This window comes from Polypterus senegalus, chromosome 10 (genome assembly GCF_016835505.1).
Source record: "Polypterus senegalus isolate Bchr_013 chromosome 10, ASM1683550v1, whole genome shotgun sequence".
Classification (NCBI taxonomy): Eukaryota; Metazoa; Chordata; class Cladistia; order Polypteriformes; family Polypteridae; genus Polypterus; species Polypterus senegalus.
The window spans coordinates 94,625,914-94,686,861 of NC_053163.1; the positions used below are offsets into that span (position 1 = coordinate 94,625,914).

The 60,948-nt window shown below is 38.4% G+C and overlaps 1 protein-coding gene across 1 annotated transcript; it reads left to right on the forward strand.

Annotated features, from left to right (window-relative positions):
• Positions 1 to 9,726: 9,726 nt before the first annotated feature.
• On the forward strand, positions 9,727 to 55,585 carry LOC120537350. The gene is made up of 12 exons (XM_039766235.1): positions 9,727 to 10,151; positions 11,488 to 13,929; positions 26,462 to 26,534; positions 26,648 to 26,788; positions 26,882 to 27,034; positions 40,113 to 40,232; positions 40,357 to 40,428; positions 40,547 to 40,618; positions 50,269 to 50,325; positions 50,706 to 50,759; positions 52,509 to 52,592; positions 54,984 to 55,585. The coding sequence occupies exons 1-12, from the start codon at positions 10,149 to 10,151 to the stop codon at positions 54,998 to 55,000; spliced, it is 3,288 nt and encodes a 1,095-aa protein (XP_039622169.1). The 5' UTR covers positions 9,727 to 10,148; the 3' UTR covers positions 55,001 to 55,585.
• The last annotated feature ends 5,363 nt before the right edge of the window (positions 55,586 to 60,948 follow it).

The following is a 60,948-nucleotide window of genomic DNA, read 5'->3' on the forward strand; positions in this document are numbered from 1 at the left end:
TAGTAAGAATTCCTCCCCTTTGACAGTTACATTTCTGGAGAGGACAGCCGTCTGTTACAGACCATACTCACATTCTGTTTTAGCTGGACAGTACACAGTAGACCTGCCAGTTAATCTTGTAACATATTATGGACTGTGAGACAAAATATAGTACAACTCAGGAACAATAACTTACATGATTACAAGGTAGACATTTGCATGATTTGAAAGTGAAGATTTTGTACCATGCAGTTATTGCCCTAAATGTTATGGGCAGTTAGAAGCCCTGCTGTTTATATCCTCAAGAAGGATTCTGATTCAGAAGGGTCGTCTCAGGGTTGATATCAGTGTCATGCCCTAGTGGACACAGGAGTGATGTCATGTGAAACCAGCGTTGTGGAAAAAAAGAACCCAACAGCCATACTTAAGTTAAAGGAGAGAGTTACCTTTCTGGAAAGTGACTCAAGTGAGAAGTTTTAACGCATCTGATAATAATTGCATTTAAGTACCAAACATGCAAAATCAATGTGGAATCTCTCACTGTTTTTAATGCATATAATAAAAAAAAAGATCTTACAAATCTAAAATAATTTGAAATACCTTCTTTTTGCAACCAAGTCGATTTATAATCACTAAAGTATGAGCCAAGCAACTGCAAGGAGTAACGTCCAGCGTGACCAGACATCTTAATGGTTGTATCCTAATGCAGTGGAGAGGCATGCAGGCTTTCTCTGCTTTAAGATGGACCTAATATATTCCTGAAATCCCCTTCATAAAGTGAATTTTCATAACCTAATTACAACTAATATAAATGGAAACTATTTTTAAGGATTTCCTGACCCCACATGTTTGTTCAAATAACACCAAACTACATGAAAATGGACACAATTTAATAATAGCAATATTAGTCATCAAAACAAACCCTAATAAGACATTTCCTTCATTAAATAATGTTTAATAAAGCTCTTTACTTTAGACTAATTTAAATGTTTGCATCAAGCCTATGCTGTAGCCTATGTTGCATATAATGTATCTATTACATCTGTATCTGACACGTGGCTCCTCAAAAATGTGACAATGTGTCACGTCAGCCTAGACCCTTACAACTTTGATCGGCCATCGTGGTAACTGTTTATTTCCTGAAATTTGTTTACATTCGTTTTCCAATTTGGAAGTCGGAGAATATATGAAAAAGTGTAAAAATGTGAGGGACACATGTGTTTGCCTACAGATTAAACTGTGGCAAGAGAAAGCGATGATTCTGGTGGGTAAAAACTGCCTGAATTTTAATGGATCATTAGCTTTTCTTGTGTGCTACAAACACCAGCAACTACCATTCAGGCATGTGCCTGCTGCACAGCAAAAGTATAAATTGCTTTCAATGGTGTAGCCTATGCGTATAGCTACGGAGTAGGCTCAGTGTGGAAGTATAAATCATCCTTTATGTTTTATCATTTCTAATTTCACATTTAAAGGAATTGCCTTTTCGTTTTCTTGAGCTTTTCCAACTCTTTTATCAGTTGTCTTGGTGGTGACAAAAATAATGCAGGAAGACATGTGAGTAACACAAATGACAAGGTGACTAAAAAACAGCATGTAAATGCACCAGCCTATCCCAGTGCCGCCTGAGGATCAGCCCCACACAGTTTGTTAAGCTCCATTGAGGACAGTATCTGGACATGGCTAGATTTGCAATTAAAATAACTGATCATGGAGAATATGTGTCACTAACCAACCTCGGACTGGGGTGAGGTGTGTTTGGAATGAATGTGTATTAGCACTAGCAATAGACATTTGAGTCCTCATATAAGTGAATTTTTGTAAAGTACCTGTACTTGAGATAATTCAATTGGTGAACCATTGATGATGTTTACATAGCCTATTCATCTTCTGGTTTAATACTGCAAAAACGAATGTGTCTTGCATACTTGAGGTAAGCACTACCACTCCAAGAGACAAGGGGCGCTGTCACTGACACTATCATCTCTTATAATACCCACAGACCTGTGTAACCACCCAATGAGGGCAACTGATTCCAGCCCTTCTGGTCCACCCTCTATAAAGCCGAGACACTCTCGGAGGGGTTTGTCTCATTCCAGAGAGAGCAGACTCAAGTATTGACTGCTCTTCAAAGCCTTGAACCACCAGTCTTCACAACACTGAGTGAAACAATAGTGGCAGAGAGGGGTGTTGCTCTTGGAAAATATTTGGTTTTTAAGGAGAAAATTATGCTGAAGAAAAATGAATGTGTAGATAGTGGAAAGGCAAGTGAACTTTAAGTGATGGTTGATGTAGTTTTATCTTTTTGGTTGTGTATTTCTTATTTGTTTGCTGTTAATGTAAAGCAACTAATAATATGACAAAAATAAATTACAATATATGCATATCGGGCGGCACGGTGGTGCAGTGGTTGCGCTGCTGCCTCGCAGTTAGGAGACCTGGGTTCGCTTCCCGGGTCCTCCCTGCATGGAGTTTGCATGTTCTCCCCATGTCTGCGGGGGTTTCCTCCGGGCGCTCCGTTTCCTCCCACAATCCAAAGACATGCAGGTTAGGTGGATTGGCGATTCTAAATTGGCCCTAGTGTGTGCTTGGTGTGTGGGTGTGTTTGTGTGTGTCCTGCGGTGGGTTGGCACCCTGCCCAGGATTGGTTCCTGCCTTGTGCCCTGTGTTGGCTGGGATTGGCTCCAGCAGACCCCCGTGACCCTGTATTCGGATTCAGTGGGTTAGAAAATGGATGGATGGATATGCATATCACAAATAAGTGATCAAATGTTATAAAAGGCTTTGAAACAGAATGCTGTTCCATTTGTACCTAAATGGCTTCATGTCTGACTTAACATGCAAGTCTTTAGTGCGCCAACATGAGGACAAAGTGAAAAGTACTTATACAGGATATGAACCCAGGACTCTGGAGCTGTCAGGCAGCAGCACAATCCACTGGTCATGTAGAATTAGGCTTTTAAAATTCAAACATCAATTCTGTTTTGTGCCATCAATATTCCACATCCCAAATTACATTAATTACTGACTCACAACAGCCACAAGACTCGCCATTTGACCTCCAACAGAGTGCCTAAATATCACCTTTTGGGATGAGGAAACCTCACCTTAGTTTTCAAACAAAGCTCATGGTTTCTGTGGTGAACACTGTAAGCCATCAATGCCAAAAAGCCAGATATTTGGGCAATACATAGAGCAGTAATTATCTTTCTTTTCAAGCTTGATAGTGATAGAGTGAAGACTTAATACGAGTAGCTTGACCATATGGGAGGACATTAGACTGAAGGCACTGCAGCCTGAGATGGTTTTGGTTTCTAATGAAGATCACAATCACTAACTGGGGGGTGTTAATGTACAATAGAAAAAAGAAACTCATAACCAGAAAATGCTAAAGCAGGGTTACACAACACAGTCCACTGAGTGCTGCAATGGGTGCAGGTTTTGTTGCTACCTTTCTCATTATCAGGCTAATTTTTGGTAGTCTGACTTGTTTTTCTTATCTCACTTTCTGAATTTAAAATTATTCAGAGATATGAAAATGGCCATGAATCCATATTAATGCAGCAAACTCATGCAAAGTAGTGCATTTGCCATGGCTGCTTTATTAATATTTTTATAATATTTTCCTAAATGCAAGTAATATGCATTGAGCATAAACGGTGTATTGGACGTTAGCTTTCACATATATTTCCATATACAATGGTGGTTTGAAATGTATTCTTTTTTTTATTATGGGGTGAATATGAGTTGCATCAGTGACTTTCTCTTTGCCTGCCTGTCTCCCTTCAAAGGTGCTGGCCCACTTACCAGGTCAGGTGAGCTCAAGTTGGGGAGCATGCACTGGTACAGCATGTTGCCGCACCCACCATATGACGAAACAGCTTGGGATCCCAGTTGGCAACTCTCCAGGCAGACACGTGGCCCAGTCCCATCCCCAGGAAATGACCATCTATCTGCCACAGCCAGGTGTTATGTGGGTGTCCCCTTGGCCTGGTCCAGCCACTTGGGTCCTCAACAATCAACCTCGGGGAATTGTGCCACATGGTCATAGTCCTATAACTGACACTCCCTTACAATGCAGGTAATGTGCCTCATTTAGGACTCTGTGAGCAACTGCTCATTCGACACAAAGTCAAACCACCAGTACCTAAGAATTCTCTGAAGAGACACAGTACTGAAGGAGTCCTGTCTTCATCTCAAGTCACTGTATGGCGTCCATGTCTCGCAACTATATGGCAAAACAGGAAGCACCAGGACTCTAAACACTTGGACCTTCGTCTTTTTGCAGAGATATAGGGAGCAACACACACCCCTTTCTAACAACCTCATGACACCCCTTGCTCTCCCAATCCATCTATTGACTTCATAGGAAGAGTCACCAGAGACAGGAATGTTGCTGCCTTGGCAAGTATTGCATGGTTCTCTAGTGCCTTCAACACCATTCAACCTCTGCTCCTTAAGGACAAGCTGACAGAGATGGGAGTAGATTCATACCTGGTGGCATGGATTGTGGACTATCTTACAGACAGACCTCAGTATGTGTATCTCGGGAACTGCAGGTCTGACATTGTGGTCAGCAACACAGGAGCGCCACAGGGGACTGTACTTTCTCCGGTCCTGTTCAGCCTATATACATCGGACTTCCAATACAACTCGGAGTCCTGCCACGTGCAAAAGTTCGCTGACGACACTGCTGTCGTGGGCTGCATCAGGAGTGGTTAGGAGGAGGAGTGTAGCAACCTTATCAAGGACTTTGTTAAATGGTGCGACTCAAACCACTTACACCTGAACACCAGCAAAACCAAAGAGCTGGTAGTGGATTTTAGGAGACCCAGGCCCCTCCTGGACCCCGTGATTATCAGAGGCGACTGTGTGCAGAGGGTACAGACCTATAAATACCTGGGAGTCCAGCTGGATGATAAATTGGACTGGACTGCCAATAATGATGTTCTGTGCAAGAGAGAACAGAGCCAACCATACTTCCTTAGAAGGCTGGCGTCCTTCAATATCTGCAATAAGACGCTGCAGATGTTCTATCAGATGGTTGTGGCGAGTGCCCTCTTCTACGCGGTGGTGTGCTGGGGGGGGCAGCATAAAGAAGAAGGATGCCTCACGCCTGGACAAACTGGTGAGGAAGGCAGGCTGTATTGTAGGCATGGAGCTAGACAGATTGACATCCGTGGCAGAGCAATGAGCGCTGAGCAGGCTTCTGTCAACCATGGAGGAACCACTGCATCCACTGAACAGGATCATCTCCAGACAGAGGAGCAGCTTCAGCGACAGACTGCTGTCACTGTCCTGCTCCACTGACAGACTGAAGAGATCGTTCCTCCCCCACACTATGCGACTCTTCAGTTCCACTCGAGGGGTAAACGTTAACATTATAAAAAGTTATTGTCTGTTTTACCTGCATTTTTATCACTCTTTAATTTAATGTTATTTTTTATCAGTATGCTGCTGCTGGAGTATTCCCCTTGGGATTAATAAAGTATCTATCTATCTATCTATCTATCTATCTATCTATCTATCTATCTATCTATCTATCTATCTATCTATCTATCTATCTAAGTAAGCCTCTCAACGAGGTCGACATCCTTTCCACAGACAAACACACTGCTGGTGGCTGTGCCCAAGAAGTCATTAAACGCCTGGATCTTTTTATTCAGGATACTCACAAGCCCAGACACTCAGACTCCTCGCCAAGTTTCACAAGAGCCCTGATCACAGCCTCCGTTGACTGTGCAAAGATCACTACATCATCAGCAAAGATAAAATCAGTGAATCTTTCTTCTCCAACAGATGTCCCACAGTCACTGGACCCCATGACCTAGCACCAACCCAGCCCAACACCCAGACAATACAAGCACTGAGCAGAGTAGGAGCAAGAACACACCCCTGATGAACCACAGGATCAACTGGGAAAAACGCAGAGGTTCTGCATAGCACTCACAGTACCAGTGTACAGGTTGACCATGATATACAGCAACTCTGGTGGGATCCCGCTGTCCCACAGGTCAGCTTGATTAATTGAGTCAAATGCTTTACGAAACTTGACAAAGAGTGCAAAGAAACTCTGCAGATATTTGCGTTTGCGCTCCATGAGAACCCACAGTGCCAGGATGTGGCTAATGGTAGACTTCTTAGGCGTTAAACCATACTGATCTGGTGCTGGTAGGTGAGCAAGTGATCACAGATTCTATTGAGGATGACCCTAGCAAAGATCTTACTGGGCACCAAGAACAGTGTTATCCCCCTGTAGTTGCTGCAATCCTGGCAATAACCCTTCCCTTTCCAGATAAGGACAATAAGTCCTGTTTTCCAGTGAGGAGAATAACATACTGTATGAATAACAGTTCCCCCTCTCGACTCAAGGTTTAATTACCGTCACTACACCAGTACTTAGAATGCCTTCAATTCACACATATGTGGCAACATTTAATGAGATAGTTAAACACTTTAAGAAGAACAAGTGATCATATGATATCATCTTGGAAAGTGTTCCTACCCAGAAATCTATACAGACTAAAGCATAAAGATCATTCATCCGTTTTCAAACCTATGTATCCTGCACAGGGTTGTGGGGAAGCTGGAGCCTATCCCAGCAAGCATCAGGCACAAGGCCATCGCAGAGTGAACACCCACACACACAAACACACACTAAGGCCAATTTAGCATTGCCAAATCAATTGAAAATTCCCTTACAAATGATAAACAAAGCTTAAATCCTCTTAATTAAACTATACCTTTGTTAAATTTCATCAACTGAATTAAGCATTGAAATGCTTAAAAACTCAAAGTTTTAGATTTAATCAACAAGAACAGTTAAACATATTTATGGATACTTAAAGAATAAGTAGAAGCCCAGGGCAGACAAACATCCAAATGCAGAAAGCAGCACTGGGCCTTCCGTTACTGGGAGGCTGCTATCATGTCAAAGATGCATCTCTCTGTGTAACTGCAGCAATTGCTTTGAAAATGGTTATCTGCTCCAATCCCATAAAATAGATGCTACCGCACTACTGTTGAGCTCTGCTGAATCGATTCTTAAGAATCACTGAAAAGAATCATTCAAAAAAATCAAATAGTTTGCGAATCACCCATCATGAATGCAACTACAACAGATATAGTATTAAACTATGGCCCGCTATGCTACAAAACTTACCTTTAAAGTGTTTACGAAACAAAAGCCACCAATATATCAGGAAAAGACATTTTAGGCTGTGAATTAATAAGATATATTTAATTTGGAACTAATGCCTGGTTTAGGGCTCATTCCTGCCTTGCACACAATAGGCTCCAGCTTCCCAGCACCCAGCAGTTAAGAAGATGGATGGGTAACCGCTATCTAAAACCTATTAAGTAATAATTTTAATCAATAAAAGTTTTATTAAAATACATGAAATTAACAATGACAAAAATGAAAATATTCCAGCATTGGTTACCAATGGCGAAGGTTGTGAGACAGGATGGTGCCATTGATGATGATCTTGCAGTTAACTCCAATATACAAGACATTCTGAATGTGGAAGACCCATCAGTTTTATAGCCACAGTTAATCACTCCACAAAACAGAATAGAAGAGCAATAATGTAAGTTAGTCCATGAGTAATATTCTATATTAACTGTTTACTCATTTCAGAAAATCTCTAAATTTTATATTAATTCGTTTAACTTTGTGATGTAAACTTAACAAAGACATCACATTACTTGACAAAGTAACCTTAAAAATGTTGTCCCCCTACCACAAACATAATTTAATTAAAAAGATCTACGGTCTTCATTGTATGATTTAGCATAATTCAGAGAAAAAAAACTTTTATGAAAAATACGAACAGCTAAAACTGCTAAAATATTTCTGTTTGTTTTCATTTGTTTCTTAGGAACATTTAGGAATAATTAACTTGATATTTTGCTACTATGATAGCACAGTAACAAGTATGATTGAGGGGGTTTAATCTAACAAAAATGTCAATCAAATTACAAATTCACTGATGTTTCTCCTGCTATGAAATGGACATGTAAATCAAAAAGATAGCCCTTGTGTTTGTGCAAATAAGAAGTTATTTTTGATGTTACCTACTTCTTCACCCAGCTCTGTAATAACAGGATGTACAAGGTTCGGTGCTAAACTTTGTTTCTTGTTATTAAACCCATCAATAATATAAATTGCTTAAAGTATACATTGATGTACATCCCTGCATCACATCAATAGTCAGAGAAAATATGGACATTTAAAGGGGTCGAGCAAAGTTTGTTACTTTCCTAATATAGCTTGTCTCATGGCATGCTACAAATGTGGATCAATGACTACAAGTATTTAGTGCATCTGCATTCTTCTTCTTTTCCCTCTTCTGTATAGGATCGATGTGCGTTATCAACCTTCTCCCTATAGCCTGGTCCTGCATCTCGTCCTCAGTCAAACCCTTTTCCTTGAAATCTTCTTTTACTTTATCCATCCACCTTCTCTTTTGCTTTATTTTCCCCTTTACTTCCTTTTCCATCACTCTTTTGCCAACATATTTATTATTTGTCCTCATCACATGTCACTACCACTTCAACCTACTTTCCTGTACTTTGTTGTACCTCTGATTGCCTAATTTCACATGTCCATTTTTGTCACTCAACAAATAAATCTCAATTTTAACATTCATGCCACATTCCAACTTCTTCTTTGATGCTCACTTTACTGTCCATGTTTTAGCATTATTGTTAAAATTATCCACTGTCACAAAAACCTTACCTTTAATTTTTGCCTTAATTCTTTGAACAAACAATACTCCTGATACCTTCATCCAGTTGTTCTATCCACACTGCACCCTATGGATTATCTCTGCATCTAGTTTTCCACCTTGGGCCACCACTGATTCCAGGTATTTAAACTTATCCACTCTTTTTAATAGCTCTCCATGCAGGCTAATTTCGGGACGTTAATCATCAAATTATCTGCCTTCTACCAATTTATCTTCAGTCCTCTATCTTCCGAAGCCGTTCCCCATTCTTTCAACTTCTTTTCCATTCCCTCCTATTTGGTGTTAAACAACACAATGTCATCAGCAAAAAGCATGGGGGACTGGTCTCTTACCCCGCTAGTTAACTCATTCATAACCAGATCAAAATGGTAAACATTTCAAAAAGATCTCTTGGGCAGACATACTCTAACTGGGATATTGTATGTTACCCCAACACTGCTTTTAACCCGAGTCTTCACGCCCTCATACATATTCTGGACAATCCTCACATACTGTATTTATGTGATCCTTTCCCTTACATGCGCCTCCAGATTTCACGACGTGGCGCTGTCATATTCCTTCTCCAAATCAATAAACACTACATGCAAACTTTTCTGGGTTTGTCGCATCCCATGAACATATGGAATTATTTCTAATTATTGATGGGGTTTAATGACTCTGGTCAATACAAGCCTCGCCACTTTCTCGTACCATAGTGTTGAAGCAGCTAGCTTCAGCCTCCTTATTTATTGAGCAGTTACTCGCGATGAAAAAAAATCTTAAATTGAATGTACGTTTTACGTACGAGCTAAAATATTTTTGCTCTTTTCATTGGATCAAAGGCCTTTCAATCTAACGTTTCTATACTGCCCGTCCAATCACTTTGTTGAAGCAGCAAGACATATCTAAAGGAAGTACTTTAACACATTCGAAGATGATTGGATGAGGAAAAGGGACAGAACTGTCGACAACCAATGGAAAAGAAGACGCCGGTTTTTGAAAGTTTAATTTATGGGTAGAAAGTATTTCAGAAATGTATTAAGGTAGGCCGGGTAACGGCATTATTACTTTACTCTCTCTTGTATTTAATATTATTATTAGAATGTAATGTCGAGACATTATGGAATAGTTTAAATATATACTAGTCCATCGTGTTTTTGTTGTTGGAGTCATCAATTCGTGACGATCACGAGACGCTTGTCTCAGTTGTGAAGTTTTATTTTGGTGCTTGCGAACATTTCCTGGCACTTTTACTGGTAACATACAGCACCTACCTCGGATGTTTATTTATTAGTTTTATTCTATATATACGCTTTGCTATTTGGACCGCCAAAATTAATTTTATTAGTATTGGTGCTGAATCTAATCTCGTGTTAATGCCTAAACTGCTATTTATATAGCATAGACTTAACGCAGTGAGGGAAGGACTGAAGCTTTGCAATGGTAAGATGTTTTTTGTTTACCTGTTGCTCTTGATGTAAGGCATGTTCTTTTACAATCCTTTTAAGCATTTGCTGTAAACTATATTGTTTTTCATTATGCACAAACTATATTAGGGTGTTTTCAACTGAACGACAATTGCGTTGAGATTTTGAATTAAAGTTAGTTGTGCTGGTATATAAAGTCAACTGGCTTTATTATAATATCGTTTCACAGTATTGCAGCATAGAGTGGCACGAAATAACGCAACCCTGACTGTAACATATATAAAAAGTAAGGACAAGTGCAAAACTAGTAACGAAACATACAATAAGTAAATAAATTATAACCATTAATAATAATAATAATGGGGAGAAAAAAACAAGTAGTAAATAAGGAGTCTATTCGATATGGTTTATCACTTTTTTGTAACTTCTTGGTCTGCTTTCTATAATAACATTGCTAACATTTTCGAAGCTGTGATCAAATGTGCCCTTTTAAAATTAATCTTTAGTGTACTTCTGTCTAGGTTTTCGAGCATCATATGGATAACCATTTTTAATGTGTTACTTTCGACAGTCATCTTTTATCCTGCTCAGTTGATTTTTTTTTTTTAAACAATTCTTAAATGTATTGAGTCTGAAAAAAGCATTACATTATGAATACTAATTAAAATTATTTTAAAGGTGAATTAGCCTTTGAGATAAATCAAATATTATGTTGTAGTCTTCACAGTAAGCTGTTGTATTGTTACGGAGGAAATGATACTTGGAAAAATAGTGTTTCAGCTTTTAAAATTCCAGTCAAATACCAGAACGCTACATCTGAATGTAAAATGAAATGCATAATGGTGAAGCCTGTTGAACAAATAACATTTATAACATTACATCATTATTTAGTGTAGTTTATCGATAAAGTAAAACTTCAAAGTGTCACTTCTGAAAAGACTATTGTGGCTTCAGGTTTTTGTTCCCACCAGCTTCCCAATTAGAAACCAGGTATTACTGTCAATGCAAAATACTTTTATAGGGCTTTAAGATTAAATTGCTTGTTTTAGCCTGAAATGACTGCATAGCCACTTTTCAGTCGCTGTGTATTTAATTAATCCGCTCCTAACTGAGATGCAAATGACAAAGCACCCTAAATACTCCCCAGATAACACTGAGTTTTAATAAACTATAGTTAGAAAGCAAATTTATTATTGGGAAGATACTTTACTCAGACCCAAGCTGTCTTTTTGTCTTTCCATCTATTGGATGATAATTATTTGAAATGACTAACTGTAAATGTCTGCATTGAACATAAATATTTTAACACTTAATGTGCATTTTCATTTTTCTATGTGTTGCTTTTTCTGAAGGATAACCAAAGCAATGGACCGTTTAACCTAGCAGTTTCCACACGCCGATTCTCTCTGCCTCTTCCCCGTCAACAGTCAAAGAAGACCTGTGAGAAAACTTCAGGTGGACAGGTGTGCCTGGCCTCCCCTCCAAAGTCGAGAGAAACCTTGATTAGGAAGCCGCTTTGTGATAAAGGAAATATTCTGGCTCAGACCTCTGTGCCTCAGCTAACAAAACCTGAGAAGTGGTTAAAACAGCAAGACCCTTTAAAGCAAGTGCTAGTTCTTGGAACCGAAAGAAAGCTAAACATGAGTGCGTTTTACCTGGCAGTAAAAGACACCATGGACACTGATGCCCCTTTAAAACAGAGGCCTGTTTGTGAGGATGAGCAATTTAACTTAAATGAGTGCAAAGGTTTCAATGTTGGAGGAAAACCATCCACAGTGAAAGAGTGTTCATTCAATGCAGAATCTCATAATTTAACTTTTAATATGTCTGAAGAATGTGCCAAAGAATTAGAAGTACATTTAAATGAAGAAGCTGCCTCCGGGGCCTCTGTTCAAATGAAAGAAGTTGTTTGTGAAGGTAATGAGGATATTGCAGTAGACTCTGGCAATGCATATGTACAGCGTAGTACACCCTTTTTTAATGGGATTGACCTTGATAAGACATTTGAAGTAGCTTCTAAATCTGCAAACAAACTGAGTGAAAGTAATTCAGCTACTTTAAAGCAGACTCCAGAGGGCATGCTTTTGTTTCGATATTTTTGCACTCCAGTACCTGCCAAAGTTGGTAAACGATGCCTTAGCCCACTCCTGGAGGAGTCAGTTGGTTCTGCTTCCAAGGAGGATGTCTCTGTGGAGATCCTTCCAGCTTTGATGCCTACTCCAAGAGGTCATGAGGGGAAAGTGAGATTGGGTAAAGGTGTTCAAGAAAGTAGTCTCCTTTACCATAGCTTTTTTGCAGAGGAGTGTGCTGCAGTAGTAACGAAAGTAGGTCAACGATGTGCAAATTTACTAACCAAAGAAAATTCAAGTCATGGTGAAAAAGTTATTGAAGAGTTTTGTCCAATTGAAGCAGAGACTATACCTTATGACAGTATGCTAATGAAGAGTTTCTTAGAACCGACACATGCACATTTTGAAATGTCAAACCGCTGTGCTGCCAGCAACTTTAATCAGAATGTACCTTGTGCACAAATTGAAAATCCTTTAGAGGGTGAACATAATGAAGTAAATCAAGAAATCAACTGTACTCTGGATCTGTTAAATTCATCACTCCCTGGCAAGTCCTCCGATACTTATTCCCTGGGGGTAATTTCAGAACATTCACCAGAGGGAACATTTGATATGTCACAGAATAAACTAAGCCAGAATACTTTTGTTCTTCAGGAAGTCCAGACAAACTTGGAAAAAATAGAGACTGAGAACATGGAGGCTGTGTTTAAAAATTGCCTCCAGATTTCTCAGAGCCTTCCTGGAAAGGATAGCTCTGAAGTCAAAAATGTAAATCGTACAATAGATCTTAAAGATCCTGATGATGTCCAGGTAAATACTACAATTGATTTAAAAAGTTCTCCCCATGAACTGGACCTTGCAGTGAAAAATATTAATGCCACCATTGACTTGACAAGCTGCAGCCTGGAGTTGAAAAATTGCACCGTGGAGCTGCCTCATATTAGCACGGATCTGAAAAATATTACTGTAGATTTATCACAAAAGACTGCTAAATGTGATAAGGAACAGGTTCAAAACGAAAAGTCTGAAACCAAACTAAATCCAACACAAATGCCTGAAAGTGATGAGCCCAGTTTGCAGCTAACAAATGTTAAAGGGGAACCCTCAAAAAGTAATTTCTTTATTAGTCCCTTGAAAACTCAGGAGATAGAAACCTGTGTGCAGTGGCCGGGCGATGAAAGTCTGGTTATGCCACAGGCTTGTCTTTGTGCTTCAACTCCACTGCCAGTGGTAAACTTTTCAAAAAAACTTGTTGGGCCATCCCAAGAAGAATCTCATGCTGTTACTGCCTTCAGTTTTGTGGCTGAAAGCAATGCAGAAACAAAACCCCAAGAGAGTAGCCAACTGGTAAAGTCATCTTGTAAAAAAAATCTGTCCCAGAAGTACAATAGAGGGCTTCGTCCTCCTTCATCTAGTCGCCTCAGCCTTGGTGCCTGCCCATCAAATATTGTGGGAAAACAGCTTTCATTTCTTCCCTCTTCATCTGGACTTCCCAAAACAAGCAGGATATCTGTAGTTCACCCATCTGCTACGGTAGAACGACCAAAACTTTTAGGCCTGCCAAAACTCCCTTTTTCACGTTTCTCTTCAAGAAATTCACCTATTGGTTCAACTTCCAAATCACATCACCCCAGTAGTAGTTCTGGAAACCTGAGTTCATCAAAGATGACTTTAAAAAAAACACCAACTGTTTCTTGTACTAATATCACAAAAGAGTTGGACAAGGTAAGCATTACATATGCATTTCTCATATTTTTCCTTAAACTATGACAAAATTGGAGTTCTATTTTGCCGTTTTGGAAAGGTGCATTCTTTTTGGTTTTCACAAATAGTAAATAGACTAAATGATGAATTTCTACAGAACAATGTCAAAAATATGTATTAACACCAAAAACCTGGTTTGCCTTCACCACGAGCAAGCCTAATATGTTTGAACGTCATTGGTTTTCCAGACAAAAAACATGTCAAACTAACATGGCTCACATTGGTCAAGACATTATTCCATTGACACTCCCCCAGAATTTTTTTTTTTGATACAGAAACCACCATGGCAATAACCAAAAAAAACTTTGCTTACTAATTTAAGGAAAAAAGCCTCACTATTGTATGTAGCTTTTACATAGTTCAGATATGTATCATTTATATGTTAAAGGGTATATTTTGCACACCTTTCAAGCAAGCATTTTTTTTCCTTTCTGGAATTAAAAGATGAGATTTGCACCTACTGTATGTAGTGAAAAGTATGTTGGCTTCATTTTTCAGTCTACAATATTTTAGTGAGTAAAGCACATATACAGTACTCAGTTTTGAGAATTATGGAACCTACAGTAAATAGATAACAAATCTTGGCAAATCATGTATTCAGTGATTAAATGAATATTTTTCCCAAAATTAAATTTTCAGTTATTCTGTCCATGATTGAAAGGTATCTTCACTTTTTACTTGGGTTGTTTATTAATATTCTGAACTCAAAACCCAAAGCAGTTATAATAGTTGGACACTTTATAGAATGTTAAATATCAAGGGCCAGTTTTATCGTTAAGTTGCAGTGCAGCTAAATAAAAAAATGCAATATGCTAAAACATTTAGGTTTTAAAACGAATGAAATGTCTCTGGTTTCTCTTTCTCCGTGCTGTTGTATATTGTTTGCTGTTACTGATATATGGTTTGTCCTAGGCACTTTTTTAAAAAAAAACCTATACCATCTTAATATTTGTGAGTCTGAGCAATACTACACTATATATTTTGTTTGCATGCATTTTAATATCTATCTCTCCATATATACTGTATGTGTAATAACAGTTAAATATTTCAGCTGAAACTTTTACCATAGGCAGAACTTTTTGTCCCCAGGGGGAAATTTGGGCTTTTTATAGAAACTCAATAATTGTCTATATTATGACAGACAACAATCTAAATATGCAGCAGAATGACTTAAAAAAAAAAAAATACAAGAGAGAAAACCCTCCGACAGGGCAGATGCAGTCACTGTAAGGGATTATACATGTATACTGTGTTGTTATAAAGGAGACCCAGTAATGTTTCTTGACACACTTCTGTTGAATAATTAATTGACTGAAAGTACTTGTTATGAAGGCCTCTTTGTACAACAATGTCTGCTCCCATGTATAGAGGATGTACACCCTGTGCGTGAAATTGCTTGGTTGCAAAATTGTTTGCATGAATAGGGGTTAACAATTTCTAGATGTAGTTGAACAGTCTAATTTTTTTTTTTTTTATATTTTTTTATTAATTTTATTACAATCCATACAAAGCAATCAAGTTTTACAAAAGAAAAATTAAGTTAAGAACAGATCGATCCCCACCCTGAGAGAGAGAGCAAGCCAAACGGTGTTAAATTTAAGGCTTGTAAACATACCTAAATTAATAAATTCTCTGTGCTTTATGAACTTATTTTAAAATATTACTGATTAGATCCTGCCATGTTTTGAAAAAGTCTGTACGGATCCTCTAACTGAGTATTTGATTTTTCCAATTTCAAATAATATAACACATCGGTTTCCCACTGACTTAAATGAGGAGAGTTTGGGTTCTTCCAGATTATGAGAATAAGTCTGCGTGCCAAAAGTGTAGTGAATGCAATCACAATTTGTTTGTCTTTCTTTGCTTTAAACCCTCTGGAAGAACCCCAAACACAGCTGTTAATGGGTTAGGAGGGATTGTGAGTCCAAGGCTGTCTGAAGGTAATTAAAAATTTTGTCCAGAATAATGTTAATTTGGTGCAGGCCCAGAACATGTGACCTAGTGAGGCTGGGACTTGGTTGCAATGTTTGCAGGTTGGATCATGCCCTGGAAACATTTTGTAGAGTTTTAGTCGAGACAGATGTGCTCGATATATAATTTTGAGTTGTATAATTGTATGCTTTGCATATGGAGCTCGAGTGAATTCTCTGCATTGCTACTTTCCACTCCTTTTCTGATATATTAATTGAGATCTTTTTCCCAGTGTCCTCTTGGATCTTTGAAAGGAGGGATTGTAAAATGATTTTATATATTGTAGAGATGGAGTCTAAGTCCTTGAGATTGAGCAATATTTTTCCAGCATGGATGAGGGTGCAAGATGAGGAAAATCTGGAAGGTTCTGTTTAACAAAGTTCCTGATTTGAAGATAGTGAAAGAAATGTGTAGCTGGAATGTTAAATTTGGAATGTAATTGTTCATAGGATGCAAAGACGTTGTCTATATAAAGATCTCTAAGCAAGTTAAATCCAAAGTTTTCCAGATATTAAAACTGCATATGTTTGTGAAGGTTGAAAGAGGTGGTTCTCTTGCAGGGTGCCACAGATAGAAGCTTCTCCGTCTTAAAATGCTTTCTACATTGGTTCCAGATTCTAAGTGAGTGGAGCACAATTGGGTTATTAGTGTATTGCCGATAACGTGTGTTTATTGGAGCACAGAGCAAGGAATACAAAGAAGTACTGCAGGATTTTACTTCTATTGCGGTCCAAGCCTGTGTATGTTCTTCTATTTGTGTCCAGGTTCTTATCGCCTGTATATTTGCTGCCCAGTAATAAAACTGGAAGTTAGGTAGAGCCATGCCGCCTTCTGCCTTTTGTCTTTGTAGGGTCGCTCTTTTGATGCGTGGATGTTTTGAATTCCAAATAAATGAGGTTATTGTTGAATCTAATTGCTTAAAAATGATTTATTAATGTATATTGGGATGTGTTGAAATAAAAAAAGGAGCTTAGGAAGAATATTCATCTTAACAGTGTTAATTCTTCCAGCTAGTGTGAGATGAAGGGTTGACCATCTATGCAAGTCTTGTTTAATTTTTTCCATGCAGACGAAATTTTGTTGATATAGAGCTTTATGTTTACTTGTGATGTTTACCCTAGGTATTTAAACTGTTCTGCAATGATAAAAGGTAGGGTAATCTAATATTATATGCTTGAGAATTCACTGGAAAGAGTACACTTTTATTCAGATTAATTCTGAGACCAGAGATCTTTTGAAATTCTGTGAGTGCTGCTAAGACTGCAGGCACAGAATTTTCTGGGTCTGATATATACAGTACCATGTCATCTGCATATAATGAGATTTTCTGTTCCAGTCCTTCTCTGCTAATCCCCTTTATCTGATCAGTATTTCGACAATGTATTGCCAGTGGTTCAATGGCAATGCAAACAGCAGCGGTGACAAGGGCATCCTTGTCTAGTGCCACGCTCTAGTTTAAAGTAGTCTGAGCAAATGTTGTTGATGCAAACTGAAGCTTCTGGGTTAGTATACAGTAATTTAATCCATGCACAAATGTTGGGCCAAACCCAAACTTCTCCAATATAGTAAAAGGTATTTCCATTCAATCATGTCGAATGCTTTTTCTGCATCCAATGATAATAATATTTCTGGGGTGTTTGATTTAGTTGGTGAGTATATTACATTAAACAGGCGTCGAAGATTTGAAGATAAGTGCCGGCCCCTAATAAATCCAGTTTGGTCTTGTGATATTACGAGGGAGCACTTTCTCCATCCTTCTAGCTATGATTTTAGAGAGTATTTTAACGTGTTATTCAGAAGTGAAATTGGTCTGTATGATGCACATTGTAATAAGTCCTTATTTTGTTTTGGAAAGACAGTGATTAGTGCTTGGCGAAAGGTTTGTGGAAGAGATTGGTTATCTCTGGCTTCTGTAAATGTTGCTAATAGGAGGGGAGCTAGCTGAGTGGAGAATTTCTTGTAAAATTCTGCAGGGTAGCCATCAGGGCCTGCTGCTTTCCACCTTGGAGTGACTTTATAGCATCTAGTAATTCTGATAACGCCAGAGGTTTATCAAGTTCCTCCACACTAGAAACGTCTATTTGTTGTATCTGTAATGTATCCAGAAATGCATTAGATTGTAAATTGTCTTCCTTAAACTCAGTAGTAAATAGGTATTTATAGTAGTCTCTGAAAGTGTGCATTATATTTTTGTGTTCAACGATTTTATCTCCGTTCGTGTTAGTGATTACCGAGATTGCGTTGCGAACTTCTTGCTTGTGAATTTGTTGAGCTAAAAGCTTATTAGCTTTCTCCCCATATTCATAGTAATGATGTCTGGATTTGTAAATTAGTTGTTCAGTTTCTTTAGTTGTCAAGAGGTTTAATTCCGAATGTAAAGCCTGCCTTCTCCTATGTAGAGTCTCGCTTGGTAGTCTGGCGTGTTCTTCATCTATTTTAGTAATTTTGTTTTTTATCTCTGCTACTTTCTTGGCCACAGATTTATTTCTGTGGGAAAGATATATGAGATAATCTGTCCTCTTAAGAAGGCCTTAAGAGTTTCCCAGAGTATTCCTGCAGAGATCTCGGGAGGATGTATTTGTCTCTAGAAAGAATTTGATTTGTTTGGATATAAATTCAGTACAATTCTCATCAGCTAATAGAAGCGGGTTGAGGTGCCATCTGCGGGGTGAGTGCATGGGGCTTAGTAATTTTAGCTCCAAGATCATAGGTGCATGGTCAGAAATAACAATAGCATCGTATTTGCAAGTAACAGTCTAATTTTTAAAAAGAATAGAATCTGTTGGAAGGCCAACATCCATGCTTTGTATATGAGAAAACAGAAATTGTGGTAATTCTATTATGAAGTTTATAGTGCTTTACACAGACATTCATATTGAGATGCTTGATTACCAGCAATATTTTGTGAGTCTATTTGTTAAAAAATTAACGCAATCAAGTCCAGCATATAATGAATGATTGCTAAACTTCAGCCTTAATTTTTTTTTTTTCTGGTTTTTACCGAAGATCTGTTTTCTGTAAGGGTAACAATTTGGATATGGCACCTGTTATTGTAAAGGCTGACTGTAGATGGTTTTTTCTATTCTTAATATTGAGCTGAAAGCAGAAATTGAGTTGATTTGAGAATGATTAACTCTGATATGGTGAGTTTAGGACAAAATTTAGAGTGATACCTTTTCTTTTTTTGCATTCTACAGTCACTAATGGCAACCTCCTCTCTCCCCTCCAACAAAATTCTTTCTTGTATGGTAGTTATACCAAAAATGCATTGTAACTAACTACAGTAGAGAGCAGACTGCCCAGTCATCTGTCAAAAGAATGTTCTCTAATTAAACTGATATTTGGAGCATTTGTACAACTGCATTAGTGCTAACTGATTCATCCAATTACTACACATAACCCTGGTAATTTATAAAAAAAAAAAAAGAAAGAAAAAAACACTACAGCTTGATATATTTTGAACAAAGCAGGACACTCTGTTTCATTTTTTAAAATTTTAATGTTCAGTCAGATTTTACATGAATAAGGAGCATTGTCACCATAGTGTGTCAGCTAGCTGGCTACCAGCACAGGCCTTCCTCCACCTCCTGATAATGACATGTTGTGTTATTTTCATTTAGTATACTAGCTAGAAAGGATTTTTCAACTTAATATAATTCAAACCATTTAAAATTTCAAGTAATCATTTACAAAACGTTTCTCCATTTTTTAAAGTGCTTGTTAAATTAAGGGTTACATGCCTTTTCCTGTTTGAAGAATATAATACTATCAGTCACCATAGGTAATACTGTGAAATCCTGGATCATTTTTCTTAAACCATAAGCTGCATTTTGCAAAATATATGAAAACAGTTTGCATTATCAGATCAAGTTGCCATTTAGTATCATTAGCATAAATTATGATAATTTACAAATTAAGCAGTGTATAGTTTCCTGTTTTCCTTTATTTGAAAAGTTTCATGATATCACTGCTTATGTTATGACAGAAAAACCGCTTCGTGCAATTCAAGTGAGCCTTAAAGCATTTCACTAATTTGCCGAAGTCAAAGAAAGTGGGCCATCTATGGCAGTGGTTCCCAAACTGTTTTCACTTGCATACACCTTGGTAGCAAGTTTCCATAAATTGTACTCTTAATATATGCAAAATATTTGTAATTTATATAGTTGCAATTATTTAAAATGTATTAGTTGTAACTCGAAGCAAATGGGCCAATAATGGAATTTAAAAAAAACAATGTAATAAGCTGCACAAACAGTGCATGTATTTTTGTATTCAAAAAATAAGTTACTTAAATGCATATTTTTATTGTAATACATTTGTTAATTATTAAAACATGTCTTTAAATTTAAGAAATGTTTTTATAAAACAAATATTCAGTGCAATCATTATTTTGTTTTTAAACCACACCTTTTTTTTTTTTCTTTAAATAAAGTGTTCAATTATTTTCTCTCTCGTTTTCTGGGAGAGGTGAATTTTATTTTCAGATAGGAAGATGTGTAGAGTTTCAAATACCTCAGGCTGAGTTGGCCTTTCTAAAAATGTAGTTTATTAATCATACATTTAGATTTTTTTAATATTTTTATTTCTGAAGCATTGTTATCAAACTATTTTGAAGTGCCAAATTTAGTTTATATGTAGGATAATATTTTAGAAGTATGCAAGACTCCGAAGCCAATCACAGTGGTGTAAGTTGGAACGAAGTAGGAAAAGATGGTCTTCCAAAAAAGCTGCACTTCATGTCTAAGTTTGAATAGCTTTACCTTGAGTCATCTTTCTTCTGTATAAGGAAGCAGTGTAGATTGAAGACGCTTTTTTAAAAAAAAAATTTGTGGAGTTTTCACAGCTTCATCAAGAATGACTTTTAATTCACCAGTAAGTTGCTTAGATGCAAAGCTTTGCCTATATATACACCAGTGGTTTCAGGTTATTTTTGAGGCCACCTTCATGATATGGAAGCCAAAACTAGAGTAACAACCTGATATAGACTTGACTCTGTCAATGCTTAGTCCACAACAATTAGACGAATTCTTTAAAGTAACTGTCAATAGTATATTAAATTATATCCTACCCTCCTGCCCACTGACAGGAGAACAAAGCAAAAAGTTTTCTTCAACTTGTTACCTCGTAATAATAAGCAAAACAGTAAAACCAGCAATGTCTATGCTTTTATCTACTTGAATAGCAAAATATTTACTATTTTAATTCTACCTTTTACTGTTGCCTCAACATAGTAACACATCCTGAATTATTTGAGAAGTTTTGTTTACAAAAAGAATAGTGTTCATTTTTCTAACATGTATCTGCCCAAGCACACACACACAAGTGCATCTTTTATACAGTGAGAAATTATATTCTTAGCTCTTGTATGATTTTTATCACATTTAGCAATATGATAACTAATATGGTAAAAGGCTTCAAGCTTTTTTATCTTTGGCAGATTAACTATGATGTTTCAATCAGCACTAAAAATGTGTTTCTTATTTTTATTTCTTCTGTATTTTGTTTGTAAATGTTTCAGCAGTAAAGAGGGTTTTATGCTACCGTTTGACCATACTCCACCTCAAACTGCTGTTTAGGACAGTCCTCATCTCCTATATATGGAAACCCCTACTTTATGTATTTGTCATGGTATTTTCTGTTTTTCTAGTACATTATGTTGAACAGAAGGTATTTTTTTTTCCACTGATCTGTTATGTTACATGTGTGCTGTGCCACTCATCCATATCGGTTAATGCACGAATTGAACAATCGGATGACAAAAGCTACCATATATAGAAACATCCAGAAGAACTCCTTGTTCGTTGTGCACTGCTAACTGGACTTTTCTTAAGGTCAAATAATAGTGAAAACCCTCATCACCCCTAGCTACAGCATTGAGTTAATTTCACAGCTTTTGACTATGTGCCTTTTTCTGCATTATGAGGGAGTGTCTGTTAATGGCACTATGGCCATGTTCCACAATTCCCCGAGGATGGACCAGCAGGCCAAGGGGATGCCCACATAACACCTGGCTATGGCAGATAGATGGTTATTTCCGGAGGGTGGGACTGGACTACGCGTGTCTGCCTAGGGGTTGCTAACCAGGATCCTGAGCTCTTTAGTTTTGTGGTGGGTGCAGCAAAGAGCTGTACCAGTGCATGCTCCCCAACCTGACATAACCCCTCAGTGTCCTGGTGTCCTTTCCTACTCAGGCTGGGAACCACTGACCTATGGTCAGCAGTCACTTATGAGCATTATTTTGCATTAAAATGATCACATTTATTTTAATAATGATATTTGAAAATTATTAAAATTCTCAAACATTGTTGATGGATTTGTATTTCAAAGCTCTAAATTTCATCCATCCATCCATTCTCTTCCGCTTATCCGAGGTCGGGTCGCGGGGGCAGCAGCTTAAGCAGAGAGGCCCAGACTTCCCTCTCCCCGCCACTTCTTCCAGCTCTTCCGGAGAATCCCAAGCGTTCCCAGGCCAGCCGGGAGACATAGTCCCTCCAGCGTGTCCTGGGTCTTCCCGGGCCTCCTCCCGTTGGGCGTGCCGAACACCTCACCAGGGAGGCGTCCAGGAGGCATCCTGATCAGATGCCCGAGCCACCTCATCTGACTCCTCTCGATGCGGAGGAGCAGCGGCTCTACTCTGAGCCCCTCCCGGATGACTGAGCTTCTCACCCTATCTTTAAGGGAAAGCCCAGACACCCTGCGGTCGCATGGACATCGGGGACAGTGCCTCTGGATTGGCAGACCGGGGTGGTGGTCCCCCTCTTTAAAAAGGGGGACCGGAGGGTGTGTTCCAACTATAGAGGGATCACACTCCTCAGCCTCCCTGGAAAAGTCTTTTCGGGGGTTCTGGAGAGGAGGGTCCGTCGGATAGTCGAACCTCGGATTCAGGAGGAACAGTGTGGTTTCCGTCCTGGTCGCGGAACAGTGGACCAGCTCTACACCCTTAGCAGAGTCCTGGAGGGTGCATGGGAGTTTGCCCGACTGGTCTACATGTGTTTTGTGGACTTGGAAAAGGCATTCGACCGTGTCCCTCGGGGAATCCTGTGGGGGGTGCTCCGGGAGTATGGGGTACCGGACCCCATGATAAGAGCTGTTCGGTCTCTGTACAACCGGTGTCAGAGCTTGGTCCGCATTGCCGGCAGTAAGTCGAGCCCGTTTCCAGTGAGAGTTGGACTTCGCCAGGGCTGCCCTTTGTCACCGATTCTGTTCATAACTTTTATGGACAGAATTTCTAGGCGCAGCCAGGGTGTTGAAGGGGTCCGGTTTGGTGGACTCAGGATTGGGTCACTGCTTTTGCAGATGATGTTGTCCTGTTTGCTTCATCAGGCCGTGATCTTCAGCTCTCTCTGGATCGGTTCGCAGCTGAGTGTGAAGCGGCTGGGATGAGAATCAGCACCTCCAAATCCGAGCATGGTCCTCAGCCGGAAAAGGGTGGAGTGCCCTCTCAGGGTTGGGGGAGAGATCCTGCCCCAAGTGGAGGAGTTCAAGTATCTCGGGGTCTTGTTCACGAGTGAGGGAAGAATGGAGCGTGAGATCGACAGGCGGATCGGGGCGGCGTCCGCAGTGATGCGGGCTCTGCATCGGTCTGTCGTGGTGAAAAAGGAGCTGAGCCGTAAGGCAAAGCTCTCAATTTACCAGTCGATCTACGCTCCTACCCTCACCTATGGTCATGAGCTATGGGTAGTGACCGAAAGAACGAGATCTCTAATACAAGCGGCTGAAAAATTTCATCCATTGGTCAATAATAGCCCTGGTTATGAGGATGACTGATGGAAGTAATGCAATAGAAGCCACATGCATCTTTTACTGTGAAGACTTTAAGAGTTGCAATGGCCACAAGCAAGCTCTCCAGATTTGATGTGAAAGTAAGTTTAAAACAAACACTGTAGGTTGAACTGGAGAGAGACCAAGTATGAAGATGTATTGAGTGAAAGAAAGGAGACGGTCACAACAAATGAACTGGAATGGAGCAGGGAGGAACAACAATGCAGTACAAGCTCTTGCTGTATTACATGGTCATCAAATTCAGGCCTGTATGGCCAATTGACTGCAGGTTGTGCTTCTGACCCAATTAATTAATTGCTTAATTAGGTGACAGTCTTGGCTAACAGTGGTACTTGTTGTTTAAGGATGGTTAGGGTTGTCATTCTGTATTGTCACATCATTCTTGTATTTGTTTCTTCTGAGAATATCCAGCTGTTTTTGCGGAGTTCTTGTCTTGTTCTGTGATTGCTGGAATCATTTTTCAGTCATTTTACCTCTAGTTGATGTCATTGTTTAGTTGGCTGATCGTTTGTTTTGGCATTCAGGAAAGTGCAGTAGCGTGTGATTTACATTTATAGTTATGTTTTAGCCATAGTTTTAAATATTTAACTTTAATTTCGTGTTGATAATGAAAATCTTAAAACCCATAGAAAGGCTTCCTGCCTTCCAATAAATGGTTTAGCAAACCCAGTTTTGCACGTTATGGATTGACACCAAAAAAATAAAAAAACTGGGAAATAACAGCTTGCATAATTAAGATGGGAGTCTTTAAAAGCATTGGGTGGTTGAAACAAAAACCTGCAGTTGCAATGGGTTCCCTGAGTTTGAGACTGAACTTGAAAACCACTGAATTAGATGGTGAACCACTGGTTCCTTTGTCATTTCCATTTCCTTTTTAATTGGTGATTGGTTCTGAAAAGAAGAGGCACTTAATTGCATGTTTTAACTTAAACGGCTATATTAAGGGATGGAAATCTTAAGTTAATTAGAGGGAAGCAGAAAAGTGCTACTTGTGCAACAGTTTTTCAGTATTGTAACTGGCTTTAAATTTTGACATTTTCTAGCTGTCAATACAGCCTAGCAGGGCTGAATGTGGAGACTCCTACTGTAGTATATGGTATTATGTGCACATTTACTACAAGTAACATTATAGTATAGCTTAGTAAGAGAATTGCAGTAAAGTGGAATGGGGTGGGGAGTAATTGCAAGTGCATTTGCCGATGAGACATGCCAAATTCTCTTGTTCATTGATATTGTTGGCTCTTTGCAATTTTTCTTCATGCCTGCACATGGCAATTTTAATATATACAGGGTGGTCCAGATCTAATTATGCAACTCTTAATGCAATGCAGGAAAACTATACAATTTTGTGTAATTGGCGCTGCCAGTTCGGTCAAACACTTTGTTGATTTGGGAGATGCTGTTCCTATGCACTGCAGGCGTTCCAAATTCTTCCAGCATCCTGTGTTACACGTTGTTATAGCGTAATGAAAATTGCATAATTAGATCTGGACTACACTATATATGTGAATGGTATAATTTCCTCATTGACCCAATTTCATTTTGTAGTGTGGATGCCAGGTGGCAGCCTAGCTTTTAAAAAATATCTATTTTACGGACTGACATATTTGAATAATTTAAGTCACTTTGCTCTGATACAGTGACTGTCACCTTATGGGCCACTTGACTCACACTTTTGGTAACCATAAATTCAAATTTGGGATCTGAGCTAGCCTGTTACCTGTATTAATTAACCTATTCTAAAATCATTATCACAGAGATTAACCATTATTTGTTGTGTACATGTTTTTTTTTTTTTCTTTTTCTCTACTGCACTTCAAGATGGCACCTGCAGTACAGGCATTACTGTGAGAAAAACATTAATCCTTGCAATACATTTGAAATATTTTATCGGCAGATCAAAGACATCTGTTTCAAGTCAGTGTAACTTAAATGTTTCATTAGTTGGCATTTTCTGTAGTTATGAGAGTTGTGGTGGTGTTGCAATTCCTGTTTGCCACAGCTTTTTCAGTACTCTTTCATTTCTCATTAGGATTTAAGTGGGTCTATTAAGAGGTGCATAGATGACTGAATTTTTCAGGTGGTATCCTGAAGTATTGGATAAAATATGACCTGATCATGGTTCATTAATTTTATGCAAGTTTGCTCAGTGCAGACATTTGACAAAAGGGTCAAGGGCATTAAATAATTAAAATACTAGAATATCATTAAGTATGAGTCCGTGCCAGAAACCTCTCTGGCAAATCTAGAGAGATCGATTGTCTGATTTAGGGGGCCTCCTACACGTAGGAGTTGGCATATAAAGGAAATAAACACAGTATGGCAGCTCAACTGAACTATCATTTTTGCGTTAGTTACTAACCCTTGGTCTGTTCATTTCCTTATTTTTAAATTGTTTTACTTTTCCCCTTGCTGTGTCTTTGATCTTCCACAAGATGACCTCAAAGTTCCAAGGAACATTTAAAACAAAGTTAAACAAAAATGTTTATTAATCATCCCCACATTTCTGAGTTGTAGAATAGTTCAAATATTGAAATATTTTTCACCCAGTTATTAGTGGATACATTTTTAAAACTACTTTAGTGTAATTGAATCCTCCAATTAACTATATAGAACTGTTATTACCTTTGTTTAAAAATTGAATCTGTGAATAAATGGGTTTATTGATTTGGAATGTTTCACTACGTGTGTCTGGGGTTGTGCTGTTTTAGATTTTTATTTTCACCTTTTGTTTGCATAGGCATCTTCTTCAAAGATGATTTGTAGTTCGTCAAAACTAACCTCTGCTGCTAGCAAATGCCCCTCATCAGCAGGTACCCCATTTTTTTTTCTGGTGGAGAATCTGGAGTGTGTTTTATCTTGTAACATGTGGGTATTTGATATTCAAGTGAAAGGAGGATAAACTGTTCATCAATTACATTTTTAGGACTCAAGACATTGGAGACTGTCAAACCAAGTTTATCAAAGTTAAAGCTTCCTAGTTCCTCTGTCCCGGGACCTGTAGCTTCCTCCAATCTTAAGTCAAAAACAAGTGGAATTCCTGGTTTGAACTCAAAACTCCACAATGGTTTGTTAACTTTTTTTCCCCCTCTGTATTTAATAAGTGCGTTGTTGCTCTTCTGACATTTATTGTGCCTGTGTTGTTAATTACTTTGTGCAGCAGTGGCTAGAGCTGTTCCTTCAGCTACTGGCATTACTCATGATGGCCTTGATTCTGAATCTTGTACAAGTCAACTTCAAGGAAGGAGACAGTCTGGAAAATTTAGAGGTTCTGATGAAAGTTGTTTCCCTACTCCAAAAAGGCATAAATCTGGTAAGGAAACCCACTTTGTTTATGTAATGTTCAGTGAATTTCATATGCCAAATGATGGCCTCATTATTTATTTAATTTCTATTAATGTAAAATCCAAATTCTAACCTTTAACGGTGTGAAATTGTATTAATCCATGGCTGACACAAATTGAGGAGTAGTATATCCTTTCTAGCCTGACTTTCCATTTGTTTATGCTTAAAAATTGGGTCATCTTTCCATGTTTCAACTATATTAAGTATATGTTGTTTTGTAATTTATTGTTTTAATTTTATATCTTGAGCTTGTTTGAGCTGTTCAGGAGATAATGCAGATAATTTTGGAAATGACTGTAGTGTGAATTATCTCCGATTTTAAAGTAATGGAAAAATGTTTCACTGCTAAGCAGTTCTTTTCAAATGTAGCCTATGTGTCCTCTGTATATAATCATTTGAAGTCTAAGATGCCAAGTGTTGGATATTTTAATTTTATCTCTTCTTAATACTGATGCAGTAACCACTTAGATCAAGATGACCATGTTATTCTAATACTTATGAAAGCTTTTGGGATAAGAGTGACCCCAATAAAGCATGTAATGGGCGTGAATTGCTTTAGTTCACCTAAAGTCAAGAAATGTATAAAGGCCGGAATATGATTATCTGCATATTCGCTGCCAGTAACACCTTAACTGCTGTACAGCATCTTTCCTTCCAACCGCAAACCCCCAAATCAAAATGTTCAATGACAATAGTAGCTTGGTGATGTTACAAGAAGTTTCCATGTTTCAGGAAGTAATGCAAAAGCAATATACCATTTAAGCATTGTGACAGAATTGTGCTTCCATATCCCACCTCCACCATTTAACCAGGGGATAATTCTTAAGCTGAAAATCTTAGGCTGCTTTTTGTTTCAAACACCAATGCCAGTGCAGAAAATGAACTGTATTTCTTTGCAGAACAAGATTGGTGTCATGAAGGGCAGTCAGTTTTTTTTTCCCCTTTCCTTCCCCACTCTAGATTATAGGGTTATATTATAAATGAGCTTCAAAAGTTTGTTTTGCCATCTGGATGTAGAAAATTGTTTTCATAGTTTAATGTGATTATACCAAGCCACAAATCTTTTGGTCAGTTCCATAACTATAATATATGGTATACTCAAATCCCGAAGTCTCCTTTCATCCAAATTCAAATAAATACATGACTTTTGTTAAGTCAAAGGCAAGGATCATTTCTGCCAACTCTCCTTCTCACAACCTCTTTTGAATCGATTTGAGATTTGACTGTTCAAAAGCAGGGAAAGCTGAGGGAATTCACTGGGGAAGCTTAGGGCGTACTTACACTAGCAAATTGTTTTGTCTGCATGAGACCCCCACCCTCCCCAAAACCCTACAAAGACCAGTTCGTTTGACTAGTGTGATTGTTCCTGGCCAACTAGGAAGAAGTGGGCCTAGACACTTAGAATTCGGTAACAGTGTGATCATTAAAAAGTGCCAAAAGTAAAAACTTGGGTCTCAAACAATCTTTTAGGTATGAGAGATTTTGCACTGTGGTCCAAGGTCAGTGTTACTAGTGCATTTTTAGCTTAACAATAATAAATTTTTGTACATGATGATAGAAGCAGCAACTCTTCAATAACTCTTTCCATACCCTGTTTCTTAGTTTTCTTCTTTATAGTTGAGAATAATATCTGGTTATTTAAAAGCCATGTAGGTTTTTGTGTCTTGACAATGGTTTGATTTTCTTCTTTGTTAAAAAATTGGTATCATTTGCTTGTGTTTTTCCAATGTCCTTTCAAAACATTTTTCTGAACAAGACACTGTGCCATAGGTGCCAAATATAAGAAGGTGCTATTTGGAACTCCTGGGACCTTGCTTCTAAAAACTCTCCCATCTAGCTTTCCAAAGAAGACTCCTTTTTAAAACCGATCTGTGCACAGTGTATATATATAGTATCGCCATGTTTAATGCATTTTGGCCAGTTGTCCCTAAACTCAGTCCATCACTAAAGGATCAGTCAAATCTACAGGAGTATGTCCAATATAATAATATAGTGGCTAATTTTACTATTGTACTTTACTGCTGGTTTACTCCTATATTATCCCAAAATGAACAGCCATTATGTTCTTCAGAATATCTACTGTACTTCTGTGATTCCTGTTAGTAAATGATGTAACATCCTTGGAGAGTGGTGCCCTATGTTTCACTAGCATGTTTATTTGAGTTGAAACTGCTAGTAAAGTAAACTTTCTTACTGTTGCATCAAAAGGCATAGTTCCAGTACTGAATGTCCTAAATTACTTTCATCCCCATTCCCTCATTTTACACCATGAAGTGGTTTTATTCAAAATCAATAAGGTACCAATGTTGCATATTCATGCCCAAATTTCTAACGTACAATTTAATAGTTTAATTGCTCAGACTTAGGAGATGATAAATATTCAGCCTATCACTGTTGTTACTCTGGATATTTGCAGATCACTTTCAGAAAAAGGCCTAGTCATGTATTTGGTTGGATAACTGCTCTTGTTATGTTTAAAACTGACAGCTTTCTGTCCAATTAGAAAGTAGCCTTTTGTATTATATTAACTACTCTGTTAGGCCATTTTATTTATCTGTACCTTTTGCAAAGAGATAAACCGGTTAGCTGATGTATACATAGTTTTTTTGTGCAGACAATTTGACTTTGCACTGATATAACTAAAGGAAAAACCTGGAAGTGCAATAGTTTCATGTGTATCCCTCGCATTTTGGTATGGGAGTTTTCTGCAGAAGAAACATAGAACAAACCACCTGTGACTAGCTAAACACATTTCACATGGTTACTAACCCATTTTTCTTTCTCACAGCTGATTTATTCTATGTGCTGCAAGAGGTTAGAACATGTAGCACCACTGCCTGTGTGTGTATTCTGGGAGTAGTGCAAGGTTTTTGCATGTTAAACACTACCACTTCATAGGGTCAGTACAGTCCTTTTTTAGGTAATGTTTTCCCAAAATGTTTTGAAGATTGTTTTAAAGTAGCATTTTGTTTGTCATCTGCATTGTTCATATGCATCCTTTAAATAACAGCATACCCCCAAAGGTCATTTGATGAGACAATTTACCTTCTGAGATTAATACAGTATATCAAATATGCATTTGTTATTTCTTACCAGAAAAGCATTGACAAACACAATGTTCTTATTAACAGAAATGCAATAATCAAGTGTATGTTTAAAAGTTTAATTTATTGCAAAAAGACCCTTTAAGTGGTAAGTTGCTTGATGCATTTAGACCCCAGATTTATAAAAGCCTTTTTTGCATAAATCCAATTTTAATATGATACATTTGAATCACAGGTTATGAATTTTCTGTTTGACCTTTTAAATTTTTGCATGTAATCTGATATCAATATGAACAAATGCCTCAGACAAATGTAACCTAATATACAATCATGACTACCAACAACATTCTGGCTGTTACCCTACATCATATGACTTTGATGTAGGATGTCAGCTTGTGATGGCCAAGATGAAAAATCTTATCCATTACTTTGCATACAGTTTTCACTCCCATATCTGGACTTTACATCTAGACACTAGAGGAGTCAGAACTATTGTGACTGAAATTTGCATGGTTTGGATGCAAAACAGCTGTTTGACAATTTAAGAATTTTGAGGGGGGAACTTATTTGCCTATCATAACTGCTTCTCACAAGAGCATTTTGGAAAAAATACATAATTTGTGTAATTTTGTTTTCAAAACCTGTAGAAATTGGGCAGTATTCGCTGGCCACAATAGCATCAAATTATAAAGCCTGCAAATGTGCTTTCTTTGGAATAACCAGAATTTAGTTTAGTTCATATTGATCTGTGTATTCCCTTTTGAGAATCATGTCTGGCTCTGTGAGACCACAATTTATATGACCTTCATGCCTCTTCCCATGGGTTCACCACCTACAGTGCATCTGGAAAGTATTCACAGCACATCACTTTTTCCACAATTTATGTTACAGCCTTATTCCAAAATGAATTAAATTCATTTTTTTCCTCAGAATTCTACACACAACACCCCATAATGACAACGTGAAAAAAGTTTACTTGAGGTTTTTGCAAATTTATTAAAAAAAAAAAATAACTGAGAAATCACATGTACATAAGTATTCACAGCCTTTGCTCAATACTTTGTCGATGCACTTTTGGCAGCAATTACAGCCTCAAGTCTTTTTGAATATGATGCCACAAGCTTGGCATACCTATCCTTGGCCAGTTTCGCCCATTCCTCTTTGCAGCACCTCTCAAGCTCCATCAGGTTGGATGGGAAGCGTTAGTGCACAGCCATTTTAAGAACTCTTCATAGATGTTCAATGAGATTCAAGTCTGGCCTTTGACTGGGCCACTCAAGGACATTCACAGAGTTGTCCTGAAGCCACTCCTTTGATATCTTGGCTGTGTGCTCAGGGTCGTTGTCCTGCTGAAAGATGAACTGTCGCCGCAGTCTGAGGTCAAGAGCGCTCTGGAGCAGGTTTTCATCCAGGATGTCTGTACATTGCTGCAGTCATCCTTTCCCTTTATAAAGACTAGTCTCCCAGTTCCTGCCGCTGAAAAACATCCCCACAGCATGATGCTGCCACCACCTGCTTCACTATAGGGATGGTATTGGCATGGTGATGAGCAGTGCCTGGTTTCCTCCAAACGTGACGCCTGGCATTCACATTTCAGAGTTCAATCTTTGTCTCATCAGACCAGATAATTTTGTTTCTCGTGGTCTGAAAGTCCTTCAGGTGCCTTTTGGCAAACTCCAGACGGGCTGCTATGTGCCTTTTCTAAGGCTTCCGTCTGGCCACTCTACCATACAGGTCTGATTGGTGAATTGCTGCAGAGATGGTTGTCCTTCTGGAAGGTCCTGCTCTCTCCACAGAGGACCTCTGGAGCTCTGACAGAGTGACCATCGGGTTCTTGGTCACCTCCCTGACTAAGGCCCTTCTCCCCCGATCGCTCAGTTTAGATGGCCGGCCAGCTCTAGGAAGAGTCCTGGTGGTTTCAAACTTCTTCCACTTACGGATGGTGGAGGCCACTGTGCTCATTGGGGCCTTCAAAGCAGCAGAAATTTTTCTGTAAACTTCCCCAGATTTTTGCCTTGAGACAATCCTGTCTCGGAGGTCTACAGACAATTCCTTTGACTTCATACTTGGTTTGTGCTCTGACATGAACTGTCAACTGTGGGACCTTATATAGAAAGGTGTGAGCCTTTCCAAATCATGTACAATCAACTGAATTTACCACAGGTGGACCCCAGTTAAGCTGCAGAAACATCTCAAGGATGATGAGGGGAAACCGGATGCACCTGAGCTCAATTTTGAGCTTCATGGCAAAGGCTGTGAATACTTATGTAATGTGCTTTGTCAATTTTTTTATTTTTAATAAATTTGCAAAAACCTCAAGTAAACTTTTTTCACGTTGTCATTAATAGGGTGTTGTATGTAGAATTCTGAGGGAAAAAAAATGAATTTAATCCATTTTGGAATAAGGCTGTAACATAATAAAATGTGGAATAAGTGATACGCTGTGAATACTTTCCAGATTCACTGTATGGGAGGGGCCAAGGAGGTTGGGAGCAGTGTGAGGGGTGGTGGCTGAAGGCGGGGACCTTGGCGGTCCGATCCTCGGCTACTGAAGCTGGCTTTTGGGATGTGGAATGTCACCTCTCTGAAGGGGAAGGAGCATGAGGTAGTGCGCAAGGTCGAGCGGTTCCGGCTAGATAGTCGGGCTCACATTGACGTACAGCTTGGACTATGAAACCAATCTCCTTGAGGGGGGCTAGACTCTCTACCACTCTGGAGTTGCCCCCGGTGAGAGGCGGCGAGTGGGTGTGGGAATACTTATTGGCCCCCGACTTGGAACCTGTTCATTGGAGTTTACCCAGATGGACGAGAGGGTAGCCTCCCTCCACCTTCAGGTGGGGGATGGGTCTGTTGTTTGCGTGTATGCGCCGATCAGCAGTTTGGAGTACCCGCCCTTTTTTGGAGTCCCTGGAGGGGGTGCTAGAGGGCATACCCTCCAGAGACTCCCTCGTTCTACTGGGAGACTTCAATGATCATGTGGGCAATGACAGTGAGATCTGGAAGGGCGTGATTGGGAGGAATGGCCCCCCAGATCTGAACTTGAACGGTGTTTTGTTATTGGACTTCTGTACTCGTCATGGATTGTCCATAACGAACACCATGTTCAAGCATAGGGGTGTTCATACTGTATGTGCACTTGGCACTAGGACACCCTAGGCCTCAGTTTGATGATCGACTTTGGTTGTGTTGTCAGACCTGCGGCCACATGTCATGGACATTTGGGTGAAGAGAGGGGCAGAGCTATCAACTGATCACCACCTGGTGGGGAGTAGGTTTCGATGGTGGGGGGAGAATGCCGGTCAGGCCTGGTAGGCCCAAATGTGTTTTGAGGGTCTGCTGGGAATGTCTGGCAATGTCCCTTGTCAGAAGTAGCTTCAACTCCCACCTCTGGCAGAACTTCGACCACGTCTCGAGGGAGGTGTGGGACATTGAGTCCGAATGGGCCATGTTCTGTGCCTCTATTGTTGAGGCGGCTGACCGGAGCTGTGGCCTTAAGGTGGTTGGTGCCAGTCGTGGCGGCAATCCTCGAACCCGTTGGTGGACACCGGATGTGAGGAATGCTGTCAATCTGAAGGAGTCCTACTGGACCCTTTTGTCCTGTTGGACTCTGGAGGCAGCTGATAGGTACCGGCAGGCCAAACGTTATGCGGCTTCGGTGGTTGCTGAGGCAAAAACTTGGGCATGGGAGGAGTTTGGGGAGGCCATGGAGAATGACTTTCCTGCCCCAAGTGGAGGAGTTCAAGTATCTTTGGGTCTTGTTCACATGTGAGGGAAGAATGGAGTGTGAGATCGACAGGCGGATCGCTGTGGCATCCGCAGTGATGTGGGCTCTACATCGGTCTGTCGTGGTGACAAAGGAGCTGAGCCGTAAGACAAAGCTCTCAATTTACCAGTCGATCTACGTTCCTACCCTCACCTATGGTCATGAGCTATGGGTAGTGACCTAAAGAACAAGATCACAAATACAAGCGGCCGAAATGAGTTTCCTCCGCAGGGTGTCTGGGCTTTCCCTTAAGGATAGGGTGAGAAGCTCGGTCATCCGGGAGGGTCTCAGTGTAGAGTCGCTGCTTCTCTGCATCGAGAGGAGTCAGATGAGGTGGCTCGGGCATCTGTTCAGGATGCCTCCCTAGTGAGGTGTTCTGGGCACGTCTAACCGGGAGGAGGTCCCGGGGAAGACCCAGGACACGCTGGAGGGACTACACACAGCTGCCTGACACAGAGAAGTAGACCAAAAGCACCTCAAAAACTAGACATCATGCCAAGATCCAAAGAAATTCAGGAACAAATGAGAACAGAAGTAATTGAGATCTACCAGTCTGGTAAAGGTTATAAAGCCATTTCTTAAGCTTTGGGACTCCAGAGAACCACAGTGAGAGCCATTATCCACAAATGGCAAAAACATGGAACAGTGGTGAACCTTCCCAGGAGTGGCCGGCCAACCAAAATTACCCCAAGAGCGCAGAGATGACTCATCCGAGCGGTCACAAAAGATCCCAGGACAACGTCTAAAGAACTGCAGGCCTCACTTGCCTCAATTAAGGTCAGTGTTCACGACTCCACCATAAGAAAGAGACTGGGCAAAAACGGCCTGCATGGCAGATTTCCAAGACGCAAACCACTGTTAAGCAAAAAGAACATTAGGGCTCATCTCAATTTTGCTAAGAAACATCTCAATGATTGCCAAGACTTTTGGGAAAATACCTTGTGGACTGATGAGACAAAAGTTGAACTTTTTGGAAGGCAAATGTCCCGTTACATCTGGCGTAAAAGTAACACATCATTTCAGAAAAAGAACATCATACCAACAGTAAAATATGGTGGTGGTAGTGTGATGGTCTGGGGTTGTTTTGCTGCTTCAGGACCTGGAAGGCTTGCTGTGATAGAACCATGAATTCTACTGTCTACCAAAAAATCCTGAAGGAGAATGTCCGGCCATCTGTTCGTCAACTCAAGCTGAAGCGATCTTGGGTGCTGCAACAGGACAATGACCCAAAACACACCAGCAAATCCACCTCTGAATGGCTGAAGAAAAACAAAATGAAGACTTTGGAGTGGCCTAGTCAAAGTCCTGACCTGAATCCAATTGAGATGCTATGGCATGATCTTAAAAAGGCGGTTCATGCTAGAAAACCCTCAAATAAAGCTGAATTACAACAATTCTGCAAAGATGAGTGGGCCAAAATTCCTCCAGAGCGCTGTAAAAGACTCATTGCAAGTTATCGTAAACGCTTGATTGCAGTTATTGCTGCTAAAGGTGGCCCAACCAGTTATTAGGTTCAGGGGGCAATTACTTTTTCACACAGGGCCATGTAGGTTTGGATTTTTTTTTCTCCCTAAATAATAAAAACCATCATTTAAAAACTGTATTTTGTGTTTACTTGTGTTATATTTGACTAATGGTTAAATGTGTTTGATGATCAGAAACATTTTGTGTGACCAACATGCAAAAGAATAAGAAATCAGGAAGGGGACAAATAGTTTTTCACACCACTGTATGTCTCTCGGCTGGCTTGGGAACGCCTCGGGATTCCCCCAGAAGAGCTAAAAGAAGTGGTCGGTGGAAATCTGGGTATCTCTGCTTAAGCTGCTGCCCCCACGACCCAATCTCGGATAAGCAGAAGAGGATGGATGGATGGGATAACCTATTAAATAATGTGTAGTGAATCGTGGTGAAATCCTGCGCTGCATAGACTATACTCGCAGGGCTCCTTCCTAAATCACCCACCTCCAATTTCTCCTTTCTTTCCATTTTAAACTTATGTTTAGCTATCCAGAGAGAGCAACAGATACTGAACCAAAGATATGATGATGAGAGAAAATAAAAGCTATTTTTCTGTTCAGGAGCTCAGTAGCATAAGATAACTAAAGATTAATAATCAACCTGCATGTTGTAATGAGTGTGGCCACAGTAGAAAATAACAAACGCACACGTAGACCTCCGCAGCTACTGGGCTCCACATATTTGAAGTGTCTCTGTCTTCTATCATATCTTTCATTTTAACTATTGCATCACAATTTGAAAGAACAGCAAGTCAAGTTTAGATAAGTAATTGTGGTCTATGGATACAAAGCTTGTTAAAACAGATTGGCTGTTTTTGCCATGGCATGTTTGCATTTCCAATTAGGTAGTAATGTTAAATTTCTTTATGTACACATTCAGTCAGAAGGTGGATGCTGTGCAGCCTTCTCTGATTTTACTGGTGTTAGGCAGATTTATTGATTCAGTGTTTTTTAGAGTAGAAAATTTGCATTTCCCGGGGCTCTTAATTATCGGTTCTCTTAATGGCAGCTCTTTTGAAATTCTGATACACCATTTACTTCAAATGCATATTTTACAGTTCATATTTTCACAAGCATAGCTGCCAGCTCTTTTAAGCATACATTGACTCCTGTGCTATCGTCATAAAGCTGAACAACCATAACTTGCGAGAATGTCATACATGTTTACCATTCGTCCATTAATGCTATTGAATGGCAATGTATAATCTAATGCTACAGACGGGTTTTTCCCTTGCAGCAGGTTATTTATTTTTAGAACAGGTTATGTTTATTTTTAAAGGTGTAATATGCTATCTGCTCACACAGAACACATTTATGTCTAATAGGGTTTTTGGTTTTCTTTTTTTTTTTTTTTTAAAGGAGACTTTTCGACTGTAAATGGCTGATTGTAAACCAAAACTTGGTGTCTATCAGACGACCAGGTTATTGAGAGCACCAGTGATCTTTACTGTTCAAAATCACTGCCCCTACTTTGAGCAGTACCTTCATGAGACTATGGATTGGTTTAGAAATGTGACACTCCATAAGTCCTCTAATTGTTCCCACCCAGTTTTAAGCACAATTTACTCGTGGTTGTCTCCAGACATATATGTATGGCTTCAGTGAGGCTATATAAACAGTTCTATATGTTAAATAGTCTAACATCGTAAGTTTCTATGCAATTTTGGTTTAAGCATTCAAAAGTCACATTCAAATCACTTATGTCTGCATCAGATTCAGAAAACGCATACAAAAGCAGTTTAAATATCCAGTCTGTTAAGGTGATTCATTTTTTTGTGTTTGTTTGTTAATGTGTGTCTTCTTTCAATCAATATCCCAAATTACATTGAACAAAGAACTTTAAATGTAAGATGAGCAATATGGTCTCTTAATATGTTTGAATTAAACATATTACAAAGGTATCTAATCAGTTTTGACGTAATTTTTTTTTTACACCAATGTCCTCTATAAATTTTTATTCAAACTTTCTCTCTCAATAAAGAAAGCTTATCTAGCTTCATGCGAGATATTGTTTTCAATTTGTTTAAAATGAAAATTTAATTTGAAATCCGCCTTAAACGTCACCCTTGTTCCAAGAATTGACTTTAAAACATGGAGTTTAAACTGGAGTTTAAACTATTATGATGCTGATCTAGTAATAACAAAAGAGAGACTTCCAGTAAGTCATGTTCCTGAAAAAAAAAATTAACTTCTAGTTGTTACATAGTCTTTTGAAATAAAAAAAAAAAAGCTTATTTAGTTAAAGTACTGTAGCTGGCTGTGCCAAGCCTCCTACAGTATTGTATGGCCAGTACAGAAGTTCATGATCATGTTTCTGGAATTAAGTGTACTTTATGAAAATGAAAAACATGACTTATTTTGACATTCAGTAGAAATCTTGTCACATTTACGGAGTTCAGTTTTTTTTTTGTCGGATCAACGTGCCACACGTCATTACCCTGATAGCATGATAAACATGAATGTATTTAAGTACGTAACCTGATTTTATTTTATGAAGTTATCTTACCTAACCTACACCATATCCCTATATTTTAAGGTTGCGTGTAATCCCCATTCAATAAGCACATTGGAAAACTAATAACTGAAAGGTAAGCTGTTCCACAAAAGTGTAAAAGACCACAGATACATAAAGGGGCCTTTCTGCATATTTGACATCTCCATGTATCTCCTTCATTCAGTCATTTTATATACTGTACAGCTACTGCAGCATGTTGGGTCATAAGGCATTTTATAGTGCAAAGAAAATATCATACAAAATCATAATTCAATTTAATACAAGAAAAAAGATGCACTTCTGTGACATACTAGGAATTTAGTGGTATATTTCATAATTGTTTACCCCATTTATTTTTTTAAACCATTCAATATAATTTACTATTCAATATAAAACTACAGAATTAGAGCAATTCAAAACTAACAGGCATAGCAACATCCATGGATTAAATTTCTTAACCTGCTTATACTGAGGAGCAAATATGGTGTTTGCTGATGACCTTGTTCACCAAATATTTTCCTGGAAAATTGCCATGCAGGCAGCTTAGATTTTTTTTTTTTTTTTGACACCCCATGATGCTTGTCAAGGCCAGCATGACATCGCAGACCTGTAGTAGCCATGTGCAGAACTTTCACACATGCATACTGTAAGCGTACTCCACCTCACATTTGAAGTTGCTGCCCGATCTGTTTTGTGCTTACATGATCTCATTACTCCAGTAAGATTTACATTCCACATTTGGGTTTTAAACCCAGTATTTTTATTTGAGGGGTACATTAGCTAACCATAATGTTATACAAATATTTTGTCATTCTGCATAGATTAATTGTACAATATGTGTTCACTGCTGGATTAAGCTTATTAAGCTACTTATGTAGCACACATCAGGTAGTGACAGGCACAGCTCTCCTCTCTGAAGTATATAACACAGATCTCTTACATTATAGATTTCCTACTTTTGAAAGGAGTTTCTGTCTTTTTTTGATAAAAGAAGATGTGCAAAATATCTACACAGATTAATCTTCCGTTCTGATCCATTGGTGCAAATGCTTTGCACCTTTTTCTTCCATCCACAAGAGAGAAATTTCTTGTGAATATTAATCTTTTTTTTTTTTTTTTTTTAATATATAAATACTAGTTCACAGTTCTTAAGGTTTGGTTTGACTTGGTGCTGCAACATATGGTCATCAGGACTCCCAAGATCGGTTTTTGTGATACCCTCCAAGGACTTGATCTCTGTGAGCATGTTGATATTTTATACTTATTGGCAGTTTGTGACCATTTTGTTTGTGGTTATTGTTCCGTCTGTGTGTGTTGTTTGAGACATGGCGCCACAGTGGCTAACTCTGCTGCTTCACAGCTCTGGTCACATTTTTGGCCGCAACAATTGGTTCAGTATAGTTTAGCAGACACTTCTCTATTCTTCAGTGACACTTAAGACTATTGCACCATTATGATCCACTGAAAACCAATTCCTTCTTTCCAATTGGCTTCAGTGCATTTTGCCAAGTTCAGGTGAAGTTCCTAATCATTTCAGTAATTTTGTCAAACTCATGGCAAAGTGAACTTTGCAGGGTTCGCTTATCACCATCTTAGTTCTGCTGAGTATATTAAACTTAGATAGTACTGCAAATGTATAGCTGGCTAATTGGGAAAATGTTTGCATTTCTCTACCACCATACCACTGCCACTATCCCCCCCCCCCCACCCAAACAAAAACTCCAGCAAGCTGGATGTACATCAGTTTCCAACAGATGTATGCTCCGTTTCCCAAAACTTAACTACTGCTTCAGTGTCACAACAGTACATTGTTCATTTACTGATGAAAATGGTTCAAAGCAAGTGGCTATATCTAACTGTAACTGAGCTGAAGAGTCCTCCTTGGCTTAGACATGCGCTCCATTATTTCAAAATCCATCCATTTTTTACTGTTTTCAGTTTGTTATAACTTTTTTCAGAGTTCCCTTTGGGGAAAACTACATTTGAAGGTAAACAAAACTAGTCCCTGATGGTGCATTGATTATAGGTGAAGCAGGCAGCAACAGGTGTATTATACTTTTGAATGACTGAAAATTATGTGGTTTTAGGTGTCTCTCTTTAGGTTTTAAAAATTATTTTAAGTTTTGCGCTCATGACTGCAAAAATTCAGCTTCTATGTCGTTCATTTGACAAAAATGAATTAAATGGATATCTGTTAAACTGACCTTACATTCTGTGTTACACTATAGGCAATTCTGTGCCAAAAGCCACAGAGAGTGCTTTGAAACCTCCAGGCTCCACGATGTCTACAAGGCAACTTCCACGACCTTCTCTGAGACAAAGTTTAAAGCCGAGGACCCTTCAGAAAGGTAACCTTTACTTCCTAAAGCAAATTAGGAGATCTGTTTTGACTAAAGTAATCTTGTCAGTGGTTTACTGATCCATTATGTATAGTTTTATAGGACTGTGCTGCTCATAGTTTTGTGCTTTTAGTTTCCCAGGTTCCTACTGTGACAAAGTTAAAATCGGCCCCTTTTGACAGGACACCCTTGATCCAGAAAAATGGTAGTATAAAGTCTCTTATTATGGTGCTTTTTTAGCATGTTGTCGTGCATATGGTGGTAAATATGAACAGCTTGGAAAACCTTTTTTGTATGCATTTAAATTTGTTTTATTTAATTAGAAACTCTGAATTCTACTAACCCAGTGGCTAAGGAAAATAAGGTAGCCTCAAGAACTAAAGATAAGTTAGAAGGTAAGATCTTTTGGTGCTACTAAATATAAATTCTGTTACCTAAAAGGGAACACTTATTCTAAAATTGTAGTGCTTATTGAAGCACATTATTGAATTTGAGTAAGCACTAATTTATACTGGGGGGAGAAACTGTTCAAGGCATGTTATAATTGTGGGTAAAACTGCTTGGCAGTCAGGAAATCATGAGTTTGAACTCCTTCACGAACTACCCAATGTAAAGAAATTCAAAGTAATTTGTGTTGTACATATTAAATGCATACTTCATCTAGAATGTATGTCTGCTGTCTATCCATGTTTCTCTCTCTCTCTCTCTCTCTCTCCTAAACCCTCATATTGCTGTTGTACAGTAAACCCTAATTTATCGCAGTTAATCCGTCCCAGACTCTACCGCGATAAATGAATTTCCGCAAAGTAGGGTTCTTTATTTATAAATCTAATATTTTCACAGTTAGAGCATAGAAAACCTGTTTACGACCTTCTAAATAGGTTTTTTTTAACATTATTAGAGCCCTCTAGACATGAAATATCACCCTTTAGTCAAAAGTTTAAACTGTGCTCCATTACAAGACAGAGATGACAGTTCCATCTCACAATTAAAAGAATGCAAACATATCTTCCTCTTCAAAGGAGTGCATGTCAGGAGCAGCGAATGTCAGAGAGTGAGAGCGAGAAAAGCAAACAATCAAAAATCAATAGGTCTGTTCGGGCTTTGTGCAAAGCACAGTATGCAAAGCACCACCTGACAAAGCAGCTGCAAGGAAAGGAGCAATGTGAAGGTAGTCTTTCAGCATTTTTTAGAGGAGTGTTGGTATCCTCTAGGGCAGTCTGCGAACAGCCCCTCTGCGAACAGCCCCTCTGCGAACAGCCCCTCTGCGAACAGCCCTCTGCGAACAGCCCCTCTGCGAACAGCCCCTCTGCGAACAGCCCCTCTGCGAACAGCCCCTCTGCGAACAGCCCCTCTGCGAACAGCCCCTCTGCGAACAGCCCCTCTGCGAACAGCCCCTCTGCGAACAGCCCCTCCGTCAGTAGCAGAGAATGTCAGAGCGAGTGAGACACAGAGAAAAGCAAACATTCAATAATCAATACGTGCTGTTTGGGCTTTCATGTATGAGAAGCACCACACGGGAAGCATATTGTATATCATTGAGGAGTTTTATTTAATATGTGCTCTGATTGGGTAGCTTCTCAGCCATCCACCAGTAGCGTCCCTTGTATGAAATCAACTGGGCAAACCAACTGAGGAAACATGTACCATAAATTAAAAGACCCATTGTCCGCAGAAATCTGCGACCCAGCGAAAAATCCATGACATATATTTAGATATGCTTACATTTAAAATCCGGGATGGAGTGAAGCTGCGAAAGTCGAAGTGCGATATAGCAAGGGATCACTGTACACTCTTTATCTTCTGCTTACTACCTTGCCTTTAGTTAACTGGTCTTATTGCTTCTGACGAATGTTTGGAAGCCTTATAATCCTAAAAGGAAACATTGTTTTTACAAAAGGGACAATCTGCCATTTTTTGTTCATTTTGAAGTTAAAGGGCCGTCTTGCAATTGCATTTGTATTATGTTAGAGTTGTAATTTTGGATTTGTGTGTCTGGATGAGGTTTAATAACTTTAGTGGTTATTGGGGACCGACAAGCATTTTTTAAATTTCTGTGGCAAGTATCCCAAACATGGTTGTTTGAAGAAAGCTTCGTAAAAGTCAAATATGTGTCTTTATATCATTTAGGTACGTGTGTGTGTGTAAAACTGTAAGGGGGTAGTCTATGGTGTGGAATTTTGTAAGTGACCAGTGATTAGCTATTATGTACTAAACTTGTATGAATAACTAGCTTTTGTAACCTTTTTGCATGATAGTGTGTTTTTAATTCAGCACCAAGTCAAAATGATGCTCAAACCCACAAAATCAAATATTGTTGCCACTGAATTTCTGTTTCTAGGGAACAATATGCCTTATTAGATTAATTCATTCCTAGTTGTTGCTTTCAAAGGCCAATCGCCTTCATGTGGCATATAAAGGACATATGCTAAAGAATTTTTTTGTGGCTGCAAATTTCCTGAAGATGATTCCATGGCTGACTGGCCTTCAAATTATTGGAAGAAGAAAATAGATCTGCTATGAACTGAATTTTAATGCTGAATTGAAGAAGAATAACGGTGCGTGAGGTTCAGAGATACTGTAGAGATTAGTTGTGTGTCTGTGCACATTGGGTGCCCATAATATTAAATCCTTAAAAATGTCATCACTGAATCTGGATTTTCAGAGAGACTATTGAGATAATGAATTTGGATTTGTAGGAAAATTAAGAAGGATTTCATTACTGGAAATTAAATTTGGATGTATCACTATTATCCACAGTCCAAACAGTTAAACCAAAGGAAGCATTATGGTTCTCTAACAGCAGAGAAATACTGTCCCTGATAGTGCTAACAAGATCATGTGAACAAATTAGTTTTGATGTTTTTTAGTTGTAGTCGATATTGATTATATGTCTCGAAAGGCCTATATAACCGGTTAATTACTCTGATTTGCTTTGGCAGTTTCAGCAGTCAGCTGAGAGCAATGATACACGTTATCATCCTAATTCTGCATCATGGCAATGCCTGTGCTTGCAGTTTCCATCCTTGCACCTGTTCTCTAATCTGAAGAGTATTATATCCATGAAAGGTGTTATGCCAGTGATGAAGAAATCAAATCAGCTATAGAAGACCGGTTGTACAAGCAAGATGCTGTTTTATTTTTATTTGAACAGCACAGAAAAACTATTTAAAAAAAAAAAAAAAATATGTATACAATTAACAGTGTTTAAGCACAGTATGAAAATGCATACAATATATCTATTAGATAAACATATATTTGTGTAAAGGTATATTTGGGAATCAAAATGTTTAACAAAACATGTTAGTTCTTAACTCTTCAAAGGGGACTTAATCTTAGAAAGTATTTCCCTTTAGTAGGGAAGAGAGTAGGATTTTTTTTTTTTTTTATTGTCCTGTCTCATTATATCTTAACCCACCTTGTGGTGATGTCCATACAGTTCCTGCAATATTTTGCTCCCTTATCCCTTCTTAACAACATAAAATAGTTGGTTGAGAGTTTTAGTCTGAAGTTGAACTATATAGCACTCAATCCAAACTGTTCTGCAACCTATAGTATACAAGGTATCCTGCAACAGGGGTTGCTTTCAAAATGCAATTTTATCTTCATTAACACTCTTCTGTTATGTGGAGAGCAAATTAGTTGCCAAATATTGGTCTCTATGCAGTTAAAACATACAGAGCACTCCTTTGGTGTGTGTTTTTTTTTATTTATCACTGTATTAAAACATTTTTAGTTATTTTGTAAAGATATTGCCTGCTGCTGCATTGATATTGCAGGCTTGTGCTTGAGCGAATGAAATTGTTCACAAAAGGTACTTTAACGTGTTAATTTTCTTTTTATAACCGGGCATACGTTAATGCTGGAGATGCTTAAATTATTAGCCATGATTCATATCTACGTCCCGCAATACTTACCTCTTTAACATTTGCTAATGTTTTACACACAACAGTGGCCAGTGGCCTGTCACTGCTACTTTTGCATCATTAATCAAGAAAGCCCAGCAAAGACTACACTTCCTGAGGCGGCTGAAGCAAGCACGTCTTCCCCCTTCCATCCTCACCATGTTCTACAAGAGGCACCATAGAGCGTGTCCTGACCAGCTGCATCACTGTCTGGTATTGCAGCTGCAACATATCCGACCGCAAGCGCCTGCAAAGGATAGTGAAGACAGCAGAGAACATTATTGGGGTGCCTCTCCCTTCACTACAGGACATATTTTACAAACACAGTGTCCGCAAGGCCTGCAGCATTGTGCAGGACCCCTTACACCCCTCACATGGACTTTTTACACTTCTGCCATCCAAGAGTAGATACTGCAGAATCAAAGCCAAATCTGCCAGGCTGCAGGAGAGTTTTTACCCCCAAGCTGTTAGACTCCTTAACACCAGGCTGCCCACTGGGACCTTCCACACGGCCTCAACCACCACTAAAAACAGAACTTTTATACATGAAAACCACTGTCCTGCAAAGATTAGTGTGCATGTAGAAAAGAACTGAAAATCTCATACTGACCTTTAAGGATTTTAACACTCTTGATATCCTTATGCTATGAAACATTCTGACCTGTCATTGTTTACACACGTCTTAAACTATTATCATACACTGATAATTTCTATATTATCTATTATTTATTATTTATTTATTTATTATATTACATATCTTACACATCAATATTGCTGCTACTTCTTTGTCCTATCTTTGCACAATGTCTTGTCTTGTTTGTGTTATAATTTTAAATTTTTATTCTATTTTTAATTTACTATTTGCACATCATGTTGTTACACTGTGGACCCTGAGCTTCGCAATTTCGTCTATCTGTATACTTGTATATGGTTGAGATGACAAAGTTCACTTTGACTTTTGACTTTGATTGATCAAATACAAAATACCTTCAGAATATCTTGGCAAGTTCTTCTTGCTATCCCTGGGCTTTTCCCTATAAAGGACTATCAAGATCTCTACCCTTTTGAATGGGCTGCATGAACCAAATGGAACTGTATGGTCAAGATTGGCAACCCCAGCTTCAAAACCTTTTAGAAGGGCTAGAGGCTGGCCATATTCCTCCTACTTCCTAGTTTTCATCCCAATTTGTCACAAGGCCCTCTGTTTGGTATGTCTTTCTCCACTGGGGCCCAATGGTGATGGACAGAACCATTTTTACAACTTCAACTTCAGTGGGTGGGTTTGGCTATGACAAGATCATGTGTGTTGGCTGCCTTTAAGACTTAATTTTGGTTTGACTTTTGGCAATCGTTGTAAAGTTTGTATCCTTCTACCTATCCTTTGCTTTCCCTCCTTTCCACTTTGTTCCTTGCTTACAAGTGACGTCAATGCTCTGTCATTTCAAACTGTTGGCCAGTTCTTGTGAGCGAGTTCAAGCATTAATGGTGGAAAGTTGGAGTACATATTTTTAGTGCTGCTGTTGCCATTTTTGGTCTAGCTTCTTGGCCTGCTTTGTTTAAAAGCAAGTACCCCCATCAATTATTTCACACTGCCTGGGGCACAACCCAACATTTCCAGATATGTTTCAAGATTATGGTGCCATTTGGATGCCACCAAAGGAATGCTCCAATTGGTGTGTCATTGTAGACACCCAATGTCACTTGTTTCTGGTTGGCCCCATTAGGTGGGGAAGTCTGCTCCCAGCGTGTACAAGGACTCGGATGCTTTTTTTTATTTTTATTTTTTTAAATCATCCCATCGGTTGTTTACATGATGGTTCAAAAGAAGAGTGGATCTAATGGACCCCTTTTCTCATACTTGACCCCAATTGTCTTCTAAAACTATTATTTCTGTTGCTAGCCTCCTATCCCGTAACAGCATGATGTCATTCCATACCTGTGAGCATTTATCTAAACCTTTTTGCTAAACTCTTGGTTAGATGTATTGAGTTAAAAGTAATTCTAGTTTTCTTTATGAGCTGTATAATATAGTCTTGGTCACATAGTTTATTCTCTTAAAAGCTAAATCTCTTTTGAAATTATCCACATATTAAATATTAAGTCTCTCATTTAATAAACTGAATAAACTTGTCATCCTCATTAAAGCACATTATCAAGTGAAAAGAACTGAAGAGACATTATAAACATGCATCCACTCATCTGTCTGTCCATCTTCCAAACCCGCTTATCCAGGGCAGCGTTGCGAGGCAGCTGAATTCTACTTTAGCTGTGCAAATCCACCTAACCTGAATGCATTTGGACTGTGGAATGATACTGAGAAAAGCATGCAGGCATCACCTGGAACACAATCACTGATCTCCTTCACTGTGAGAGAGCAGTGTTACCATTATAGTTCTGTGTCACCTATCAATAGTAATAAGCTGGAGTCTATCCCAGAAAGTTTTGGATGCAAAGCAGGAACAATCCCTGGCCAATGAAACGCAGGGTAAGCGCACACACTCGCTCTCTCGGGCCACTTTATCAATGCCAGTTCACCTAAGTGTTCTTAAGTCGTACAAGTTTAGTACAAATGTTTTAACATAGGTGGAGTGGTAGCACAGAGCTATCATTCTTGCCTCATGGGCCAAGTTCTATATAGAAATCGCATATTTTCCCTTCTGTATTTGCAAATGAATTATCAATTTGACTATGTTTGTGTTTTAACTGAAAAAATTGTTCTTTGTTTTATTAGCATATCCTCATGCAGAGCAACTCACCATGTGTTAAAAATTTCAATAATTGATTTGTAGCAGTTCAGACCCCCTTTTTTTTTTATTTATTTATATATATATATATATATATATATATATATATATATATATATATAAAAACTGTTTTATTGGAAAATACAGTGTTCAAGTGGCTTAGTCCTTTCAAAAACCAAAGGCTTTTATTAAAAATACAATGCAGTGTACAGTAGACCCCTGTGGAGACGCGGTTTAGGGTTTGTGTATTTTTCCTTTGAACCTAGCTAATAATTGTTAGTGGAAACCGCAAATATCCTCAACGATTTTCTATAGCTTTTTTCGTGGCAATACTGCACTGCAGCAAGAACAGGAAACGACTGTAGAGGAAAACACGGCTTGTGATGGTGAAAGTAGCCAATAGAATTTTAAACTATAACTCCCAGCAGTCCCTGCAGTGGCTTCATTTGGCCTTCTGCTGAACGTGCAGGGGCTATTGGGAGTCAAACGTCAGCTCAGCTTTTAAAAAGGGGGCTGGTGACCAAGAGAGAAAAAAAAAATTTGTAATTTGTGTTTCAAGTTCCTGTCTCTCTGCCTGCCTTCTGTGGGGTTACCTGTACATACTGTATTTGTTTTGTCCTGGATCGTTTCGTGGTTGGGGTCTGGATTGTCTGCCGTCTGCCTGTGTACATGAGGACTGTAAGTGGATTCATTGCTATCCTGCAATGAAAGGAGCGCTCCTGAACCCATCCACCCGTCTTCACCATTTCAGGAACTACCGGCAGGACTGTCTTTACATTCCCATTCAACATGCGAATCTCTGGACTATCTATTATCATCATTACATTTCATCCGTTGCCATTTTTAATGGACTTTACTGTGTGTTTTGTTACTGCTTTGTTGCATTTTTAATGTATAATCGCCGTAATGGGAACAGGGTGGTATTGTTGTTTTTCATTTGTTTTCATTACATTCTTTATTTGCTGTTTGATTACCGGTTTGCTTTTTTTTTTTGTCTCTGTTTGTGAGTACATGCGGGTCTTGTCAAGGCTGGGTGCGTTCCTGGAGTCTCCACCATAAAAAATAATAAATCACGGTCTTCTCGATGGTGTGAATCTTAGTGGCACCGGACTGCTACAGCGGTATTCATTTCTCCTTGCTGCTGTTTGACAGCTGCCCTGTGACGCATCTCCAGCTGAGTGTTCTCATGTTTTCCTTTTTTTTTCTTCTTAATCCTTAAACTGCCACAGCTGGCTATAGTCGTTTCCTAGTGCCATTTGCCAGCATGTAGGAACCAAGTATATTCGGCGAAACACATTCATTGAACGCTGCAACCGGCTATTGCTGGTTCCCAAAGCAATTTACCAGCACGCCGGAGCTGATCGGTCAGTGCCGTACATTCATTGAGTAGCCAGCTCATGACCACTGCCAGCTCCTGCAGCACTGCAGCCTCACTGTCTCTGGGATTGAGCCGCTGCACTAGACTAGCCTGCCAGCGTCAGCGTTTACCTCTGTGTGCAGCTAGTTCAAGCGCAGTTGGCTCGGTGATTTACTGAATTTCATCAATGGAGCCAGTTGCACCTTGTACAAATTGTTCCAGTAGTTTTTAAAATAGTTTTTACAGTTCATTGACAGTGTGTAAAATGATCAGTGTTGCAGTAATTGTGATGCTCTTTGCATGAAAAAAGGTGTTCCATTAAAATTTCACTTTTTCTTTGTGAATTGTGATGTTTACTTAAAGTACAGCAAAAAAGTATTTGGCATTCAGGGATGCATTAACCCCCAAGTATGTGGCAGTTAAGGGTTAAAGCCCCAAGATGCCGTCGAAATGCCCTGTACCTTCCAAGGCTTCTGGCAATGAAAACACGCTTGCATGAATTAAAGTACTTATAGTGGTAACATCGGTATTTTACATTCTAGCAATGCGGGTGACCTATCAGTACAGTATTGTATAGTATATGGGGCTACCTTTACATTCTTTTTTTGGGTAATGTATTAAGCTGAGGTTGAAATTTAAAGTATTTTGTGACATATTTATGGTTTAAGCTATAAAAATAGATATTTTTTTAACCACATCCATAATTTGCGGTTTTTCACAATTAGCTGGTGCTCTAGGAACGTAACCCTTGTGAATTTCAATGGTGTACTGTAGTCACTCAAGTTCAAATTTTTTGGTGTGGCTGGTCATAACTCTACCTGCTCCATCTGCTGTAAGCAGAGAAGCGAGCAAGAAATGTATCCTATCCTTGAGAAAAATAGTAACAAGAATATGTGATTAATTTTTTAACTTTATCCCCTTTTTTTAATGCCTAATATTCCCAACTTGATCTGACACTTAAGAGTGAAGTGATCACTTTGGAACTGAATATTAGACGGGGGTCAAAGTTTCAGCCCCAATTCATGTACCAAAAAGTAAATTGTCGGAAAATTAACAAAATAGTATTCAATGTTATACAGTATGTTTGAAAATTATTCTGTAGTATAATATACTTCTAAGAAAAGACAAGTGAATTTTGTACATTACAAAACGCAAGATTATTAGAGATTGCACTGCCAGAATTCTAAGTAGAATTTATCAGCAGCTGTCTTAAATTTTGTATATTTTGGTGTAGTGACAGTGTGAAAAATAAGTTCAGGATGTCTATTTCCCAACCAGACCCTGAGCTTTATCAGTCTGAATACATACTGAATGACTAATTCATTGCATTTATCCATTGTATATAAATCCCCTTAATATCTTTTCAGAATCGTGGGCAACTGTAATCTATTCCACCAGCACTGGGATTAACCAACTCTACAGAGTTCACATAGAAAATTAATGCATGTTGTATGTAGAACAGCAACCAGACTTGCATATATGTGGGAGACAGACCCATATAGATCTCTTTATAGAACGTAAAGACTTCTCACTGATGGAGGACAGGCTGAAATTCAAACCTAGAATACAGAAGCTGTGAGGGAGCATAATTATTGTGCCACCAAAGATTGATTCTGAATTTTTACAAAACTTTAGGATTCATCTTAATCCCCAAGGATCTGGTGTTAGAAGCAAAAAGGCAATGTGTGGAAGAACAACTTAAACATGTATCGATTTTTCTATATATCAATATGTAAATGTCTCTATAATGATAGGTACATGAAATGTTATCAAAAAGCGTGGTTGGCAGTAGCACTTTAGGGACTTTCAAAACTATACCTGATGTTATTTTCTAGGAATTAAGTGGATAGGATTAGCGATCTTTGTTGGGATGAATGTCCTATTCTTGTCTAGGTTGTTCTAATATTTTGATTATATAATTCTATATGCTGTTCTTCCAAAAAAAAAAAATATGTACTGTATATGCATAGATACTTACATTTAATGGATGACTGTGCATGTGTGTGTATATATGTAATGTTTGTTTCTAATTTATTCAGTCTCCTCTATTACTAATACTCAGTTGGACAAGCCAGCCTCTTTGGTGAAGACAAATGGTATGTGTAAAACTTTTTTTTTTTTTTTTTAATACAGTAATTGTATCCTCTTATCGGTTTAGGTGATTAGACAATGTTGAAAGCATCACCACGCATTCCACAATTTTGAAATATTTGCTTAGAAGAATTTTAAAGAAGAAAAAAATTTGCATTTATGTTTACTCTATTCTGTTCATTGCAAATTCCAAATCTGAGTAATAAAACCATTTCTTAAATGATGTATCAAGGACATGTTACACAATAGTGTTTAAAATAATGTACATGCCACAGTCCCACATGTACTTTGTTCTCTGCTTATTTTGTTGCTGTTGCTTTGCTTCATTCCTTTTTCTTTTTCCTTATTGTAATCTTTTAATTTTTTACTTTCCTCTGAAATTCAGTTGATGCATCATCACCTAGCTGCAACAAAGGAGCTGCCTGTAAAGAGAATAATGGTGAGAGTCTTGTGTATTTGATGTTCCATAATGAAATATGTTAATGGGTAAGTTTGGGAAAGCTTAGAAATTCCAGGGAAGTTCCTGAAGACTTGCCAAGGATTGAGGGTCCTGTTTTTTCCAACTCCCTATGTTGTCACATTGTCCCTAACCAAAAAGAGCAGATGGAGACAGTTTAAAGGATAATGTGACTGTTTAAACTTGTATAGTTAACCTGCATATCTGTGAACTGAAACTTTTTGGTTTTGTTATATATATTAATAATGACATTAAATTCTGTTTACAAAAATGTTGTATTTGCTTCTGTGTAATTACTTCTGAGGCACCAGGGAAGTGCACAGTCTTGTAAAGGACAGTTATTTAAACTTGGTACTCACACCAGCAGTAATTATGGGATTCATGCTAGAGAAAACCTTTGTCACATTATGCAACTTTTCCAACAATGCTAAGATTATGTAAATAGAGGCTACGACTTAACAAGTTGGAGGCAAGTCGGCAGCACACTGTGGTGAAGCCAATTCATTAATATGACATGGCAGCAAAAGAGGTTTGATATCTTCATTAGTTGCAAAGGTGGGATGTGACTACAGGAGAGCTGACAATCAATGAATGATAATTGTAGTTGGCTGTCGGATAAAGGGGACGAACATGACTGTCCGGCAAGATGCATGCTTAGTTGGTAATGAGACGGTCTGGGATTTTCAATCCTGTAATTTGACATGGTGCAGCAATGAGATCAACAACTATGGTCGGAAAATCTGACATAAGCCCCACAACATAAGTTGCTTAAGTGAAGCTGGCTTTACACACAGTAGCCGAAGGGCCATGCTCACTTAAAACATACTAAAGGACATTTATTCCCATTTTATAAGTATTTATTTAGCGTAATCTGTGTTTTGTTTTATTGCAGTACTTTAAGATTATGCCATTTAGTAGGTCTTTGATATTTTGAAGTATAGATCATTAACAATGGTCTTACCAAGCAAAAACAATGCACTCCACAGAAAACGGTGATGTATAGTTAACCACATATCAGCTTTGAGGTAGAATTTTTTTTTTTTTTTGGATGTAAACAGAAATATTTAACTTGGTCAGATTTCTTAATTTCTCAATTGACATTGGTTTCAGTAATGCTAATGTATTTCTATTTAACAAGGAAAAACTCAAATTAGAAAGCATGTTGTGAGGGTACATGGTATAGATGTTAATAGATATGGCAATTTGTCAACAGTGAACTGAATACAAACTACCATTAACATGATTTCTGGAGAAACTAAACCTCAGGGTGAGGTGCACCATTCTTTGTAAGAAGCAGAGTCGCCATTCTGTTGGCCTAGTCTTTTCTGCAATTTCATATCTCGTATGCTAAAGCCCATAGTCTTACAAGGATAGGGGAAAGTTAAAGATTTGCATCTTTTACCTTTCATTCTGTAATCAGTAGCTTGATCAATGTGTCTCATCAAATACCTAGAAGAGGCAGAGCATAGAAAAAGTTAGTTATCAATTGGTAATGTTTTCAAAGGTTTTATTTTGGGTGTTTGGTGGTCTTAAAAACATTTTAATATTTCCAGTGAAGGGTATACTGTTTTCAGGTGACCTAGACAATATGATTATAATTTATTCTGATAGTCCACATGCTCACCACAAATTAGTAGTTAATTGGTAAAGTGGTGAGAGAGACAGACAATTGGAGACAGGAGATGATTAGGGTGCAAACTTAAGGTTGACTTGTCTTTTGTTCCCTTTTAGCTTGTCTGGAGTGTGAACGGTACCGGAGCCAAATTTTGAGTCTCAATGAGAGAGTTAAAGATTTGGAGGAGATGCTGAGAGCAGGTGAGGATACCACTCTGCTTTAAGAGTACTTGACTAGAGCTTCAGCTGATCATAAGCGGTCTTTTAGGTGGCTTACATTGATGAATGTGACCTTTTAAATTTACTTTTCCCTGCATTGTGATTTTTTTTTTTTTTTTTTCTTCTCCCCCTTTCTCTCGGATAGAACAGTTTGGTATTACATGTGCCTTTTTCTTAATATTGAATATGTTCCTCATACTGCATTTAAACAGTCAAAAAAAAAGTATATATATATATATATATATATATATATATATAAAAATTATTTTGACTCGCCATATATATGTTAACACTAACGGTATACAGTGGTGTGAAAAACTATTTGCCCCCTTCCTGATTTCTTATTCTTTTGCATGTTTGTCACACAAAATGTTTCTGATCATCAAACACATTTAACCATTAGTCAAATATAACACAAGTAAACACAAAATGCAGTTTTTAAATGATGGTTTTTATTATTTTGGGAGAAAAAAAAATCCAAATCTACATGGCCCTGTGTGAAAAGGTAATTGCCCCCTGAACCTAATAACTGGTTGGGCTACCCTTAGCAGCAATAGCTGCAATCAAGCGTTTGTGATAACTTGCAATGAGTCTTTTACAGCGCTCTGGAGGAATTTTGGCCCACTCATCTTTGCAGAATTGTTGTAATTCAGCTTTATTTGAGGGTTTTCTACCATGAACCGCCTTTTTAAGGTCATGCCATAGCATCTCAGTTTGATTCAGGTCAGGACTTTGACTAGGCCACTCCAAAGTCTTCATTTTGTTTTTCTTCAGCCATTCAGAGGTGGATTTGCTGGTGTGTTTTGGGTCATTGTCCTGTTGCAGCACCCAAGATCGCTTCAGCTTGAGTTGACGAACAGATGGCCGGACATTCTCCTTCAGGATTTTTTGGTAGACAGTAGAATTCATGGTTCCATCTATCACAGCAAGCCTTCCAGGTCCTGAAGCAGCAAAACAACCCCAGACCATCACACTACCACCACCATATTTTACTGTTGGTATGATGGTCTTTTTCTGAAATGCTGTGTTCCTTTTATGTCGGATGTAATGGGACATTTGCCTTCCAAAAAGTTCAACTTTTGTCTCATCAGTCCACAAGGTATTTTGCCAAAAGTCCTGGCAATCATTGAGATGTTTCTTAGCAAAATTGAGACGAGCCCTAATGTTCTTTTTGCTTAACAGTGGTTTACGTCTTGGAAATCTGCCATGCAGGCCGTTTTTGCCCAGTCTCTCTCTTATGGTGGAGTCGTGAACACTGACCTTAATTGAGGCAAGTGAGGCTTGCAGTTCTTTAGACGTTGTCCTGGGGTCTTTTGTGACCGCTCGGATGAGTCGTCTCTGTGCTCTTGGGGTAATTTTGGTCGGTCGGCCACGCCTGGGAAGGTTCACCACTGTTCCATGTTTTTTCCATTTGTGGATAATGTCTCTCACTGTGGTTCGCTGGAGTCCCAAAGCTTTAGAAATGGCTTTATAACCTTTACCAGACTGATAGATCTCAATTACTTCTGTTCTCATTTGTTCCTGAATTTCTTTGGATCTTGGCATGATGTCTAGCTTTTGAGGTGCTTTTGCTCTACTTCTCTGTGTCAGGCAGCTCCTATTTAAGTGATTTCTTGATTGAAACAGGTGTGGCAGTAATCAGGCCTGGGGGTGGCTACGGAAATTGAACTGAGGTGTGATACACCACAGTTAGGTTATTTTTTAACAAGGGGGCAATTACTTTTTCACACAGTGCCATGTAGGTTTGGATTTTTTTTCTCCCTAAATAATAATAAACATTTTAAAAACTGCATTTTGTGTTTACTTGTGTTATATTTAACTAATGGTTAAATGTGTTTGATGATCAGAAACGTTTTGTGTGACAAACATGCAAAAGAATAAGAAATCAGGAAGGGGGCAAATAGTTTTTCACACCACTGTATACTTGTATACAATATTTGTGGACAATTTGTGCCAGATAAGGTACATGTGTTGAACATGATGGTGAACAGGCTGAGACATTCCTCTTGAATATATGAAGTATGATTTGTGAATAAATTGTTTCTGCCATTCAATTGTTAACACAATTTTGACTCACCCTATATATCATTTAAACATTGAATTTCTCTTAAAGATGCAGGCTAAAAATGTAGTTTATAGCCTCCTCCTTATTTAAGCTAAAATTAAGGCAAGTGCAATTTTGTGTTGCCAAATTTTGAATTATGTTAAACTTGATTCTTAGTGTCCTACAGATGTTGTGTTTGAGTGTTACTTTGCTGATGCTAGTCCTTGATAGTAATTCTTAAGTCATACCTACAGAGCTTGGTAGTTTAATTTTTAAAAGTACTGCCTTTTAACAGTTTTTTTCTTTTCTTTTTTTTTTTCACTTCCCAGCAACACTTGGCACCTGAATGATTTGTCTCTTCCACCACATAAATTGTTTGAGTTTTACGTTTCCCCCACAATAAGTATTTTTCATTGTGTTGCTTTTTTGGACTTAATGTATTCAGATTTTATTTTCAAAATGAATTAACCTAATGGCCTCTAGGTAAATTTAATTTAAGGTTGGTTTTAAGGTTTTATGTTGAATTGGTTGTCAAAATAAAGAACAGCAAACACTTATGTGATGATTGTTTTTTTATCCTAATATAGCACAATGATTCAATTTGTTGCCTATGCTTTCCTTATTCCTACAATATGAGTATTGGAAGCAGGAGCCTTGTGAGTGTCACTTTCTTTTTACTTTACTCAGTATTTGTCGACTGGAAAATTTTTTATTCAGTACTTTTTGACCATTTATAAATGCATTTTGATTTTGTTTCTGTATAGTGCTATCAACTCCTTACAATCACTTTGTATATAGCAACAGGTTTGGTTTGTACTTGCAAAAATACTCTGGATTGTGGAGTTTTAATAGTTCTATCCATGTTTGCTTAATGCATTGTGCTGTTAAACAGAATTTTATTTCTGTGATGGCAAATAAAACCATTACTGAATGCCTGCTACTAAGGCTCTTTTTTTATATATACATACAGATTTATGTCTTTGAAGGTCCAAATGTTCTTCTCCTTATGATTTTCTATGACCTGAAGCTTTTAATAACCTAATTTCATTAGTCTTATAAGGAAAATGTGTTTTATTGCCTCATGAAAGTAATCCCTATAGTAAATTTAGTTTCATTTATTTCATGTTCCTTGTCCTCCATTTTTGCACAGACTGGCTTTGACATGGTAGAATGAGAGAGGGGCAACACATGGGGGAGTATGTGTAGATTTCACCCAACCAAGGTTTGCAGCAAGTTTAAAATACTGCACGATAAAGGAAAGTATGTGCTTTGGTTGTATAAGGAGCAGTCTAATAACTTTCTTAAATTAGCAGTCTTGCAATATTTCAATACCAGTAACGGCACACTGCACGATAAGTGCATTGAATACACTTGACTTGAGCATTCCTAATTTTCATCCTCTTTCTCTGTACGTTTAGCATTTGTTTGCCCAGAGGTTGCTGTGCTTGCTGCTTCCTCAGCAGCTCTTCTTTTCTCCACCCTAGTGGCCTGCTGCTGCTTTTCTTTCTTCGGCATCTTTTCGTGTTAAAACTGATTAAGTCAGTATTAGTGTTGCAATTACTTAGTACGTTTTCCTTAATTTTTCACTTAAGCTGGCACTTAGATCATTCTTCAGGCAGATAAAAGACTTAAGATATGAAGAGGTAGGTGAAGTGACAGCAAAGGTGGTAGGGATGCGAACGGCGACAGTATGCATGCGCCTCACAGCCGCCCTGCTGGACACTGTTGATAGTTGGTTCTAATATAAAATAAAAAGAGCAATAACCTTGGTCAATCATCACTATGAAAGCAGATAGTAGACGTCACATAGTATATGTGTACCAAATTTCAGGTCAATAGTTCAAATGGTTTGCGAGCTATAGGTGATTTCAAATCCCAGACAGACTGACAGCCTCGGTACTGTATTATATAAGAAGATATTGTAATAATGTAAAACAAACTACTTGGTGTCTAATGGCACATTTAATTCCACCAGCCGATATGTGCTTGATGAATTGTAATTCAGCAATGAAACTAGGAAGCCAGATTTATTTTTTGTGGTTGTTATATCCCATTCTTTGAAGTTATGCCTGATTAACCTTTCAATTAATATAAAAACCACCTGCTGGGTATAACAAATGCGCTATTAGCACATCTCTGTGCAACATGAATTTGATTGTTCTGAATAATCATGTAAATTTAATATGATCCTAATCATAGAATAGTAGTGCCAAGTGCTTACTAAAACAAGACATTTATCCCATATTAGTATCCATTATTAGCTATCTGTCAGTCTATAAACATTTTTATTAACTATGCTATTAATACTAAATGAAAAATATATTTCAGATATGTTATCAAATATATTACTGTCATTTTTATAATTGTACACCCTTCAGACTTTTATAAATGCATGCTATTAATAATTGCTTATAATGGCTATCTAAGTGCAGGTATGTATAAACAAGGCCATATGTCAAATTTGACTTTATAAGTTGTAACAACCCTACAAGTTAATCAAGAGCAATAATGCTATTTTTCCACATCCAAGGGAGCCTTCTTTCAGGTCAATCATATGTTTCCATGGTCTCTGCTCTCTTTTACTAGTAAAATATGCAATTTGTATAAATGATTGACTGGTATTACAAGGCCCATAATGTGCCAAGAAAACATCCCCCACACCTTTAGACCAATACCAGCCTGTACTTTTGACATAAGGCAGGTTAAGTGCATGAATTCACGCTGTTGGTACCTAATTCTGACCCTACCATCTGTGTGCCTTAGCAGAAATTGAGATTGATTAGACCAGGCTACATTTCTTCCAGTCTTCATCTGTCTGGTTGTGTCCACTGTAGCCTCCGCTTTCTGTTCTTAGCTGGCAGGAGTGGAATCCAATTTGGTCTTCAGCTATTGTAGCTTTCTGGTCAGCTCAAACTGTATGGCCATTCTCCTCTGACCTCAAACATCCACATTCATTTCAGTCTCTACAAGTTTGTGTGCGTGAAAATACCAGGAGTTACACAAACGGCTCATCTGGCACCAACAATAATGCCAAGGTCAAAATTGCTGAGATCACTTCTCTCCCCTCCATTCTAGTATTTGATATGAATGTTAACTGAACCTCCTGACCTGTATCTGCATGATTTTATGCATTGTGTAGTTCCCACATGTTTGGCTAATTAGATAATTTCATAGATTAGCAGGTGTTTGGGTGCTTCTAATAAATTGTTTGGCGAATGTAGGTTTTATGTGAGAACCTACAGCCAGAACATTTCTAGGAAAGTAATTGTATACTCATTATCTATGTTTTGAAACTAGTTCTAGCCAAATGTTGTTATAAAACAACTTTCTCAATCTCACTTAATCTGGTTCGGTGGATCACCATGTTTCTAGGATTGATAATGTGCCCAGAAATGACTGACATCCCATCCTGGGCTAATTCCAGATTAGCATTTGTGGATTATGAAGAACAGTTGTAGAAAAGGATAAATATGTAAAATGCTAAATTGGAGAATGGGGTTTGTTTTACACCTACTTAGAAAGCAGTGGCTTATTTTAAAGGGGAAATTTATGATAGTTTATATCATACATTTTATTTTTACCATTAAACCTAAGCACCAGTGCCTTTAGTCTGCTGTCACTGTGTATTTTGTGCTCTTTTTACTAGTTGCTCTTCTGATATATAAGGTATCCTTGAATGGCATGGAAACACACTCGGGTAAATCGGTGCCTCACTGCCATACTCCCTTCTGTGAAGATAACTGGTGTTATTAAATGTTGGAACAGTGTTTAGTGTTGCCTCACAAGGCCAGAGTCATGGCTTTGAATCCCAGCCCTATCACTATTTTCGTTTGCATTGATTTTTCTTCCATTCCTCACACACATGGAGAATAATTATTTGATCAAAAATGAGTGTCTTTTGCAGTAGACTGGAGTTTTTTTAGTACTGGTTTCCACCTTGTGCCTAATACAACCATTATAGGTACCAGCCTTCATGGCCCTGAATTAGACAAAATGGTTCCTGCTACCTCATGGATGAATGTTTAAAAAGTACCTGCTTCCAAGTAGGAATAAAATTTGGGTTGGGAGTGCTGCAGAAGTAGCACTCTTTAGGAAAGCAACCTTGTAATTGCCCTCAGCATTGACCTGATTAAGTGTTACCTCTGCTCCCCAAAGTCCATTTGTCCCAGCTGAGTGTATACCCTATTATAAAGCTGTGGAGTATTTTATTACTGCAACAAGTAATCAAACTTAATAATCTAAAAAATGAACATTTTGCAACTAGACTTGAAATTCGCTTTAAATACCTGTTAATCCACTTCAGTGTTGTGAAGCTCTGGAACATGTTCTGGCAGCATCAAAGCCATTATGGCTGCAATCGTGCAAAACTTCTCAGTCTCTGACACTGGATCCTGTCTGAGTCTACTGTTGACTTGGGGTCTGGGATGAAAATGGGTAAAATATCTAAAATGACAGAAAAACGAACTTGGATTCAAATCCAGAACTTAAGAGCTGTGAGTCAGCAGGGCTAAGATAATGTGTACTGTCCCTGCTTAATGTTTCACAGTACTTAGAAATTAAAAATGTCAAAGGAAATTGCAGGAATGGCTAGCAACAAATTCAAATGTGAAATAATTGCATGGTTTGGGGTGGCAAAGAAAGGGAATCAGGTATGTAAAATACTGCTGACCTTGGTAAGAACAGTGTTCCATTTGCTTGTATTTCTGTTCTTTGTCTCATTTCTTAAATGTTTTAGACTAGATTTATTTAATTTGCTATTTTTATTTATTTATTTTACAAGCCACATTGTAGGGATAAACAAATTAATCCAATATATCTGATAATTGTATTAGGTATCTTAACCAATTTTTCATGGGCTATATCAATAATTTCATGGTTTCCTGCAGTGGCTTTTACTCCAAAAGGCACATTTCCTTTCATATTTTGTCTAAATGATTATTTAGATACGTCTCGGTGAGAAGTGAGAGTTATCCACGCAAATTAACATCTGGTGACCTTGACTTGTGCCTTTATTGTATTTTATTGGTTACTCCACACTTTCAGACACTGTGTATTATACAATTGTTTATTCACGAAAATCAGGCTTGGTCATCTTGCTGTGTGGGGATGATTTTTGAGAGAAAATCAAAACTGTCAAATGACTGCTGACTTCCTAGTATTACAAAATGGTTTTGAAACACACTTGGCACCATCTAATTCAGCACCAGTGGTGCCTGTTTGGATCCCACTGTTTAGTACCACCCAAGAGTGGGATTACAACAGAAGTGAAAAAGTTAATATAAGGATAGCTTTGCTAATATTGATTATTTCCTCCACTGCCCTAAAATGCTGTACATTTATTGAAGGATTTCTTAAAACAGAAAATAGATGTATTGACTTGTGAATCTGATTTAATACCATTTAGTTGTATAGGTTTATCAATTTATTAGTTTTCTGTTCCCTCTCAGTCCCACATAGTGTCATGGACACGCACAGCTTATACAGTGTGTGCCATTTCAGATACAAGATTGAATTGTCTAGAGCCAAGGTATTGGCCAGTCACAGGGCCCACCCTCATCGGTCAAATTTAGAGACCAAGTTAACCTAAAACACACATCTTTAATATGAGAAAGAAAAAGGCATAAGCAGAGCAGTGAGGCATTACAAACCATTGTGCCATAACTTTTTTTTTTTTTTGCTTTGGCAATCATTTCTTTTTTTGATATTTTTTTATTAGGTGTCTAGGTGTTATTTTTATGTCTAAAATGTTATCCCTCACACCAATCTGATTGGTGTCCTAACCCTGTCAAATATATAGTGTCATCCACATCCTAGAGAAAGTTGTGTGCTGGGTTAACTAGTCCAGTATGTTGGTGTGTTCCTGGTACTACTGACTTCAGCTATGTCTCACTCCTGTAATGAAAAGTAGGTTCAGGAAATTAAGTGTCTTATCAACATAGGGCCATAGACGCAAGAGACAGCAACAGTGGGTGCTACAGGTACCCAGCAGCAGGCAGAAAACAGATTTCTGTTTGGTAAGTCGTTGCCTAGAGCTGTGATCGTGATCTTGCATCTCATTACCAAAGATGTAATGCATTTGTCCCCCATCTCCAACACACAAAGCACTTATTGGTAAAAGAAGCTTTGATGAATTTTACTGTTCCAGAATGTACTTTGGCGATCCATGGACTGAAGTGCTCGACAGGCTGGAGCTGAGCATTTTGTGTTCAAGAGTTTGCTTATGAGGATGGCAGATATTATGGCTTGTGGTTTTTGAAGTGGCACTTAGCATCTCTGTGTCAGCTTGTTGTACAC

What these genes read in the sequence shown, in the direction of transcription:
- LOC120537350 (XM_039766235.1), top strand. An exon ending in TCCAAAAAGGCATAAATCTG is followed by an intron (nt 27,035 to 40,112) that starts GTAAGGAAACCC and finishes GTTACACTATAG; the next exon opens with GCAATTCTGTGCCAAAAGCC. An exon ending in AACTAAAGATAAGTTAGAAG is followed by an intron (nt 40,619 to 50,268) that starts GTAAGATCTTTT and finishes TAATTTATTCAG; the next exon opens with TCTCCTCTATTACTAATACT.